Genomic DNA, 72,089 nt, shown 5'->3' with positions numbered 1-72,089 from the left:
CATCCTGCCCTTTGTTATGAAGGGGTATTGGGCAATCTCGGCCGTTCTTGTGTTTACAGGGGGTCTACCGAAGCGGAAGTGAAAAACATTTCGTACTATAACCTTTCTGTGAATTTATACAATCACCTTTTGCTTCCTTGAGTAGCTTCTAGATGGAGGCCGTTAATCTGGTAGAGTTATAGGTTTGCAACATGCTGGAAAACAAGAGTCAGTGGTGATGACGCATGAAGACCCAGCAATTCTTGATCGAATCAAAGGTTTCCAAGCAACATGAATGTAGAGAGTCAGACGTACATTCCCAATGACAAAAAATCTAGAAAGGTTGCTGCTTGGTAATGGCCGATAAACATTATAGTTACACTACCATGCTTACATCACGCATTTGTTACAAGTGGTTTGCACATAACGGAGTGGTTATGCCCAAACCATAGTCACGGTGCACCACTTCCAAGACATAGGAGTTGGGGTTCGGAGAATCAAACCAAGTAATATCGTAAAATCAGATTTGATGTACTGAATGAACCTTTAAAATATGGAAAACGAGAAGAAAAGTATGTTACCCGAGACTACAGCCAAATTGTTTCATAGTGACGGTTACTGATGACACATGCCACTCTAGAATATCATTGCTTCATGGCTAAAGAGGACTGTAGAAGAGCAAAGAACCCAAAATAGAGTACATAAATTTAAGCAATATACCTACATAGAAGTAGAACTCAATGGCATCACTGTAATATTAAGTTGTTATCTATAAATGAGTTTTTCTTTTTGAAATATCATATTTAAATTTAAAGTTTGCAATTATCACGACATAATGTAAGGTCATATATAATTGTCGAACTAACTTTTAGGGCATGCAACTATTCAACATTTTATGAAACACTATGTTGGTTTTACCACGCTGAAAAACCAATACTTAAAGTGCCAACAAATGGCTGTCCAAAATACAAAAATAGTGGATAAAACAAATAGACGTTGACTTGCAATGGCATGGTTTAATGGCAGTTGTGTGTGCTTTGGCTGAGAGCATCATTTTGGGATTGAACATGTTCGGAGGGATGCAGTCAGATGGACACATCGACCATGGTGATGAAGGCAATAAGGACGATTAGCAACAACATGGATGAGGCGCTATGTTCAAATAAATAACATGGACATGTGGAAGGATCTTGAAATGTGTTTATTGTATTAGGAGCATGCAAGCTTTTTCTCCCGTTGCAATACATAGGCATGTTTGCTATAGTTAAAAATGTGTCCTCATAAGGTTTCTCTCCCGTGTATGTATATAGATTCCACTAAAGGCTATCTTAGCACAGGTCACACACTGGCTATGATATAGACTGCATACATGGATACATTACACAAGGCACGAGTGATTCTATTTCAGGGCCAAATATAGATTGCATACATGTATAAATGAATTATGAAACCGATATAACATGTGAAACACGTGACCTAGAAAACAAGATAAAGCAGCACATGTAGGATCTGGTGACAAGCTCATCATAAATATTCTAGATCTTTTATTATGAATAACTAATTATAAACTAGAAAGTTTACCAAGATATTTATAAGACCATATTCTTTAAAGATTCCGACCGAGGTATATCTAAGAATAAACACAGACATATAGACTATGTTCCCAAAAAATACAATATATACGCAGTTTTGTGCTTCTTATTTTCTTACATTTTAAGACACAATGTACTGAAATAAAAAGTATATAAATTTAAATTTCATTACAAATATAGTTCACATGCAAAAAATACAAAAATAGACGTTCCAGCTTGAACATAAAAACACTCTTAATGATCTAATTACTTATTATAACAAAATCTCACGACTAAAAAATAAGTAAGAAAAATTGGTATAAATATTTAATTCATTTCGATGGGGGAGAGGGGCATACAGGAAAATTAACATAGCAGAGGAGAAGTGACGAGGGAGACATCTATGATGACCACCACAACATCCTCACTGCCCAGAGCGAATGGGCCACCGCTAGCGATGACACTGTCACCTGGTACTATCTACATACCCTACAGTGTACTCGGATAGGAATTGCCAATATCTCCTTCAAATACCCACCTCCACCGCCCAAAGCCACAACAACCAATTCCCAAACCAACCCGAGCCGATCAAGACATGGAGGAAAGCGACGAAGAGAGGCAGGTGCCCACAGGTCTAGCCCCCCTGCCGCTCCCGCCTCGATAGACGCCGGATACCTGGAGCTCCTCGGGGTGCTCTGCCTCTGGGTGAGGGGTCTCGCCCCGTGGATGCTCCCCCGCTACTTCCTCTTCAATGTCAACGTCTACAACTACCATCCGCAAAAAACTTCTGGCGACAGACCCCTTTGTGACCGCGGCGGACGGGAGCTTGGCCCTGTACTTCATCAATGTGGTCCGCCCCAAGACAGTAACCGACTCGAGGAAGAAAAGAGTTGTTCCCGGAGGCACCTGGAAATCTGAGTGATGCCCGCTGCCGCTCGCCCTCGAGGGAACTCGGTATGCGTTCTCCTTCACTGTGTTGGGAACGCGGGGAAAGGAAATTCGGCAAGGGTACATAATCCACGAACTCAGCCTTAACGGCGAAGAGGGCAAACTCGACGGCGGCAACGACATGGCGATATCCAAAATATATCCGAGCCCCCGTGGCGACAAGGCCAAGCCCAAATCAAAACCCGTCTGCGCGTCATCAAGAAAGAAGAGGAGGATCCTTGACCCTGCCTATTCGGCCCCTATCCCCCGCACTAGCTCTCCGGCTCGTGATCTCCAGTCCGGCTCACCAGGTTCCCTCCCCTGCAGCTCCTCTCCGCCTAGGGGGCCTCCACCTCCTTCACGCCTCCTCTCGGCCAGGGTGCCGCCTCGACCTCCTCCGTGCCTCTTCTCGGCCAGGGTGACGCATCGACCTCCTCCATACCTCCACTCGGCCATGCCAGACAGTTTCTTATTCTGGAGTGAGCCCACTTTCCGCTTGTAGGGGAGGATTTCTTGCCTCAGAAAATATTCAGGGCTTCGGAGGTTGTTTTTACAAGAAGAGTGCATGTTGACTACGACGACATCGTTCTACTGCAGAAGAAGAAGAGGCTACCAGCAGGTCGGGACTGTTCGTGTTTCAGTCTTCCCTGCTTTGTTTGTTACAGAGTGATGATTAGATAGTTATTGTTTGTTGCATACTTGGAATTTTTTTGTTCCTTTTCATTAATTGATAATTTCCCATAAAAAGTGTCATTCTAGGATAATGCATGCGTTTAGGATTTTCACTGGTGCTTTTATTTCTGCAGATATGTGAAGCTTAGAGAGCATCTCAAGCCCTGGTGTGCATACCAATCACCTAGCATTCACCTACGAGCAGATGAACGCGGCGACATCGGGTTTCCCACGAGATAACTTCCTAGGAGAGGGTCGGTTCGCAAAGGTTTATAAAGGTGTGCTAGACAGCGAAGAGGTTGGTTCATGTGTTGATCTATGAGCAGTTCAATGATTGCAGTCATGTTCGATGCTTTAGCAGTCATGTTCAATGATTGGGATTCTAGGATAGACATATTTGTTTAAGAGTATATGACACACAGCTGTATGAGAAATCCAGTTGTTAACCAATGGAAAAAACGGGTTTATGCTCAACGCTTGGCATTGCAATCAAACCTTTTACCGTATAGTATTTCCAAGATGTATGATCGATACGATTCACAGAGTTCAGTGATAGTTCCAGTATCAATATGACTATTGGTTGTAGTAGAGTAGCAGGCCAACCAAAGGATGACAGCCCTTGATTGGTGATAGCAGACATCATGTCATCAGTGAGACAAGGGTGACCTTAGAGGAGTATAGATCCACAAAAATTACCAACAATTATGCCTCAAGCTATATGTCTGAATTTCCATTCAACGAATTGTCTGGCAACCTTTTTTTAGGGCTTAAATCTCTAGCTTATAAATTCATTGTGTAACACATGTTTTGAATGTAGTGACTTCCACTATTCTATAGGGGGTAGTGCTACCGGTATAATCACGTTTGCAGTGATAAAGCGAATGTATTAAACTAGGAAGATATTTTCTTGCTAAAATGTTAGTCATATGAACGACTGTGTGATGAGAAGTTAAACTAATGTGCTGCGTCAAAGAACAGATTGCCATAGCAATTTATTTCGCATGTTTTAATGTGGTCGACCATCCATGCCATGGCTTACTGAGGTTATTTTTCTATGAAAAGTAAGGCTTTTGAGATGACAATGGTGTAATATATGATTCCCTTGTATGTTGTTGTAATAGGTGGCTATTAAGATGCTCAACCCCCATGGATTGCAAGGGAACAGAGAGTTCTGCACAGAAGTTATGGTGTTGAGCCGGATGCATCACCCGAATCTGGTCAAGCTCGTCGGCTTTTGTGCTGATGATGATCAGAAGCTTTTAATTTATGAATACATGCCTCTAGGTTCACTCGGAACTCACATTTTCGGTATGGTGCTGAACTTCCTTGTATATAGATATAGTTCTTTTCTCCGCTTCATTACGTTGTTGCTGAATAAGTAGAAGCTTGTTTTAACCAGAATTTGGTTTCTTTTTTTATCCAGATCTTTCCCCTGATAAGAAGCCTCCTGAGTGGAATGCAAGGATGAAGATACTTGCAGGGGCAGCTGAAGGCCTAAATCATTTGCATGTTAACTACAACACTCCTGTCATAAACTGCGATGTGAAATGCGCTAACATTTTGCTTGCCGAGGGATATCATCCAAAGCTATCACTACTAGGAAAAAGCCTAGTAGTAGCCGGGTCAAATGCCTAGCAGTAGCGCGGGTGGCCGCGCTACTGCTACGACGCTATAGCTAACTTTTAGCAGTAGCGCGTGTTGGCCCGCGCTACTTCTATCTAGAGGTAGCAGTAGCATGTGTTACAAGAACGTGTTGTTGCTAATAGCTGCAGTGTCCCTTTTTAAAGAGCGCTATTGCTAAACTCTCGCTGTTGCTAAAATCATACCCCGTGCTACTGTTATTAGGTTTTGAATTTTTTTCTGCTGCATATTTTCTTTTGTATTTGTACAGGTTTTATACAATAGTCCCTAGCATATCATACACATACACATCTAATCATATCATACACATACAAAATACAAATAGTCTCATCAAATCATGTCATCATCATATATAATCATCATCGAACACAAAATGATGTCTCTCGTCATCCTCTCGAAATAGCGATACAAGTTATGACATGCCGTGAATACTTGCAACTACATCGTCAACAAGACTCGATGAAGATTATACATCGTCAACAAGACTCACATTAGTCCCGATTCATAATGCAACCGTGACTAATGTGTAGATCGAGCTTGGACCAAAGTCATGTTTTCTACTAGTCACACACACACACACACACACACACACACACACACATATTTCCATTCTTACAAAAGCACAACTTTTTAATCACCTCTCTTGACATAGAGATCGAGCATGGTGATGAGGCCGATCGGTGTCACCACATACACCTAGGGAGTTATCAAAAGTGGACAAAGGTTACTTCTTGACATGGCTAGACCTAGTTAGGGTGGTACATATGTCACTTCATTAAATGGGTAGATCTACCTAGCTAGTTTGGGAAGGAGATGTCTCTAACTAGTGGAGGGGGAGGAAAAGTGAGGGAAAAGAGAAACGAGTTGCATTAATTAATGAAGGTGGTGTAGTTAGCTAGGAGCATTAAAGAAAGAGAAAGAGAGTAATGGGGGAGTAGTGAGTGATAACCCACAAGTATAGGGGATCACAATAGTTTTCGAGGGTAGAGTATTCAACCCAAATTTATAGATTTGACACAAGGGGAGCCAAAGAATATTTGAAGGTATTAGCAGCTGAGTTGTCAATTCAACCACACCTGGAGATTAGTTATTTGCAGCAACATGATTAGTAGCAAAGTAATATGATAGTTTGGATAATAGTGACAGCAGCAATGGTAATGGTAACAGTGATAGCAGTAGTTTTGTAACAAGTGCAGCAATAATGATAGCAGTAGTAACTTAGCAAGAACAATATAATATAAATTCGTAGGCATTGGATCGGTAATTTGTTGGATGATATTCATCATGTGACAGTCATAACCTAGGGCGATACAGCACTAGCTCTAGTTCATAAATATAATGTAGGCATGTATTACGTAAATAGTCATACGTGCTTATGGAAAGAACTTGCATGACATATTTTGTCCTACCCTCGTGTGGCAGCGGGGTCCAATTGGAAACTAATGGATATTAAGGCCTCATTTTAATAGAGAACCAGAACAAAGCATTAACACACAGTGAATACATGAACTCAAGCTACAGTCATCACCGGGAGTGGTCCCGACTATTGTCACTCCAGGATTGCCGGATCATAACACGTAGTTGACTATAACTTGCATGATCGGATCTAGAACATGGATATAATGGTGATAACATAAACAGTTCAGATATGAAGTCATGGCACCTGGGCCCAAAGTGACAAGCATTAAGCATGGCTAAGTCATAGCAACATCAATCTCAGAACATAATGGATACTAGGGATCAGGCCCTAACAAAACTAACTAGATAACATGATGAATCTCATCGAACTCCTCACCGACCAGCGACCTACAAAGGAATTACTCACTCCCGGTGGGGAGCATCATGGAATTGGCGATGGAGAAGGGTTGGTGATGACGAAGAATGAAGATCCCCTCTCCGGAGCCCAAAGCGGACTCCAGATCTGGCCTCCCGATGAAGAACAGGAGGTGACAGCGGCACCGTCTCGTGGATCACGATAATTCTTTCTCCCTGATTTTTTTTGGAAAAATAGGATTTTATAGCGTCGGTTTCAGGGTCTGCGGGGCCACCAGGTGGGGACAACCCACCTGGGCGCGCCTAGGGTGACAGGCGGGCCCTGGTGGGTTGTGCCTACCCAAGTGCCCCCCTCATGTGACTCTTGGCTCCAGAAATTCTCTTTTATTGTATAAAAGTCCTCGCAAAGTTTTATTTCATTCCGAGAACTTTTATTTCTGCACAAAAACAACACCATGATAGTTTTGCTGAAAACAACGTCAGTCCGGGGTTAGTTTCATTCAAATCATGCAAATTAGAGTCCAAAACAAGAGGAAAAGCATTAGGAAAAGTAGATACGTTGGAGACGTATCAGTGAGTAAGAAGCAAAGTGAGGGAGACAGGATGTGGGAGCTGCGGGAAAGTGAAGGAAGAGAGGATGGGGGAGGGGGTAGGAAAGGTGGCTACTGCGCCTTAGCAGCAACGAGGGCAGGGAAAACACGATGCTGCTAAAAACGTAGCCATAGCGAGTTCCTGCCAGGCGCGGTACTGCTAAATGGGGCCAGCCATGTGGCACATTACAAACTTAGTTGTAGCGCGGTCCGCTAAAAATGCGCTACTACTATTCTCTTAGCAGCAGCGTGTGATCTAGAGTGGTGCTACTACTATACCTAGCATGTTGGCAACGGTGTGGCCATAATACTCATAGTGCATTTTAGTGTTGTCGCGCTACTGCTATGACGGTAGCAGTAGCGCCCTTTGTAACCACGCGCCACTGTTAAGTATCAGTAGCGCCTCTTTATAACCGGCACTACTGATAAGCCTCTATGTATAAGGTTTTCCCTGGTAGTGTATCTGACTTTGGCTTGCCTCGTGTTCCAAGCAGAGTGATGGGTACACCTGGGTATTGTGCGCTGGAGTATCTTGAGAGCGGTCAGTTGACTATCAAGTCAAATGTTTTACAGCTTTGGTGGTGTCATACTGGAGTTTATCACAGGAAGAAAGGCTTTAAGTCAGAGCCTAGCTGAGTGTACCCCTCCTGAATGGGTAAGCATCACTTCCTGTGTTTCCTTTTTCTTTTGAAGAACTAGTATTTGCTTCTCCCCAATGCTATAAGTCTGTATCAAGGGGATCTTGTGGGGATTTCTGATTTCTATTTGCTTCTGAAAACTGGCAGGAAGAAGCATTATAAGCTTAAATTTTACTTACGTTTTCAGTAGTTTTTAACCATCTGATTAACACAGATTTTTTGAAAACTTTCTTCAATGAAGATTAATTGTGGTGACATTTGTTGTTGTGTAATTTCATGCCATTCCTTTGATTGACAGAAGGAATTTTGCAATGTTGATAGATCCAACACTTGGCAATCAGTACAACGTGACATCATTGATCAATGTCCTTAACGTTGCTCGAATGTGCCTGAATACAACAGCCAGTCTGAGACATGAGATGATAGACGTGGCTGTCGCTCTCACTTGCATCTCAGAGTCGAGAAGAATGCAGTAAGCAGCTCAAGTTGACTAACCCAGGGAAGACACATAGGAGAAACTAGTAGTGTGATCAGCAACATGCTCCACTCCCATTCTCGTGTTGGAGAGGGAAATTTTATTTGTAGAAACTAGATAGATAGATAAATAGATATAGCTAGAGTAGGTGCAAACATTCCTATGACACTGGCTTGTCATAAGTGGTCAGGATACTTCCATGACGCTTTTCAATCTTCCTGCTGACATGTGGGTTCTTCGGCCATCCTCTTTTGATTTGTTCAAATGTTATGCAGGCACTACAATTGACTGATTTGAGTTACGTCGAAGAGAATTTCTGAATGTGTATATGATGATTGCTTCATATCTTGATTTTTTCTACAAAATAAATTCTGTTTCCAATAGTGGGCATCCTCTTTGATGTGTTCACATGTTACACGGGCTAATTGACTGATTTCAGCAATGAGTCGAAGGGAATTGGTGCATGTGCATATACTAACTGTTCCATGCCCGTTTATTTTAGATTGCAATGTGCCATCCAACTAGTTTGCATTTGACCTAAGCCACGGCACTGGCCAGTGGGCCCCAGCTAGCCTCTTTGTCGTCTGCCTGTCCGTTCTTGGCCGTCGGCTGACAGACGGCAAAGAATGGACTGATGGCAAAATACTTCTTTGCCATCAGTCCTTCCTTTGCCGTCTGCTTTTTAGAAGCGAACGACAATGAATGGACTGATGGCAAATTCTCTGATTCCAGTAGTGTTTCATTATATGGGACCTTCTCCTCCCTCTAATGAGTATATTCATATTTTGGTTGCTGCTGATTATGTTACTAAGTGGGTAGAAGTTATTCCAACTATTAATGCTGATCACGTCACATCTATTAAAATTCTTAAAGAAATTATATCACTAGTAGAAAACAGGGCTATGGTCCAGGCCAGCTCAGCCCATTAGTCCCGGTTCAGTGTAGAACCGGGACTAATGTGGGCATTGGTCCCGGTTCGTGAGCCCAGAGGGCCGGCCGGGCCACGTGGGCCATTGGCCCCGGTTCGTCTGGACCTTTTGGTCCCGGTTGGTGGGACGAACCGGGACCAATGGGCCTCGCTCCTGGCCCACCACCATTGGTCCCGGTTGGTGGCCTGAACCGGGACCAAAGGCTCCCCTTTAGTCCCGGTTCTTGCCACAAACCGGGACCAATGAGGTGCCTATATATACCCTCGCCCGCGAGCAGAGCACTCCAGTGCTCTGTTTTTCTCTGGCCGGCGAGGGGAGGGGTTTGTGGTGCTCTGCCTCCTATGCACATGAGGTGTTCGATGGAATGCCCGAGCCACACTACTTAAACTTTCTCCTCTCGAAGCTCGACCTCCAAGCTCCATTTTCCTCGAGATTTGTCTAGATTTAGCGGTCCGTCACGCCCCGTCCCCGTCTTCACCGCCGTCGATCACCCGCGCTGATCTCATCACCGACACCACCGTGGTGAGCCTCTTGTTCTTATCTTCTTTCTGAAAGGAAAAATATTCTTACTTGTTTGTTTAGATAGATACTTGTATCATTTTCTTACATTTATTATTGCATCTTATATAGTGCGATGGTTTTGGTATCCGCCCCCGTCGGCCCTCGTCCTGTCTATGATTCGGATTTGGTATGTATATTATCTTCATAACTATTGGTTCATTTATTGTTTATGAAAATTATGCCGACCAACGTGACATAGATTTTATTTATCTAGGATGTATGTGAATCGGAAATGCCAACCGACCCTATTATCGAGAGGTTAAATTTAGTTGAAGAAGAAAACAATTTATTGAAGGAAAAAATAAAAAAAATTGAGGAGGAGAAGATGATATTGGAGTTGCATGTTGCGGATGTCATCGATGATCACAAGATCAAGATGGATGCAATGCGCTTGAAGATTAGAAAGATTAGAAAATATGCCATTCATACCGAGGCTTGGTATCATTATGCCGTTGGATCAATTGTTACCTTGGTTGCGATTATGATCGCATTTGTTTTCGCATTGAAATGTTTTACATAGTTTCAATGTATGGTTTAATTAATTAGATGCTCTGGAGAGCTATATGTTGTTAGATGAGAACTATGTATGCACTTTGGTTTTAATGTGATGATGAACTTATATTAATTTGGACACTTAATTATATATAATGCACGCAGATGAACCGGCAATGGATGTACGGTGACAGACACACCCGCGAGTACATTAAGGGCGTGCATGAGTTTCTCGATGCGGCTGAGGCAAACAAGCAGAATGGTTTTATGTGTTGTCCATGCACTGAATGTGGGAATACGAGGTCTTACTCTAACCGGAAAATCCTTCACTCCCACCTGCTTTACAAGGGTTTCATGCCACACTATAATGTTTGGACGAGGCACGGAGAAATAGGGGTTATGATGGAAGACGGCGAAGAAGAAGAGTACGATGACAACTATGTGCCCCCTGAATACGGTGATGCTGCAACGGGGGGAGCTGGTGAAGATCAAGAGGATCCAGACGATGTGCCCAATGATGCTGCCACGGGTGAAGCTGCTGAAGATCAAGAGGAACCAGACGATGTGCCCGATGATGATGATCTCCGCCGGGTCATTGTCAATGCAAGGACGCAATGCATTAGTCAAAAGGAGAAGCTGAAGTTCGATCGCATGTTAGAGGATCACAAAAAAGGGTTATACCCCAATTGCGAAGATGGCAACACAAAGCTCGGTACCGTACTGGAATTGCTGCAGTGGAAGGCAGAGAATGTTGTGGCTGACAAAGGATTTGAGAAGCTACTGAAAATATTGAAGAAGAAGCTTCCAAACGATAACGAATTGCCCGACAGTACATACGCAGCAAAGAAGGTCGTATGCCCTCTAGGATTGGAGGTGGAGAAGATACATGCATGCCCTAATGACTGCATCCTCTACCGCGGTGCATACAAGGATCTGAACGCATGCCCGGTATGCGGTGCGTTGCGGTATAAGATCAGACGAGATGACCCTGGTGATGTTGACGGCGAGCCCCTCAGGAAGAGGGTTCCTGCGAAGGTGATGTGGTATGCTCCTATAATACCACGGTTGAAACGTCTGTTCAGAAACGAAGAGCATGCCAAGTTGATGCGATGGCACAGTGAGAACCGAAAGAAAGATGGGAAGTTGAGAGCACCCGCTGACGGGTCGCAGTGGAGAAAAATCGAGAGAAAGTACTGGGATGAGTTTGCAAAGGACCCAAGGAATGTATGGTTTGCTTTAAGCGCGGATGGCATTAATCCTTTCGGGGAGCAGAGCAGCAATCACAGCACCTGGCCCGTGACTCTATGTATGTATAACCTTCCTCCTTGGATGTGCATGAAGCGGAAGTTCATTATGATGCCAGTTCTCATCCAAGGCCCTAAGCAACCCGGCAACGAAATTGTTGTGTACCTAAGGCCATTAGTTGAAAAACTTTTACAGCTGTGGAATGGAAACGGTGTACGTACGTGGGATGAGCACAGACAGGAGGAATTTAACCTTAAGGCGTTGCTGTTCGTGACCATCAACGATTGGCCCGCTCTCAGTAACCTTTCAGGACAGACAAACAAAGGATACCACGCATGCACGCACTGTTTAGATGACACTGAAAGTATATACCTGGACAAATGCAGGAAGAATGTGTACCTGGGCCATCGTCGATTTCTTCCGACCAACCATCAATGTCGAAAGAAAGGCAAGCATTTCAAAGGCGAGGCAGATCACCGGAAGAAGCCCGCCATGCGCACCGGTGTTCACGTGCTTGCTATGGTCAATGATTTACACTACGTAATCTTTGGAAAGGGTCCCGGTGGACTAGCTGTTCCGAATGACGCTGAGGGACACGCACCAATGTGGAAGAAGAAATCTATATTTTGGGACCTACCCTACTGGAAAGACCTAGAGGTCCGCTCCTCAATCGACGTGATGCACGTGACGAAGAACCTTTGCGTGAACCTCCTAGGCTTCTTGAGCGTGTATGGGAAGACAAAAGATACACCCGAGGCACGAGAGGACCTGCAACGTTTGCACGAAAAAGACGGCATGCCTCCGAAGCAGTATAAAGGTCCTGCCAGCTACGCTCTTACGAAAGAAGAGAAAGAAATCTTCTTTGAATGCCTGCTCAGTATGAAGGTCACGACTGGCTTCTCGTCGAATATAAAGGGAATAATAAATATGCCAGAGAAAAAGTTTCAGAACCTAAAGTCTCATGACTGCCACGTGATTATGACACAACTGCTTCCGGTTGCATTGAGGGGGCTTCTACCGGAAAACGTTCGATTAGCCATTGTGAAGCTATGTGCATTCCTCAATGCAATCTCTCAGAAGGTGATCGATCCAGAAATCGTACCAAGGCTAAGGAGTGATGTGGCGCAATGTCTTGTCAGTTTCGAGCTGGTGTTCCCACCATCCTTCTTCAATATCATGACGCACGTCCTAGTTCATCTAGTCGACGAGATTGTCATCCTGGGGCCCGTATTTCTACACAATATGTTCCCTTTTGAGAGGTTCATGGGAGTCCTAAAGAAATATGTCCGTAACCGCGCTAGGCCAGAAGGAAGCATCTCCATGGGCCATCAAACAGAGGATGTTATCGGGTTTTGTGTTGACTTCATTCCTGGCCTTAACAAGATAGGTCTCCCTAAATCGCGGTATGAGGGGAGACTGACTGGAAAAGGAACTCTGGGAAGAGACTCAATAATATGCAGGGACGGATATTCTTGGTCTCAAGCACACTACACAGTTCTACAGAACTCTACCTTGGTGACCCTGTATGTCGATGAACACAAGAACAGTCTGCGCTCCAAACACCCGGAGCAGTGCGACGACTGGATTACATGTGACCACATCAGGACTTTCAGCAGTTGGTTGGAAACACGTCTCAGAGGTGACAACACTGTTTGTGATGAGTTGTACTTGTTGTCCAGGGGACCATCTTTGACTGTATTGACTTACAAAGGATACGAGATAAATGGGAATACATTTTACACGATCGCCCAAGATCAAAAGAGCACCAACCAAAACAGCGGTGTCCGCTTTGATGCAGCAACCGAGAGCGGAAAGGACACATATTATGGTTACATAGTGGACATATGGGAACTTGACTACGGACCTGATTTTAAGGTCCCTTTGTTTAAGTGCAAATGGGTCAATCTGTTAGGCGGCGGGGTACAGGTAGACCCACAGTACGGAATGACAACAGTGAATCTGAAAAATCTTGGGTACACTGACGAACCGTTCTTCCTAGCCAATGATGTGGCACAGGTTATCTATGTGAAGGACATGTCTACCAAACCGAGAAAAAAAAAGATAAGGAAGCGAATACATCATACGATGAGCCAAAGCGCCACATAGTTCTTTCAGGAAAAAGGGACATCCTGGGAGTGGACGGCAAGACAGACATGTCTGAAGATTATGAAAAGTTTCATGAAATTCCTCCCTTCAATGTCAAGGCTGACCCAAGCATCCTGACAAACAATGAAGATTATCCATGGTTACGGTGCAATAAGCAAATGACACAAGCGAAGAAAAAGTGAAGACTTTCTCCCGCAATAAGCAAATGCTATGTGGGTGAAATTATGATACCATCCCAACTTTCAACTTTTTCAGAGTTCATTTGAAATGCTTTCATGTCTTATGGTTCGAAACTTTGATACTTCGAAAGTGATTGTCCATTTTGTACACGAAGTGCATCAAGTTTTTGTCGTAACCCTCTCTACTTTTTGGAACATGCTATGTGGGTGAAATGATGATACCATGCCAACTTTCAACCTTTTCAAAGTTCATTTTGAAATGCTTGCCAATTTCAAAGTCATTTAGCTCAAAGAATGAATTAATAGCAAACAGAATGAACTACAAAACTTTTATGAAAATAAAAACAATCAATTAAAATATTATGTTATGATCAACTAAAATAAAACTATAATATTCTTCAATAGAAAAAATAATATAATTTGTGTGACCTAAAATCAAACTATAAGTATTTAATTGTAAGTATAAATAAAAAATAAATAGCAAAGAAGAAAAAAATTCTAATTTTATAGTAAAGTTATTCATAAACTAGTGATTCACACAAATTTTTAAAAATTCAAATTTAAACTATTTAAAATTTAAAACTAATGGCACTAAAAGAAAGTTTATAATTTTTGTGACCTAAAAGCAAAAAGAAATCACTAAAAAACTGTAAGTATTTAGTTTTAAGTAGAAATAAAAAATAAATAGAAAAAAAATTCTAATTTTATAGTAAAGTTATTCATAAACTAGTGATTCACACAAATTTCTAAAAATTCAAATTTAAACTATTTAAAATTTAAAACTAATGGCACTAACAGAAAATTTATAATTTTTGTGACCTAAAAGCAAAAAGAAATCACTAAAAAACTGTAAGTATTTAGTTTTAAGTAGAAATAAAAAAAAACCAAAAAAATATAAAATAAAAAAGAAAAAACCAAAAAAAATGCCACCTGCTGGGCCTCCACGGCCTGAATACGACTAGAAACCCTACATGGGCCAGGATTCAGGCCCGCAGAAGGCCCAATAGGCCCACAGGCAAAGCAGTGTCAAATTAGGCCCATAGGCCTGCTGTTCAGAGGAGTTCGAGAGGGAGGAGGCAGCAGAGCTTATAAACTGGTGTTGGGCGCTGTCAACTAGCGATGTGGGACTAAACTTATGGGCGCGGGGCAGCACAAGGGTATTGGTCCCGGTTGGTGGCCCTAACCGGGACTAAAGGTGGCATTGGTCCCGGTTGGTGGCACCAGCCGTGACCATTGCCCCCCTTTAGTCCCGGTTGGTGCCACCAACCGGGACCAATGGGCTTCGCTTCCCGCCCTTTGGGCTACCGAAAAGAGGCCATTGGTCTCGGTTTGTGGCACCTACCGGGACTAATGCCCACCTTTAGTCCCGGTTGCTGCCACGAACCGAGACTAAAGCCTCTTCTATATAAGGCCACACTTTGGAATTTTTCATTCTCATCTTGCAGTTGTCGCCCCTGACGCCGCCAGGCTGCCCCGACGCCGCCCCGCCCCCATCGCCGCCGTCGCCCGCGACGCGCGCCGCCACGACCCGCCCCCGTCGCCGTCGCCCTCGTCCCTGCCCCGACGCGCACCGCCCCTTCCCGCCCTCGCCTTCGCCCGCGCCGGCCCTTTTGCCCGACGCCCGCCGCCCCGGCTACCGTCCCCGTCACCGCGTCCCCGAGCCGGCCGTCCTCGTCCCCGGACTCCAGCCATCGCCGCCCCCCTCAAAGTGAGCCCCCCTCTCGAGTGCCACTCTTGCGCCGCCCGAGCGCCCTTGCTCCGCCCCTGCTCCATGGTCGCCGCCGCCCGAGCGCCCCGGCTCCGCCCCTGCGCCCTTGCTCCGCCCCTGCTCCGCCGGCCCCGAGCGCCCGAGGAGAAGTAGAGGAGAGGAGAAGTGGAGCAGCAGCAACGCGCTGTCCACTTTTCTGAATTTTTTGGAACAGGAGGAATTTTTTTGTCCATATAGAAGGTGTTTGATGAAATACTAGATGGCTTTGGGAATTTTTGGAATTTTTTAAAAAAAATTGTGGTGAGGTACTGATGCAAGACAAAGGCGATGGCAAAATTTCAGAATTTTTGGAGAGGTTTAGAATAGGTTTTCAACAAGTTATTTGAATCCGATTCAAATTTCATTTGAATGAAATTTGAAAATTTTGAACTATGGATCAGAATATGCTAAATATGTCAAAAACGTTGTTTTATATGATGTTTTTTTTCATATATGTATTCATTTTTTTATTTAGGTTGTTAATTAGTAGATATCGATTTTAGGTTAGTGTAGAGGAAAAAGTAAAATAAGGAAAAGGAAGAAAAGAGGAAGAAGGAAGAAGAAGAAGAAGAAAAGGAAGGAGTTTGGAAAGGAAAATAAGAAGAGGAAGGCTTCTTTTTTTTTCTTCGATCTTCTCCTCTATTTTGTTCATGGATATATGCTAAAGAAAACGAGGGGGGTGGTAGATGATGATGAGGGGTCGAGAGTGGGACGAGAAGTCGAGAGGTGTCGAGGGGAGAAAAAATATGTTATCAGGGACGAGGGTCATCGAGGGGTTGAGAGAGGGATGAGGGGTCGAGAGAACTAAATAAGAAGAAGAAGAGGAGAGGAAGAAGAGGAGAAATAAATAAGAAGAAGAAAAAAGAAGGGGAAGAAGAGGGAGAAGAAGAGGAGAGGAAGAAGAGGAAGTCTTCTCCTCTATTCTTTCTTTTCTTCTTTTTTCTTCTTCTTCTTCCTCTTTATTTTATCGGGAACGAGGGTCGTCGAGAGGTCGAGGAGTGGTAGAGGAGAAACCCTAAATAGAAAGTATCGTCGGTGTGAGATACATGTACCGTCGGTGTCGGACACTACACCCACATCCCACAAGTGGCGCGGGCTTCGACGCCCACGTCACTTGTGGGACGTGGATGTAGTGTCCGACACTGAAGGCCACATGTATCTCACACCCACGAAACTTGCTAGCTATTTAGGGTTTCCTCTACCGAAAAGAAGAGGAGAAATAAATAAGAAGAAGAAAAAAGAAGAAAAAGAAGAGGAGAAGAAGAAAGGAATAGTGGAGAAGAAGAGAAAATAGAATATATTCTATTTTCTCTTCTTCTCCACTATTCCTTTCTTCTTCTCCTCTTTTTTTTCTTCTTTTCTTCTTATTCTTCTTCTTCTTCTTCTTATTCTTATTAGCCGGAAGTAGAGAGAGGTTTCCTAGTGTCAAAGTATTGAAGAAATCCATGCCTTCATCATTAGCCGGAAGTAACCAGGGCATGTTGGTACGAGGTTCTGCAAAGTTGTTTTGGAATGGAGTCCCGGATAGAATAATCCGCCTTTTGGTACCAATTCAGCAAAGGCCTTCCAAATAGCGATATTCGGAAGGCTCTTGCTGAACTTTGTACCAAAAGGCGGATTATCCTATCTGCGAGTCCGTTCCAGAACAACTTTGAAGAGCTTCGTACCATCATGCACATGTTACTTTCGCCTAATGATGAAGACATGGTTTTGTTGAATCCTGAGACACTACGCAACCTCCCGACCCCTCGGCGATCCTATCGAACATGAGAGGAAGAAGAGGATAAAGAAAGAAGAGGAAGAAGAAAAAAAGAGGAGAAGAAAGAATAGAGGAGATCTTCTCCTCTATTCTTTCTTCTCCTCTTATTTTTCTTCTTCTTCCTCTTTTTTTATCGGGAACGAGGGTCGTCGAGGGACATAGATGTAGTGTCGTCGTTGTCGATATATACCCCCTCCCGATAGCTTACTATGATTAGGTAGCTAGTTCTACGTTTGGCACTAATATATCCATCTATCATGTTTGAATAATAATTGCCATGTTGTAAATATTTGTAGAAACTATGGACACCGCCCTAGACGAAGCAACAAAAGAAGCGTTGTTGAGGGACATAATCGCAGAAGGAAGTGATGCCATCTCGTTGTTTCTCAACGAAACCGATGGTCTGGAAGGAGAGGGTGAACAAGCTGGCTACGGTGACCTAATGCCGGTGCAAGAAGAAGAACATGAGGACGACTCCGGTGACCGAACCGAGTCCGGCCAGGTATATATATTAGTTAAGCCTATGCTGACTGGCTGATTGATGCATTCATTGTTTTGGTATGTACACATATTAATTAAGTATTTGTTATTTTTTCTAGCCCTCCGGATCGAGCACAACTTCGGTAAAGAGACGAGGCCCGAAGAAAAAGTTGAGCTCGGATGAAAAGTTTGAGATCATAGCAATCACGCCCGATGGCCAACCTATTGAACCCCTCCGGACAAAGAGCGCATTTGTTGCTCAGTGCGGGGTTCTGGTTAGGGACAAGATCCCGATAAGCATCCAGCAATGGTTTAAGCCGGCTACAGAAGACCCTGAGGTCTCTTATGTCAATGATATGCAGAAAAATGATCTTTGGACTGAGCTGAAGTCAAATTTCACCCTACCGCCTGAGGATAATCCAGAGAACCCAGTTAAAGAGAAATTAATCAAGTCTTTTGCTCTGAAGAGGATGGCAGAACTATTCAGGAGGTGGAAGAAAGAGCTGAATAAGTTTGTCGAAAATAATGAGACACCATAATTTAAGGGCAGATATGAGAATATCAGAGATCACTGGCCCGCATTTGTGGCCCACAAGACATCGGAAAAGAGTAAGAAGATGTCGGCGACAAACAAGCAAAATGCTGCGAAGAAGAAGCTTCACCATCGCACGGGGTCAGGTGGCTACCTTGTAGCCCGGCCTAAGTGGTCCAAGACTGAGAATGATCTGGTTCATAAAGGGATCGAACCAGAGACAATTAACTGGCCAGACCGTTGCCGGACTTGGTTCTTCGGGGCTGGCGGAACACTGGACCCTGTAACAGGGAAGTGCATTTGGACGAACGATCAAATGGACATACCAGTCAGTAATCTTAAGCAGTATATCGAAGCAGCGCAGGAAGGGACGTTCTTTCCAGACAGAGAGAACGACGAGCTCACAATGGCCCTCGGGAATCCTGAGCACCCTGGACGGACACGAGGCACGCCAGGCTCCATTCCGTGGAAGGTTGGGTTTCCGGACGCAGGCGGTTACAAATCCCATGAGAGGAGGAAAAAAGTGCAGCAGACCCAAATGCAGGCGCTGCAAGCAAGGGTAGACGCGATAGAGGAACGAGAAGCAAATCGCAGCAAACGTACTGCCGAAGCCTCCCCCGAAGCTACCCCGCCATCTCAGCGCAGAAGCAGCGTGGCTTCCACCGAGCTGCTTCAGCCGGAGCATGCCTTGACGGCTCCTGCCAGCTATCCCGTGGATGCTATAACAGAGTCTCAAAATTGCCACCTTATGACGCAATGGATGAATTTGAAGGTTAAGGCGGCTGTTGGCTCTGTTTTTCCTACTGAACCCGGCGCAACTTTTCACTGCCGGCCGATTCCAGAAGGATATGCTAGGGTGATGGTGGATGAGATAACGGAGGGATTTGAGGACCTCCAGCTTGACCACCCTACCGGTGAAGGGGAGACTCGGCTGGGGTCTGCTCTGAAGACTCCATGCCTATGGCGGAAGGAGCTCATCAACCTTCCGAACTGGACGCCACCGCCTCCTCCTCCTCCTCCGGCGAGTCAGGGCACTCCGCCTCCACCGCCTCCTCCTCCGGCGAGTGACGATCAGGGCCCTCGGCCGGCTCCTTCTCCGGCGCGCGGCGGCACTCCGCCTCCTTCTCCGCCTGCGCTGACGCGCCTGAGCAGCCAGCCTCCTCCTTCTCCGCCTCGTCAGCAAGGGCGGAAGAGACCTGCTGCCGCTCCAGCTGCTCCGGCGCGTCGTAGTCCTTCTCCTCCGCCTCTTAAGCAAGTAAAGAAGACAACCGCTACGTCTGCTCGGTCGGCGTCTAGCAGTACAACCAGAGGCGGGAGGACATACAGATTCGGTCCTTCTCTGAACACTCCAGAGAAGTTACCATACGAGAGGACCCAGGAGGAGAACGCCGAGATCGCGCGAGAAGAATTGAAGAAATTCTTTGAAGGGGTGAAAGCAAAGAAACATCCACCTCCGGAGGAGAAGGTAGATCGGGTGAAAGTGAAGCGCACGCTGGCTGCCCTGACAAAACCACCGAAGTCTGATTCGCCGAAAGGAAACTATGACCGCATTATTGGAAAGGAATTTGCCGAAGCGGAGCGGTCGGGAAGTACTGTCAGTGATCAAAGGCTGAAAGAACGACGAGCTGGGAAACAAATTGCCCAGCTCGGCGAACAAGCGAAGCAATCGTGCCCCCCGCTCAAGGTGCCTAGCCACAACGTCGATAATGATCCGAGGATGGTGCCCGGTTATAGCAATCTTGCAGATTACCTGCCCGACGAAGTACATTATGAACCCATGGACGTGCAGATACAAAGATACGAGTACGGGAAGCCTCTCGTCAAAGATGAAAGATCTCTATCAACGATGATGCGAAGATTGCATGATTGGTACTTGAAAATCTACAGAGACTCTGGGGGGAGGAGTACTTTGTATGCGAGAGTTAAACCGGAGCATGACCTCGTTGGAATTGATCTGTTGCCTGTTCCATTTGAGGAGTTCTATCAGTTCTTCAATCAATTGGCCCTCGATAAAACAACGGTCGCTTGCTACTGTCTGTAAGTAGTACTACTTCTGTCATTAAGTTTCTCTATATAGCTTAGCTCTTTCATTGCATGTATTTATAATCATCCTCACTATATTATGCAGATTGAAGATCGTCGAATTGAAGAAAAGACAAGTCGGTAATATTGGGTTCATTAACACATATCTCATAGATGCAACTCAGGTTAAACTTCATGCCGCAGCTACCGAGGCCAGCTTGCTACGATCGTTCGTAATAAATCAAAACAAAGATATAATACTCTTTCCTTACAACTTCAGGTGAGTGTTACTGTCTTGTGCGTATTCGGTTTCCCTTATATATTAGTCAAGGTTATAGTAATGTAATTGATGAGTTATGCATGTGTGTGCAGTTACCACTATATTCTCCTAGAGATTAAGCTTGAGCAGGGAGTAGTAACCGTCTTGGACTCTAAACGAAAAGATCCCAAGGAGTATGCGGACATGACTGAAATCCTCAAGAAGTAAGTTAAATCGATCATTATCCACCATATCAGCAACTTTGTTCATTTCCTGATATCAAGTAATTGTTTTCTTTGTCCGGCAGGGTTTGGAGAAAATTCACCAAAACAGTTCCGGGACTGCCGAAGGAGCTGGAATTTAGACACCCGAAAGTAAGTACTATAGTAGCATGTTCCGCGCATCTCCTAGTGATTCAAGCGCTAGTTTCATCAATACCATTTAGCATTCTTGCTTATCAGTTTGATTGACCTCTATTTCTTGTAAAGTGGTTGTGGCAGGAACAAGGGAATGATTTCTGTGGATACTACATCTGCGAGTCCATCCGCCACACGACGTGTGAGCGGGGCGGGTACTCTAACGAACAATATGAAGTACGTAAATAACAACATTCACAATTTTATTTTATTACCGTCATTTGTGTTGAGTTTCATTCATTTATATATATATATATATATATATATATATATATATATATATATATATGTATGTATGTATTGACCCCCTTCTTCAAATTAGATGTTTCGGAAGCGGGATGAACTCCTAGCACCAGCTCGCATGCGAGCAATTCAAGAGGAATTGGCGGCATTCTTTCTTGACCACGTGATCCCTGAAGACGGAGAATTCTATGTGGACCCTGAGTCCATATGATTACATTTGTAAGAGATAATTATTGTGTATATGTAGCCGGTAGTGTCAGATAGATATATGAGAACTTGTTGTTCGACCAATCTCTCGGAGAAGGAGAGGTGGTCGATATCACTTCTCTCTGTATATATGCATATATGTTCATGACGATCTTCTGTTTCCTTCGTTTGCTTACTAACTAGCTAGCGTGTCTAGTCCTCTCTATATACGTATGTATAGTATGTAGCGTCGACCAAGCACGGACATAAGAGAGGACACTTCTCTCTATTAATTATAACTAGCTAACACAATATATGAAACACCTAAATTAACCCCGCAAAACCCCCAACCCCCCCCCCCCCCTTCAAAAAAAAAACAAAAACCCCAGCCACAGAAGTGCTGACGCGTGGATGCCTATTGGTCCCGGTTGGTGCCACCAACCGGGACCAAAGGGTCTCCTGACTGGGCTCTGCGCAATGCCCACGTGGAGGGCCTTTAGACCCGGTTCTGGATTGAACCGGGACTAAAGGGGGGAGGTATTAGTACCGACACTTTAGTCTCGGTTCCGGAACCGGGACTAAAGGCCCTTACGAACCGGGACTATAGGCCCTTTTTCTACCAGTGTACTCCTAAGTTTTGGAGTCCCTAGATATTTGATGATTGATGGTGGTTCACATTTTATTCAGGGTGCATTCCATAAACTTCTTGCTATATATGATGTTAACCATAGAATTGCATCACCTTATCACCCTCAGTCTAGTGGTCAAGTTGAATTGAGCAATAGATAAATAAAGTTAATTTTGCAAAAGAATGTTAATAGATCCAGGAAAAATTGGTCTTATAAACTTGATGATGCATTATGGGCTTATAGAACTACTTATGAAAATTCTATGGGTATATCTCCGTATAAAATGATCTATGCAAAGGCATGTCATTTACCTCTTGAATTAGAACATAAAGCTTATTAGACAATCAAAGAACTCAATTATAATTTTAAGCTTACTGATGAAAAGAGGTTATTTGATATTAGCTCTCTAGATGAGTTAAGACTTGAGAACACAATCCTGATCGAGGTCGGGCCATACCTGCCATGGGCATGGTGCCTCCGGCCAGGAGCTGCTTATACCTCGTGTAGAAGGCCTGTGTCGGTGGTGCGGTGGGCGGGCACTGCCACAGTTCCTAGGGACGTCGGCCTCAGCTTCGGTGTCGCAGCGGGGTTCAACACCGCTGTCCTCGGTCATGCCAGAGAAGACCGCCGATGAAGCCGCTGCTATCGGTGTTTGGGATAAGGCAGAGTAGAAAGCGAGGACACGCCATGCGTTGGAAGGCAGCACAGTGCTGCTTCAACGATTCACTCATGCCGCATTCCATTGCGAGTGAGCTTCACCTACAGGCTGATGTCAAGGTAGGGGCCCCGCTCGCGTTTGTCCATCCTACTGGTGCACTGTGCTGCTCGTGCGCCCAACCTGATAGAAGAAATGCTACATTGAGAAAGGGTCATAAGGGTGGAAGGTTAACTCTGACGGGTGCACTATTAAGGAAAAGCCCATACGCAGAACTTTAGCAGTAGCGCATGTTAAAAAAAGGCGCTACTACTCGAAATAACCGCGCTGCAGATATACATATAGCAGTAGTGCGTCCCTTTGTAAAAGCGCTACTACAAAAATTCTCACCACTAAGCCGATCAGCTACACATAGTAGTAGCGCTCTTTTAGAAATAGCGCTGCCGCTAATTTTGTTGTAGCAGCGTGTTTATGTGTAAGGCGCTACTACTAACGAAAAAAATAAAATGAAAAACAAGTAGAAAAGTAAATGAAAATGAAAGAAATAGAAAAAGGAGAAAGGAAAAAATAAATGTAAAGAAAAATAAATGAAAAGGGGGAAAAAGGAGAAAGAAATAGTAGTTGCGCGTTTCAGGAAATGCGCTGTAGCTAACTTAGCTATAGCGCGTTTTCAGGAACACGCTACCGTTACATTTCACTTCAACAGCGGTCCCCCCCCCCCCCCCCCCCCGCCACCACTTTTCCCCTAAATCCCTCGCCCTCGCCGCCGTCTCCCCAATTCGCCGTCGCCCCACTTCACTGCCGTCTCCTGCCGGCGTGGACGCCCGCAACCTCACCGTCTCCCCCCGAGGCCGCCGTCATACTCACCACCGCCGCCCGAGGCCGCCCTCAGCCTCACCGCCGCCGCCCGAGGCCGCCCTCGACCTCATCGTCTCCGCCCTCGACCTCACCGCCGCCCGAGCCCGCCCAGGACCGCCGTTGCCCGTGCCCGAGCCCGCCCTCTCCGCCCCTGCCTCCGTCGCCGAGCACCTCCCCGCCACTGTCTCTCCCCTCTATGTAAGTCCCCCACCCCTCCCCCCACTCCTCTCTCTCTATCTGCATTTTAGAGAACAAATTAGTAGAGCAAAAGTTAGTTTAGAGCAAAAGATGTTAAGTAGTAGATGTTAGAGCAAAAAATTTGGTTTACAGCAAAAGTTAGTTAGGGAAGTAGGGTTTAATTAGGGTAGATGCTGCTTGTAGTATATAGTGATACTAGTAGATGTTAATTAGGTTAGGGCAGTAGTGGTACTAGTAGATGTTAATTAGATGTTTTTTAGTTAGGGCAGTAGAGTTTTGCTAGGTTAATTAGGTTAGTAGTGCTGCTAGTAGTAGTGGTGCAGTAGGTTAATTAGGTGAAGTTAAATGAATAACCTAAATGAATGAAATTAGTAGTTAACTAAATTTTTTTTCCTTTCATCATTATAGAGCACTAAAGTTAACTAAATTTTGTTCTATTAGTAGTTAAATGAATTTTCTTCTGCACTTTGTTTTTGAATTAGCTTGTGAAATTTGGACATGTATATTTGTACATGTGGTTGCTCGTGTATATTTGGACATGTGTTGCGGTGTCGAAGATGGATATTTGAACACTGTTTCCAGGGAATGAAGCTGAGTGGCCTATGTTTTGCCGGAATGTTGATTCATTTCCGTTCCGGCAAATTTGAGGTTCTCGATTTGTCCACTTTTTAGCAAAGGTCATGCCGAAATTTTCCGTGAATTTCGGCATGAATTGTGCTACAAACTAGGACATATCGAGTGCCCGGGATTTGCCGCACCGGGAAGGAATCAACGTTCCTGCAAAACATAGGCCTTTTTTATGTCACTATTCGTTTTATTAGGTCTAGAATTAATTGACTGGATTTAATCATCGGAAACATGGCTAGCAACGATGAAGGACAGGGTTCTGGTTATTGCGACGACGTCTACTTGGTGGCAGACGAATTTTTGAGCCTTGCCGACGATCAACCGATGTTGTTGCTGGGCCCACCGATCGCATCGGGGACTGAGACCGACACGCAGACCGATGCTGAGACTGAGACCGGCGCTGAGACTCAGACCGGCATCGAGACCGGCGCTGAGATTGAGACCGGTGCTGCCTCGGGGAGCGGAGCCGGTGTAGAACCGAAAGCAAAGAGGCAACAGCTTCCTAACAAACTCAGGACTACTAGACTGGTGGTCACGGAGGTGGACGGCGGTAATTTTGAGCCAAACGCGCCCGAGGAAGCGCGCGTGTGCTACGGCAATCAAATAGGATGCATCGTACGGACCACCGCCACCATCAATGATGAGAAACTACAAAAGATAGATAATATGAGGCCCTCCCTCCTAAAGAAGCTGCACCAGATATTCTTGTTCCCGGGCCAGAATGAGAAGGATTATAAAGATCCAGATAAGGACCCGGCAATGAAGAAGATAAACAAACACGCCATGACCAAGTTTAGCGACGCGTTGGCCGCCTGGAAAACAAGGGTGAAAGCAAGGATCATCGACAAAAAGGAACCCTACTCCGAGATTGTAAAGGATAATCCGACAATCACAGCAGAGCACTTTGAAATATTCAAGGCGGCTTGCGAGGCTGAAGCTGCCAAAAAAAGTCGAAGTACATGAAGGGGTTTCAACAAAGGAACAATGGGTGCCACCACCTCGGAAGCCGTGATTACGGCGGGAAGTGGTCCATATGGGCCAAGGAGGACGCGGAAGCCGCGAGTCTGGGCATCCCAGACCCCTTGGCGGAGTTCACCGTCCCACAGGAGCGTGACGTCCTCAGGGCCCGGCACCGTTGGGACCCAGTGAAGAAGGTTTTTGAGACGAACGCGGTCACGACGGAGTTCATGAGACTGCTGGTAATTTTAGTTTTTGATCAATTCGACTGCAGGTTAGTCATATTTGTAAATGATCCTTGTGCCTTTTGCAGAGAGAGCAACACAGGATTGCGGCCAAAAGCGACTCGCCGTCTGAGGCGTTGGCGAGGCCCAAGTGGGACACTCCATTCAACCGGGCGTTGAACATATTGGAACGACTCCCGGTGGAGACTCGACCGTCGTATGGACGCGTGCACGGTGTCGGAGACGGCGCCACGTGGAAGAAGTACTACCATGAGACCACGGAGGAGAGAAAGGAAAGAATGAGGTTAACTGAAGAAAACATCGACAAGAAGGTTGAGCTTGCGGTTGAGAAGAAATCATCCCAGACAGTCGCAACAGCAGTAGCTGCCGCAAAAAAGGTGGTTGTGGATATGTCTACTTCCTTGGTTCCGGCCGTTTTCAATTGGACCAGGCAAAATCCAGAAAAAAATGCAGTGGACTTTCCCCTTGCTGACTTCTTGGGGAGCAGCTCGACTAGCGTTGCACCAGCACCTGCAGCTGCACCTGCTCCCGTACCAACTCCCGCACCTGCTCCGGCACTGGCTCCGACACCGGACATGCTCGGCGGTGCTTCGTCTTTGGCTGAGCTCGACGCCCTCATGGTATCTGTCACACCGGCCCCCATTAGTAAATGTATAATCTCCCATTTTCATTGCCTTTTGGATGTCTCACGTCGCATACTTTTCTTTGCAGGCCGACGAAACCCTGTGCACCATATTGTACACCATCGGCGACCAGAAGGTGGACGTGGGGAAGGCGACGATAATGAAGCCGAAGGAACCATTGTTCCACAGCCGGCCGATCCCCCCGAACGTCTTCAAGGTTTCCGTGGCCAGTGTCAAACCGGGCCACGAGAATTTGCCTCCTCTGGTACTAGTGGGGGATGACGACGAGACCCCGCGGCGGCTTGGTGATTGTTGCAATGGGTGGGTCCTGTTGTGGCCAAAGAGTCTGCTTCGTCTGGAGGCAGCCGGGAGCACACCCACGAGCACACAGTTAGGTATGAACATCAACACCTCACCTACCCAATTAGCGTCGGTTGTCATGCTGGGTGATAGCGGAGGGGGTGAGGAAAAGGCTCCATAATCGCTGGTGATGTCTCTATAGATGAGGATGAGGATGACGATGGCACTCAACAGTATGTCTATACTAGCGCCTACTTAGGGTTTGAGCATCATGAGTCAGCGCCTGAATTGCCGTCTCCGGAGGTTGAACGTATTATGGACGACCTTCCGGCAGTAAAGAAGTCTAGGAAGAGACCGAGGAAAGGCAAAAAAGCTGATTCTATGATCCAGCCGCCTCAGCAGCCTCGGGTTCAAGACCGGATAGATATCCCCGGTGCGGATAAATGACATATCCCCGGTCAACCAATCCTACCTGCAGCAGCGCTAGGGGCCAGATTCGGCGATCTAAGGAGACTTCATGTCGATGTGCTACGGATAGAGAAAGGCCTCATCGCCTCGAAAGATCTAGGATACCCACTCTATGTGGTTAACGTTCCGCGGCAATTGTCGTACGTCGACACATTCCCCGCGGAGAAGTTCTTCCTTCGATTCGATTACATATACGACATGTTTCACGTGAAGAAGCTGGATTTTACGTTTGTCCACCTTTATGCCTTGCACATGAACTAAATCATCGGGGTTGAGCAGATACCTCATATCTGTGTCGCTGACCCGTACTTCATGCACGAGGGCTTCTTGGGAGTCTGCGCAAAGCACCATGAATACGCGAGGGAATACATCATCAATTTCATGCTCGCCAATAAGGACAAGGAGGCGATTCTCGTGCCTTATCATCCCCTGTAAGTCATCCGCGTGGATATCCTTCCTTCGATTTCAATCATTCATTTGCATGGTGGAGGCTAATTAATTTGAGGTGTACTTGTTTTGCGCAGCGGCGGGCGCGCTGTCCTCATCATCCTCTACCCCCGATACTCCCACGATCTTTACTTGGACTCGTCGAAGAACATTAACAAAAAGGATTACACCCACATCAAGGATGTTCTCGACAGTGCTATGTTTTACTATGACACACGGGGTGGAGAGGTCAAGAACAAGAAGAGAAGAGAAGGGATGGCAGGCCCGCCTTCGGCCATAAGACTGACTTCTGCTGCATCCAGCAACTGAGTGATTCTCTTAATGATGGATTCTATGTCCTACACCACATGCTGGAGTACAGACGGGATCACCAGAACCTTCGCATGTCACCTACATCCGGCGATGCCCATATTCTGCAATGGGCAAAGAACGTAGGAGATATCGAGGATCATCGACTTCGAGCTGAGTTCTATCACATCCAGCGCTAACTTTCCCAAATCATCATGAAGGAGGTCGTCGGGAAAATAGGGATGTTCTATGAAGAAGGACAAATGTCGCAGATAGACGTGCGAACACGGGTAGCCGCTCAGTGTCTCGACATGAAGCCTTTCACTAGGCTCGGGGACTATCTCCCTGACTTGGATGGATGGCACGACATGTTGGAGTGATTGTCGATATATGACAATGTGTCTGTTTAGTCCATACTTTCTGTATGGCGAAACTTTGAGTTATGCACGATGAAACTTTATTTGTGATGTAAATAAACCGTCCTCCTCAACTAGCGACGATCACTCTAGTTAGGGCATTTTGGGTACGATCAACTTTGTTATTTATGCTTATGATATGTTGCTTCTATTTTTGCCAAGTCTATCTTTTTCTGTTGCTGAACTATATATGTTGCATATCATCGACTCATGTGACGATGCAGGTGCATAGATCATCGATGGCAAAGAAGTGCTACGCCAGGAGTATATATACGACGAGTGGCCGGAGTGTCAGGCCCAGGTGTACCGGTTTTTGGTTTCCGAGCGACAGACAGTAGTTAGTTTAGGTTCACGCTAATGCGAGAGAGGGATACGAACTCATGTACTGCGTAGTTCCGCTCTCACTCAAAGTCATAGCTCTTCTCACGAATATCATTGTTTAGATGGATAGCGATGTACAGTTGCAAGTAATCGAGACTTGTATCGCTATTTTCGAGATGATGAGGAGAGACCACTTTGTGTTGGATGATGATGACATGATTTGATGAGACTATTTGTATGTATATGCTATGATTACATTTGTATGTGTATGATATGCTAAAGATTATTGTATAAAGCCTATTCAAATACAAAACAAATATGCAGAAAAAAAACTAACAAAACTAGCAGTAGCGAGGGGAACAAAGTTAGCAGTAGCGCTGTCTTACCAGTAGTGCTTCCTGCTAAAAAGCGCTCGAGATATTAGCAGCAGCGCTCTTCACTAAAGCGTGCTATTGCTAGCCATGTATAGCAGTAGCGTGGGACGACAGGCGCTACTGCTACACGTTAGCTGTAGCGCCTTATCAGTAGCGCGTCGTCCCGCGCTACTGATAGGCAAAATACCCGCACTACTGCTAGGGTTTTTCCTAGTAGTGGTGGTCCCCACACGTTCAACTTAAAGGTCAACAAATAATATTCACATTGTTTGCCACATATCGACACTTACAGACGGGCCCAATGGGTCATAAACATGTTTAAAATGAGTTAAGTGCCTCACTTCTAAGAAACAATTATGCATAAAGTAGGTCATTTTTGTAGCCGTAAAGCAATGTCGTGGTTTTCTGGAACCCTAGAATAGAATGTGGTGGAATTATTTTATTTACTCCTCCTACCATGCAAAATCTATCATTATAATAGGTAGGCAAAATATACAGCATTGCAGATGCAACAATAATTTGAGGTACGTCCAGAACCCAGGGGTCTCATTTCTTCACTTTCTATCTCTCTCCTCTATGTTTCCCTTGAGAGTGCACGCAATTCCCATCTACCATCCATCTTAATCTCCAGCAGTGCCTCCTCTTGGAGTGGGGATGCAAGAGGATCTTGAGCTTGTGGTGTGCATAATAGTGATAATGGTAAGGTTGTTTAGAGGTGTCTAACTATAAGCCATGGAGCAGCATGCGGGGGTAGCCCTCTGCTTCCTCCAGCTCCCGCCCGTAGTCCATGGCTAGTAATGTAGGTGGACATGGTGACTTAGACTTTAGACTTGTAAAGGTGGTCTAGTATATGTTGTATCATAAACATCACAGCCGGTTGTCTAATATCGTTAATGAGATGAATAACAACGCGTGCATCAAACACCATTGAAGATGATGCGACTCCAAAAAACGCTAAATAATTGGCATCAAAACCTCCCAAAGACGTTTTGGTACCCTCTCAAATATGGCAATGTAATTGATGCCACTTATCCAGCGTCAGAGATGCAAATTAGTGTTTTATGGAGAAATCATAGTAATTAAGTTCTAATATGGGCCATTTAAGATAAACTATACATCTCATGGCACCCATTGATCGTATCTTCGTGTGTTTTGCAGTGCGCGGAAACCCGGCCACCTTCTGGTAAACTCTTCCGTTGAAGGTTTTTTATTTTTAGGCTAGTTCAATAGTTTTGATTAAGGTTTTATTAGTTTATTACTCGATACTAAATCAAGGAGCACGAGATGGGTTGGGGACTTAGAAATGAGCTATGCTCCAAGAATTGACCCCTGAACTACCTTTGCCCAAGACAGCGACGAGTTCTCCACCCATACGGGGATGGAGCGACAGAATTATGGAAATAGGGTAAGGTAGCGGCGAGACGAGCCCCCCGTTTGGAGAATAGCCAAGTGGTAAGGCATCGTTTTTTGGTACCGGCATGCAAAGGTTCGAATCCTTTTACTCCAGAGCATACTTATTCTAGAAAATAGAAAAAGAAAAAGAAAGTCTCATCCCTAATAAATAAATGAACCAAGAGGAGGTGGGCCTCTCTTCAATCATTCCAAAGAGCCGAGATCTCGTAAAGGAAAAATTAGCTAGCTCAGTAGGTTTGGACCTGGGTGAATCAGTTTAGTGAAGGATCCATTCATTTCTTCAAGCAGGCGGGATCCAGAGCTAAGTGGATGCACACTCTTTTGGCCCTAGCAGATATTTACCTAATTTTTTGGAGATATGCAAGAGAAAGATGAGTTTTTCTCTAACGAAATTAATCTTTTTGCTCACCCTCAACCCCCCTGGATGTTCGCAAGTATTCGCAACCTTATAAATTTAAGTAAATTGCAGAAAACTTCCACAAGTGGGGTGGTATTTTCTCGTAACTACTACTTCGTTTAATCAAGCACAAACCACACTAACATTCTGGCATGTCGTTGCATATAACTTGGGTAGCTCAATCATTGTCCCTTCTGCCTCCCTATATCATTCCTAGTCGTCAAGCCCACACGCTCCCTCTTAAGCATCTAACTCCGCACCATGGCCACCACTTTCTCATTACCAAAATCATTTGCTTCCTCTTCCCAACCTCTACACAATGCGAAAGATCTACACTTCACCCTTCACTTCAACATCGCATCACTCCAATCGAATCACCATGACTGTGGCCATGCTGCCCTCTTCATTCTGTGTCCTCGCTATCCAAAGCACTATTTGTTTACCTCCAACATGAGCATTGTGGCAGCTTGCACGTGTGTCATCAACATAGGTTCTCATGGAAGATGTACTATGGAGATGGAGTTGTATTTCTCTGAAAGGGGAAATGATGATGTGACTAGGGTTGTTTGGGTGCAAATAATTGTGGCAGAACTAATCTAAGGAAACTAAGAACAAGGCCACCATCAATGCTCGTTCCATTCGCAATGGTGGCCACAAGTTCGCCATCAAAGAGCATAGTGTGTGTGGCCGAGTTTGGAAGAGGGACTAACTACAAGTGACCAAGAGGTGCCACCATGGGCCCGTGCAACGTGTGTTCACATATGGTTCCAGGTGCATGCCACCTGCCTGTCCTTCTATGTAGCATCACTACACAGGGTCCGTAAAATAGAAAATAATACACTATAGAAATCTAGATATTTATTTGATATTTTTTAGAGTCTTAGTCAACACATTTAACGATGCAAAAACGGTTATAAAAGCATAAGAATAAACTACCACATTGAGATACATGCTAATTCAAAAGGTATTATGATTTTGTTATTTTATTATTATTATTAAATCTGGGGGGATTTAATATTCACTTGATTACATCCAATGTTTTTTTCTAAACAATGCCTCAAACAAAATTTGAAGAAAAAATGGACAAGTTTTTGCCACAAATGCATTTTTAATTTAGCAAAGTTTATTCGCAAGGATTGATGGCAGAGTTGTAATATCAAACATTGTATCCTAACATTTAGTGTCATCACTACTTGAGTAATGTGATATGATCTTATGTTGATAGAAAATTCATAAACAAGAAAAATGTTTTGTATAAACAAGTAAAAATGTTTTATATAAATGACAAGCGGCGGCCTAGTGAACAAGTGTCGGATTGAAGGCGGCCCTAATCTTCATCTTCTCTTTTGTCGTGACGATCTTTTGAACATGCCATTACCCCTTAAGTGTACATCTTGACATCATTATACCAGGTCCTTACTGTTGCTCGAATGTGCCTGAATACAATAGCCAGCCAGAGACCTCAGATGACAGATGTAGCTGTCGCTCTCGCTCATATCTCAATGCCCACTACTACCTACTTATAATGTTTCTGGCCTTTGTTATGATGATTATGATATTGTGATCAAGAATTGGATCCATTCCCCATTCTGATATGGTCGAAATTGTTGGAGGGGGTAGTTTTGTCTATAGAAACTAGATTGATAGAGTAGGTGCAAATATCCCTGTGTCCCTGGCTGAGGGCCTGAGAATTGTCATATGTGGTCTTGCAGACATAGTTGTTGAGGATAATACTTCCCTAACGCTTTTTAATCTTTGCTTCATAGTTGTTAAGGATAATACTTTCCTGGCGCTTTAAAGTGTGGAAAATTTGTTGTGGTTGTGCTTAATAGATTTTGGTTCAGTATCTTACTTTTTCTTTCTTTCTAAAACAAAACATCGAGGTCCAACTTCTTACTTCTTATTTCTTTCTTTCTAAAACAACACATATAGGTCGTTGTGTGTGTTACCATGTTTCCATGCCGTGTTCATGATCAGAGGAGATAAATAAGTGATTAGCATTCTGAACATATAATCTTCCAGCAAGTAAACCAACTAGTATCAACTAAAATATGTAATCAACACTAGCACCCCCAGGTACCAATCTGATGTTGGATACAAACATTGAACACAAGAGATTAACTAGGGTTTGTAGATGATAAGTTCTTAGGGAAGATTTGATGGAGATGAGTCCTCCCACGAAGAGATGAATGTTGGAGATGGTGACGACTTCGATTTCCCCCTCCCGGAGGGAAGTTTTCCCGGCGGGATCTCTCTGCAGGACAGCAAAAGTGATCCTCCTCGAGACGGCCGTAGCTGGTCCCGAAATTCTTCTCTTGATTTTTTATGGTAAATGGTTCATATAGGAGATGATGGGCAAAAGTGTGCCGCCGGGGAGCCCGCAGGCCACTAGGGTGCGGTGAGGGGGTAGGCTGCGCCACCCTGACTTGTGGCCCCACGGAGTTTCTTCCAATATTTTTATATATACCAAAATAATTCTCCGTAAATATTCAGGTCATTTGGAGATCCAAAGAATAGCTATCTCTGTTGTAGCTTTTTCAGGTCCAGAATTCCAGCTGCCAGCAATCTCCTTCTTTTGGTGTATCTTGCATTTTAACAGAGAAAAAGCATTAGAATTTTATCATAAAGTTGAACAAAACTTCAAAACAATATAAATAACAGTAGGTAAATATGATGCAAAATGACGTATCAACCCTCCATGCAAGCATCCGCAAATACAGGAGAATAAATCTAACCATAACATTAAACATGTGGATCCAAAACAGCCCCTCACGGAATATTTCATAAACTAGGGTTTAAGTTTCAGTCACTCCCACAACCCATCATCTACAATCTAATTCTACGATGCCTTCCCCTAGGCCCAAAATGGTGAAGTGTCATGGAATCGAAGTTCACATAACACCACTAGAGGAAGAACAACCCAACATATCATCAAAACATTGAACGGTGATCAACTTCACATGATTACTAGCAAATAGAGTTCTCCCATGTCCTCAATAACTAATAGAATTACTCAGAGATCATCTTATTGTTCATGATCAGAGGAGGTAAATATATGATCAACAATCTAAACATAATGATCTTACTCCAAATAAACCAACTAGCATCAACTACAAGATGTAATTAACACTACTACTAGCACCCCAAGGTACCAATCTCAGGTTTGATACAAAGATTGAGCACAAGAGATGAACTAGGGTTTGGAGATGATACACTATTGGTAAAGCTGTTGATGAAGATGAAGCCTCTCATGATGAGAGGAGCATTGGTGATGCAGAAGTCTTTGATTTCGCCCTCCTAGAGGGAAGTTTGCCCGGCATAATCTCTCCGTCGGAGAGCAAAAGTGCTCCGCCTCTGGTTCCACCTTGAGACGGCAGCGGAAAGTCCCGAAAGTGTTCTATTTTATTTTCTAGGGTAAAGGGTTTCATATAGGAGAAGGGTGTCAGGGATGGACCTGTATAGGCCCCACAAGCCTAGGCGGTGCGCCTTGCGGGGGGGGGGGGGGGTAGGGCTCACCCCTGGCTTATGGGACCACCTCTTAGGTACTTCTTTCTTCTAGTGTTTTTAATATTCCAAAATAAATGTACGTAAAATTTGATGTCATTTTGACCTCTAGGGAATTGTTATCTCTGTTGTAGCTTTTTCAGGTCAGAATTCCAGCTGTCATAATCTCCTCTTTTGATATATCTTGCATTTTAAGAGAGAAAAAGCATTAGAATTACATAATAATATGAAATATAACTACAAGATAAGATAAATAATAGTAGAAAATCATGATGCAAAATGGACATATCATCATGCAAGATCATTGGTTTGCAGCAACGAGCTCAGTCACTTCATGGGTGCCTTATTGGTCTTATTTGAAGGTATTACTAAAGCGCGAAATAAGATTTGCTGAAATCACACGTGAATGGGACAAGCTCATATGTACGATTTAGCTGGACTCAGGAGAAGCCCAAGGAAGGAGAGATGGGAACATACGTATGCTATTGAACTAAGGTCTGAAGAAAGGCCCATGCTTGGGTAGCTCTTTGATGATCCAAAAATATAGGGGATCACGAGAGACTTTGAGGGAAGTATTTCAATCCAAATTTATTGATTCCACACAAATGGAGCCAAAGAATATTTATAAGTCTTAGTAGTTGAGTTGTCAACAACCACACATGGATAGATAACTTGCTTGCAATAATTAATTAGTAGCACAATGATATGATAGAAGTAGTGATAAAGTAACAAATTTGCAGAGTAGTAGTAGAATGCAACAATAGTAATTGTAAAGGAAGCAACAATAGTAGGAATTGTAGGCATGGAGTAAATGATGGGTATATAAAGATGAGATTCGATATGCAACGGTCATAACCTAGAGTGACATCAAAACTAGCTGCACTTCATCAATCATATGTAGACATGTATTCCATATATAGTTGTACGTCCTTGCGATAAGAGTTTGCACAACATCTTTTGTCCTATCCTCCCGTGACAACGGGGTCCTAATGAAAACTAAGGGTAATTAAGGCGCTCCTTTTAAGAACTGGAACAAACCATTACCACATGATGAACACATGTAATCCTCAAGGTAACATCATCCCGAGCGATACCCCAATTATTGTCACTTTGGGGTCTAGGGTTCAGAACGATTATAGGTGCATACAACTTGCAGGTATGATCAAAACACAGATATATTCATGAAAAGGTAAAATACCCTGGCGGTCCTTAAAGTATTCCAAGCATGTCAAGTAGGTCCTAAAAGTTTGAAAACGCACATCTAGGTGTTATATGTTTGTAATTCATTCACTGCGGGCCCTATCTACATCAGACTAGGCCACATTGACAGTTGACTCAGGCGTGTTGCCTCCTGGTCCTCGACGAACAACCGCTAAAGTAGTGAGTAGAGAGAGGGCGATCAGAAGCAGGTCCATCACCTATGTCGCCCCTCTCGCGGCATTCGACTTGGCCGCCGCTCCAGGCAGGTCTTGGCAAAATATTGCCTATTGGCGTAGGTTAATAGGCCACGTGCATTGGTCATGCGGATAAGACCCGTAGTGAACAACTTACACACATATAGGACCTATATGTGTGTTTTCAAACTTTTAGGACCTACTTGGGACACCTCAAATACTTTTAGGGCTATCAATGTATTTTACTCTTCACGAAAACATAAAGAGTTCAGATCTAAAATCATGGCACTCGGACCCTAGTCACAAGCATTAAGCATAGCAAAGTCATACCAATATCAATCTCAGAACATAGTGGATACTAGGCATCATGCCCTAACAAATCTGACATCGATTACCTAAGAAATATCATACAACTATCATCTACCTCCATGTGCCTACACGGGAATTACTCACACATGGATGGGAGCATCATAGAATTGTGATGACAACGACAACGAATTCCTCTCCCCAGAGCCAGAAGCAGACTCCAAATCATATATCTAGAGGAAGAACAGGAGGTGGCGCCGTCTCCGTATTGCAGAAAGATTTCGTGTTTTTTGCTAGATTTTTCTAGTAGATATGGGATTTTATGACGATGGAATCATCGTAAGGCGGTACCAGAAGGGCCCACATGGCACGCCCTAGGGGGTGCCACCTAGCCATGTCACTCCCTGGTCACTCCCCTCCGGTCCATCATCGCTCCATAAATCCCTAAATATTCTGCAATAATTTTTCAAAAATCCCCATCCTATTTCGAGCACTTTAATTTCTGCACAAAAATAACATCAAGGTAGTTATGGTAAAAACATCGTTAGTGCGGGTTACTTTCATTCAAATCATATAAATTAGAGGGCAAAAACTATAACAAAAGTGTTTGGAAAAGTAGATGCGTTGGAGACATATCACTTTTTTTAGATTTTCAAAAAGAAAAAATACCATGTGTTTTGTATTGGCGACACAGTGGTCGATCTATCGGTTTGCATCTACACGATCTATGTGGTACCTAGATCAATGCATGGAGCTAACAAAGTGACGGAAACAAACACGGTGAATTACAAACATTCTTGGGTAAAACCATTAGTTGCATCACATGATTGGGGTATTCCAAACTATTGTACTATGTCGATCACTTTTTTGTGTCTGCATCATCATCCACTTCTCTAGTGAATAAACAACATATCACAAAGGATCCTGCTGGGTATTTGTTCTCTGTCTTTTCCCCCGCTACAATCGGAAAACATGCTTGGTAGATATGGAACGTGCCACAAATGATCCTATTGGTAAGATGATCCTATTGCTAACATGCTTGGTGGATATGTAACATGCCAAAAAGAAATGTTCCTGATGTATACGAAAAATGTACAATGTGTATGAAAAATGTGTATAAAGAAATGTTCCTGATGTACATGAATAACCCTGGGATCACTATGGAGGTACATGTAACAATGATCTCACCAACTATCAATATAGCAAAAGCGAAATAAGATGTTGGCGAAGATCATCGATTCCCGCAGCTAGGTTATACCTCCCAGACATGAGAATATTCTCCGAGACGATCTGTCATTCTAGTGTCAAAGAATGTGACACCCCCTAGGTATCCACGCATGCCGATCTAGCAGTACGGCAACACTCTGTGGAGCCAACACGAAAAACTACAGGAAGAACTAGAGGGAGAAGTAGCCTAGACACACGATGTGATCTAGATTACATCTAAACCGGTGAGAGAGGGGCGTGGCTACAAGAGGGGATCGGTCACTTGGTGCTTGGTGTGCCTCTGGGGTGCCCTTTGTCTTCCTATATATAGGAGGACCAGGTTTGGGTAGAAAGAACTCCTTGGAGGAGCCCACCTCCTCATGTGACTACAGAAGTCCTAATCTTGATATAGGACACCCAGTCCAGTTGCCTTGCCTCCTTTGGACTCTAGGGGGTTGTCGACTATGGCCCTTTGGCACCTTGCTCCCCAAGGCAGTAGGGGCAGTTCCACTAGGAACCTTCCAGAATATTTCAGAAGCTTTTGGAACCTTCCAAAATATTTCAGAAGTTTCTGGAACCTTTTGTACCCTTACGGAAGCTTCCATTAACTTTTGGTTCACCCCCGGGACCTCCTGAAACACTTCCAGGATCGTTTGAAACACATTTGGAACCCGCATTCTCCGTTATCTCACAGTACTTATACATAGCACTAGTCGTTAAGCGTGTGACCCTACATGTTTAATAACATGTGGACATGTCTGGAACACCTTCTGTTCAATAATTATTAGTGAGATGTGGACACCCATAATAATTCCCACATATCAACCAAGATCGCCGAACCTTCTGTTACCGCATACAATTCCTTTGTTTGCCGATATGTTATAAAATCTGATTCGAGACTATTCATCACTATACCTAGTTATCCTCGCTACCGTTTTGTACTATTTTCTCGTTCCCGTATTCTGATATCCCCGTGACTAACACATTATTCACTATACCTGGCCATGCGATGTTGGACACTACAATACCGAGTGGGCCCAGAGTGTATCTCGCCATCTCCAAAGTGGCAAATCCTAGTCTTGACATATCGTGCATGGAGTACTTTTCCGGTGTACGCTAAAGTTGCCTTTCTAATTACCTAGTTATGGAGTAAATTTTGGCAACCCCAAAGTAACCATCTAGTATTTGGGTTTACGATATTCTCATGGTCTAAGGAGCCAATTAAACGTTAAGACTTTATATGAAAATACCGACAACATATCAATGATGTGATCTTGTGGTATTCCATAAGTTGGGTCTATCGAACACCATGGTTACGCTAGCAATGTGTTCTCATTCATTAATAATACATGAGCTAGTCCAACAGAGGCTGGCTAGGGATGTGAATGACGTTTATCCTTCTACATGTGCAACTGGGTTTTCCTATGAATTTCACATTCGAGAACCATTGTAATTATAGCATAGAAATGTAAACTTAATTATGAAAACGGAAATGAATGTCAACTTTATTATTGCCTCTAGGAGCTCTTTCCAACAAATGGTATACTAGAAAGAATGCCAAATTGGAGAGGGATAAAGCTGGTGTTTTGAGGAAACAAAATGTGAGGTTATGAAAAGCACTAACCAATGAATGTTTGGACACTAATATATTTTCTTACTAGTTGGTATATTATTCAAATATGAAGAGAACAATATTGAGTATGCTTTATGAAGCAAGGGAAAAGATTGTTTTTTCTTGGCAGTGAAGCTCTTTCATTCAAATTGAGCTATGTAAATTTCCATGTCCAGTGGTGGGTCTAAGGTGCTTCTGAACACTTACTGTATTGTTACTTCTAGGTAGATTTTTAGAACATTTTAAGTCTTAAACAAAATTGACATGCTACTGATGCAAAGATTATTTTGGACACCGATTTCCTCAATGGTTGCTCTCTTTTTACATGCGGGCAGAACACAGTACTTGTGTTTAGCTTGGATAAGGAGAACAGTAAGATACCTGAAAGCATAAATTTGTAATCAAGTCTAATGCAGAACCAGCCATACCACTCGATTTAGTCACAAAGCCAATTGTCGCAAGTTAGCTCCAGTAACCAATTACATAGTGCTATTTCTGTAAGTACTTCCTCATATAACCTGATGGATTAAACTCAGACAAAGTTTTAATACTTTAATAATGCATGAAGTTAGACTTTGTGTTTGCCACAAGCCAAGCTAACCTATGTTAGACAATCCGAGCAATTTATCCTACCAAAATATTTAACTGTTAGAAGTACTGGCAGACTTAGTTACATGTGCGGTCTACTATTGTGCATAGGATAGGACAATTTAGGCCTTCTTTATTTCAAACAAATTTTGAACCACAAGCGCTCAAATTATTTGGAGGTGCGTTGAATCGAGATTGCATTGAAGTGGAGCCTTGTACCTTGTGGTCCTTGTTTAACCCATACCTTCATAGCCATATTAACCGACAATTTTACAATCAAGACTGCATTCAAGGGGACCCTGTTATCTGGTTTGACCCAGCCACCCAGAGCTATATTAATCTACTAAATATTAAATTGTTAAAGGAAGTGGTGTATCACAACTTTCCTACAATTTGGTCTACATTTGGGGTCAACCGTTATGTCTAACTTCCTTGAAACTCTCTATACTTCTTTGAACTTGTGTTTTCCTATATAGAATTGCGATGTAACATGAACAATGTGGGATTCATTTGACAGCCAAACTCCTCACGGCGCTTGTGGATTGGCTTTGTTGAACTTCTTCAGTTTTGGAAGAGCTGACCATGCACCTATTCCTGCTGATGATGAGGGTGAGCTTTTATACAATCCCCTCGGATACCTAAAGCATGGTTGGTACACAAAAATGGTTTCTATTACAGTTTATTAAACAGAACTTGAAACAACAACAAGCTGCCCTTTTGAAAGCCGTTTTCCTGATACAATTCCTAAGAGAACTCGAAAGAGAAGCAGCTCATAAAGCCTTGCGACAGGTAAACCTAGGGCAGAATTTGGCAGGAAAAATCTCTAAACATACTCTGAAGTCCAAATACCACTGATCCCGTGGATGGAGAAAACTATAGAATCAGCCTGTTCTTAAAAGATTTGAAATGCTTGGAACTGTCACGGGTGAACAGAATCCCAACTTGGTCTTGAAGACCTGATGTGCACCCTTTTGGAGGGTAATTTCAGTGGCATTTCCGTTGTGAGTGTAATCCTGGAAACTATACAAAATAGGTTGTCTGATAGATCGAAAACCCCGTTTTTTTAGCGTTCGTCTCTAATCAGTCATCACTACTTGCATCTCTTACCTGAACATTGTTTGAAAGGTGTATGGGATATCCGGAGCTCACCTCGGCTTTGATGGATATAGGAGGTAAAAGATTTTTTGTAGGAGACCATTAGCTTTAATTAGCTCATAAGAAGCGGCTTGCGTTGTAACTTAGGTCAATTGCGGTGGTGATGACAAAAAGCGCACCAAAGACTGAATGAGTTTAGAGCATTAGGCGGTGCCCAAGCGCAAACAAAACAATGTACTCTGCTTCCCCGCAACTATCTCTGTGATGACTGCATGCTGCATGTCAAATGAGATGAATTTATAAAGCTGAGGACATGAACGTCCGAATGGTCTCTAAAAAAGGCAGGCGCCTGGTATTTGAGACCTAGCCAGTAGGTCACAAGATAGGAAAATCACAAGGATTGTCCATGTGATGGATGCTGATAACTACCCAGAGCAAAGGACCTATCAGTTGACCAAAGAAGTTGTAGTGGGGAGTAATAGCAAGAGCCTATGGTTGTCCGCATATCAACTCTTTCAAGCGGGTGGGTGCGCGCCGACTATGGCGGCGGCTAATTCCTTCAAGCGGATAAGCACACATGCAAACCACCAAGGGAGATCATTGGCAGAACCAGGGAGCTGTCGTTCCACTCATAGATGTCATCCATTTCCACCAACAATACCAGTATAAAATCTCTAGGAAGTTGAAATCCGAGAGGGTGAAAAGTGGGAAGAAGGGAGAGGAGGGGTGTTACAAGCTCAGGATGAGCGAGGGGCGCAAGCGGCAAGCATCGAGTCCTTCTGCTGGTTGCTGTCACCGCTAGCCCACACAAACCCTCTCCTAGACGGCCTTTGCTGATGGGGCTGGACCCGTCAGCAGAGTTTGGCCAAGGGCCTGCACATGTACATCAACAATGACGGGCGACAACTCTTACAATCCTGAAGTTGTCAGCTGGAGGCCAGATGCAGCACAATTTCCAGTGTCCGTTGTACTTGATTCAAGAACACCAGCATGATAGATATTGGCAATTCCAACCGTACCGCAATCAATGAAAAACTCAGCTTCTATGTATCACTCACCATGATCCGTTGACCATCCTTCAATTACTGTCTACCATGTGTTCTGCATCGATAACATCTCCATAAATTGGAGACTGTTTCCTAAAATTAAACCAGCCATGTCCAGATCAGCAAACTTTCATGGTGTTCTCTTTATTTTATTTTTGGTGATGTTGCATGTGCAGAAGAGCAGATCATGATGCAGGTGGTGGACGAACAGGACCCGGCTTGCCTGCTCCCTCTCCATGCTCCTATCCGTGCTCTCACTTCATTCTACGGTTGTCTTTTTTCCTTTTTTCTTTTAATCTAATCATCTCCCTCCTAATTTTAAATGAGTGGGGTCGTACCTTATTTTGTTCCAATCAAATCAAGCCACGTACGCGGAAGCACGGATGGGCACACGCCGGGGGAGCAGACAAGTCTCGTCCGGACGAACAAAGCAAATGACGAAATTTCCCTTTTATGATTTCCACTGGACTCAACAAGGTATAAATGGGCATCTTATAACATGAAACAATTATTAACAAACTTCGGCTAGGCAACATACTGTACCAAGTTAGCCAAGCTAATTAAATTGCTCCACCTAGTACATTACTGCAAAAAATTAACTGATATGCCCAGTACTAAAGAATAGAAATTCTGGTAAGGTTCCTCTTATGCTATTATTTATTTATCGAGAAAGCTAAAATCTAGTCGGCAGTCCATTTCGAATCGAACGGTGCTTATTAATCGTACGACAGTTGTTAATTTCCTTCCGTTTTTCTTCACGATCCCGCAGTTAATGGTGATTGGATTATGCTTTAACTGCGATCATAATTCTAGGCAACTTTATTATCTCGTAATTAATGAGTTACCGCAATTATCTTGGCATGATTATCCCGTAATAAATGGGTTGCCTTAATTTGAAAGGTAATTAGTGGGTCACCTCCTAATTTGCATGATTTTGTCAGTCCTTCTCATCCTAATTTCCCTGGCAAAAACTAGTGTACAAGGTGGGATCCGAACTCTCAACCTTGGAGAGCTAAGACCTCTTAACTAACCACGCTAACCAACTAGCCAAGCAATTAGTTGTGTAAGTTCCATTTCATTTTTTCTGATATAATATGTATAGTTTGCTTTGAATTTTTTTTTGTATGTTATAATTTGAGACACCCTCTGTAGTTATCATGTCAGTTTGAGATACCCTCTGTAGTTATCATGTCGTTCATGATATAGTTATCATGTTTTCTCTTTGTTAAAATTATCATGTGAAAAAGGCATTCAAATACATCCCAGTAAATTCTGTGTAAATAGCATGGTAAGATACGTACTATGGACCTGATAACTTAGCTATAAACATGTGGTAACTTTGACCCATAAGGATAAAAGTTGTTGAAAACTTATCCCCGATAACTTCTATGTCAATAGCATGGTAATATTTCACCCCACATACCTGATAACTCACGCACAAACACCTGTGATTATGTGTTTTACCCAAGGTTTTTTTTTAAACATCCCTTGTAACTTATATGTCAATGGCATGATACCGAAGGGTCGGAAGGTCGAACTGTCTATAACTTTTTGTGTGAATAGTATGATAATGTAGGCCTGGACCTGATAACTTAGATATAAACACCTCAATAACTTTGATCCGTGGAAAAAAGTTGTTGAAAACATACCACCAATAACTTTTTGTGTAAAAGCATGATAAGATACGCTCTTGGACCTGATAACTTATGTACAAACACCACGATAACTTTCGACCCATAGAAAAGTGTTATTCAAAATATACTCTGTAAATAATATGGTAATACAGGCTCTCGGGCCTGATAACTTATGTACAAACACTATGATAACTTTACCCATGAAAAAAGTTACTGGAAATATACTTCAATAAGATATGTGTAAATTACATGGTAATATACGCACAACAGAGCTGATGCCTTACTTAGCTCAGGCATGATAACTTTTGACCCAGAAGAAAAAGTCGTCGGAACATGCCGACATGGGATCTTGTTGCAGTTGCTGATTCACTTATTTAATTTGCAGTAGGAGCCTCTCCTAATGTTTCAGTGGTTCAAAAAAAACATGGGATCTTGTTTTGAAGGTCTCGCCATGGAAGTTTTTTTTGTGAAAATGGATTTTGAATCGAACCGACCGTTTGAGTTACAAAACATTTTGAAATTTCAGAATAAAGTGAATCTATGATGACATTAGCGTTTCTGCACTTTAAGTGCATTTGCATGTGGGGAGAAAGTTGGAAGAAATCATTTTTATGCGCGGAATTTTTATATGTAAACATCGTGGTAACTTATGTACCATAGACGTGATAACTTGCATATCCCAGACGTGATAACTTTTTACTCAGAAAAAAAGTCGTCGGAACATATCAACATGGGATCTTGTTTCGAAGGTCTCGTCGAGACGATTCTTTTATGTGAAAACATTTTTTTAATCAGACTGACGGTTTGGGCTACAAAACATTTTGCATTTTGAATTTCTTTAGAATCTTTGCTAATGTCATCATTTCTGTTTTATATACATGCATGCATGCATGCAGACTTGAAAATGAATTAGGAATTGGCTGGCACACCACACTCATTCCTGTTACTTTTTGGAATCGTGCGGATGTGTTGCAATCCTCCGGACGTGTGGAAGTTAGTCAGGTCCTTTATTTATTTTCGAAACGGAGGCAAAGATTGCCTCATCTATTAATTAAGTAGAAGAGAATTGCCCAGTTAATTACGAGAAACCGGGCAAAAATCAGAACAACAAGGGCCAAGCCCACTCCTATAGACTAAACAACACAGGGCAAAGCCCACCCTTATCGACGACAAGTCGATTTGCGGCCAAACAACGCAGCTCCGACTCTGACGAAGAACTCAGAAGAACAAAACCAGGCACGGCTGGCGCCACGGAAGATAGCTGAACGAGCCACCTGCAGCCAGTCATCGTACACCATAGGGCCCCAGCCGCCGCAGCTTCGACTCCACAGCAACAAGCAAACCGAGGCAAAACCGTGGACACGCCGGAGAAGAGCCGACTACCGCAACCATTACCGCGTTGCCGACATTGCTCCCACCATCATCGTTACCGCAGGAGTCTGGTCGCCACAATGATTCTCTCGGGGCCGCCGCCCCGACATCCACCGCTCCGTCGCGCCCAGCGCAATCAACCGGCACCGCCTTCCGGGGCCGCCACCCCGACATACCACCGCTCGCCTCGAGCAGCAACGCCGCACAACCCAGCTGCCCGCAACCCACGCTGCTCAGGGCAACCGCTCGCAAACCACGAACGTCGCACCACATCCGGGGCCGCCGCCCCGACATAAAGTCAGACCGCCCCCTCTGGGACGCATCGACCGAGCCGACACCCCTACCGCCCAAGCGGGACAAGGATGCCACCCAACCAATGTTGAGATAGAGCCCCACCTCATAGAGCTGCCACTCTCATTGTTTCCGAGATCGCCATCTCGACGCACAATTAGAAACCACCCGGAGCCGCCGCCCCGACGTCCACTGTCCCCGACGACGAAGAGATCAATGCAAACTGCAACATGCTGACTCTCCAAGGCGATGCCTCAAAGAAGGAAACGACGTAGCCGCCGTCATCGCCCGCTTCGACCATCCGAAGCTAGGGATTTCTCCCGGAGAGTCGTGTAATGGAGCTCCACAGCAACACCTTCAAGAAGGGGACGACACCATGGCCATGGCGCCGCTGTTGCCGGCACCAACCCAAGGTCAGCGCTGGACTTTCGTCCAGAGCTCCTCCACACCTCCGAATCCGAGCAGATCCGAAGCGTTGCGCAGCACACAATCCCCATGGCCGACGTCCACCGGCTTCACCTTCCCGCTGCGCCAAGCTACCTCCGCCGTTGACCACCAAGCTCACGTGCAACACCACCATGGCCACACCCCACCTTCACACCAGAACCAGAAGCACCAGACCACCGCCGCCCGTCGTCGCAGCAGCACCACGCAGAGCCGACGAGCAGTCGCGCGAGAGGTCCCCGCAGGTGCCAGATCCAGCCGCGCCCAGCCAAGCCTAGCGACCATGCACACGCCACCAGCACCCAACCTCCGGAGCACAGGGACGCCGACCAGCACCGCTGCAGATCCGGAGGGGACGCCGCCCGCAGCCGAAAGACCGCACCTCGCGGGATCCCGTCTCGAGCGCCGCCTGGATGCAAGACGCGACACCTCCAGCCCCGGCCGCCGCGCTGCCCGTGCAGCCACAGCAGTCGCCGGGCCGCAGCAAGGTCCCGGGGCCGCCGCCCCGGCGCCCGCACACCGCCGGCAGAGCACGCCGTCGAGGGCCAAGGCGCAGAACCGGCCGGTGCCATCGCATCGCGAGAGAAGAAGGCCCGCCGCCACCGGCCACCGCCCGGGCTTTGCCCAGCGGCGTCGCCCAGCGGCGGCGAGGGGAGGGGAGGGAGGTGGGGGCTGCCTGCCGCGGCGGCGCTAGGGTTCGCCCGAGCCGCCCCCTGGGAGCGACGCGGACGCGGACGCCCTCTTTCACCCGGTACTGAAAGAGCTTTGTGGTGTCGAGTGACTGCAAATTATCAGTGCATATCAAACACAAAACATGCTACAGCTTTGCTGTAAGATACACAAGCTACTGCATCTTAACAAGAACATGAGAAACAACAATGGTGGCCTATGCTACAATTCATTGTACTCAGGCAGCCAAGCAACTTCAATACTCCAAATCAATACATCATTACCAATCAAAAATAACCAGTATGTTCATGCACTAATAACAATAAATCTCGTAAGAAAAACAGACATGTTGATGAGACAAGACTGTCCTGACCAGTTAGTTCTTAGCAGTGAGAGCTTGTTTCCCTTGATGCGATCCTAGTTGTCCTGACGGAACACCTCAGGTCTTGCCAAGGCAGTGCCTTGGCATCTTTCCTCCGAAGCTCGCTTAGTACGAGACGCTTGCCAACCAGGTCCCACATAATCTGGATTAGAACCCTCCTTCAGGATATTGGCCCCAAACACAGTTGTACTGCTCATTTCTTTGTTGACTACAGGTGGTCTAGCATCAGCCGCCGAACCCTCCTTCAGGATATCTGCCCTTCTTTTCCTTGGCTGCATCAACCACAATGATTCTGACCCCAAACGAATCGAGCTGCTGCATCTCTTGGAATAACTCCGGGCCTCAGTACTCTTGTCAAAGACAGTACCATTCCTGGGTTGATACTTCTTAACCACATATAATATCACAACTAGCTGTCAACAGAAAAAAAAAACACCAACTCTGACAAAAAGAACGTTCTGCAAAAAATCAAGGCATTTGGAAGGTCGTGTGAGTACATATATGTAGAAGGAGTAGGCTTGAGTATATGAAACTGATACTAGGAAATTAGTTTTGGGTCCTTGTTATCGCAGGTTGTTTATGCCATGAAACTTTTATATACTGAAATCGCAATGCCAATACAGGGCATTGCAGCTCTGGAAACTAACATGTGTTAATTACTGAAAATTATTTTGAAGTTACTAATTACTATGATTTTCATCAGACATTAGATACTTTTTATGCTGTTCTACTGAATACATGACCTGCAAATGGTTAATAGATGTGATAATCAGATATAATCCAATCATTTTAAGTAAGGTTCTTGACAAAGTTAATAGCAGTTAAAACCACATTCATTTCAATTGGAGAAGGCCGATGCCAAAGTCCTTGAACACCAACACCAGTTTTGGGAAGAAGCACCAAAGAAGGCAAAATCAGAACTACAGCAGAAAAAAAAAACTGTTTTGGGCGGCACCACGGATAAGCGCAGAGGAATAAGAGGTAGACCGCAAATCCTAAATATCTAACAATTTATTCTTTCATAATTCACAATCTGGCATCGTTCAGTATTTCAGCTATAAGCACCATATATGATTAACAGCTTTGTCTACAGATGCAGGAAAAATCATGAGAAAGGTGTAAGTAAACAAAATATGGCCTACATTGGTTAACATGAGTGCGGTCATGGCTTGGGAGGCTCTCTGCTGAGCTCCCTCTTGGGCCTCTGCGGCGCATTCTTGGGGTTGGTGAACCATGTCGTGTAGAGGAATTGTTTGTGAGGTCCGTCATGGTCGCAGATGAGCCGGAGCTTCTGCTTCTCCCTCATCCACCGCAGCATGATCTTCATCTGCCTCTTGCTTGTCAAACCCCTCAGGCCTACATCCTGAACAAAATGAACACACGAGGCACGTTCTAAATGACAAGGAATCCAAAATCACGTTGCAAGAACAGAGAAGACACTGTCCGTCCAGCCAAGTTGCGAGAAAGACATTCCGTCGAACAGGTTGCGTGCGGAGATGAATCTCGCACAAGTTTAAGCAGCAACAGTACCTTGACGTGCTCCCAAACGTCGGAGATGGTGAGGGGGCCGTGCTCCTTGACCACGTCGAAGATGGTGCGGGTGATGGACTGCGCCTGCTCCGGCGCCGTCGTGAGCTCGATCGGCGCCATCTTGGGCTTCCCCTTCTTCGCCGCCCACCGCGCCGCCGTCGCAAACATCTCCCCGCGCGTTTGCTTCGAGGGGCCTCCGCGAGTTCACCCACGCCGCGCCACAAGGCGTGAGAAGACAAGAACAGCTCACCTCGGCAAATCCAAGTATTCTGGAGGTACTGTGAGTGTCAGCAGTGATATTTCGCTGGATACATGGACCGACACCAGGGAGGTGGCAGGAGGGGAGGGAGGACGCACCCTTTCAGATGCGGGGAGTTGCCGTCGCCGTCGCCGTCGCCGCCGCCGCCGGGAGGGAGGGTGAGGAAGGAAGTCGCGTGCCGATCGCAGTTTTTTTTAGGGAAGCGTACCCATCCAAGTGAGGGCGCTGCTGTGTGTCGCACACAGCCAGCACTACGCTCGCGTCCCTCGCGCGAGCTGGGCCTGGCACAGCGAGGCAGTGCACGCCTGTTTTACTTTTTACTTTTTTCCTCATTTCATCATTTGTTCGTCAGTTTATTTTAATTTATAATTAAAGAAAATCGCAAATACAAAAAAGTTGTAAATTTAAAAAACAATCATGTGTATTTAAGAAAGTTCATAAATTCGAAAAATATTCCCGAATTTAAAACATGTTACTGAATTCAAATAATATTCAAAATTTCCTCGTCGATTTTAAAAAATGTTTGTGAATATAAAAAATATTCAGGAATTCCGAAATTCATAAATCCTCATGAATTCAATAAAAATAATGAAGTAGAAAAATTGTTCATGGACTTGAAATAATATTTTTGAATTCAAAAAACATTCATAATTGAAAAAATAGCTCGTGAATTTTAAAAGATGTCCATGAATTCAAAGAATGTTCGTGAATTCAAACAATCCTTAATATAAAAAAAATACCTGTGAATAAAGATATTGTTCACAGATTTGAAAAAAAAGTTCATGGATGTAAAAAATTTCGTGATTTCAGAAGATGTTAGCAAATTCAAAAAATGGTTGCAAATACAAAACATGTTCATGAATTGGAAAAAGTGTTCATGAATTCAAATATTTTTTGTTTCAAAAAAATGTTTATGAATCTGGAAAATGTCCGGCGATCCAAAAACTGTTTGCGAATTAAAAAACTCACGAATTCAAATATGTTCGTGAATTAGAAAAACTGCAATTATAAAAATGTTTGTGAATTTGGAAAAATGTTCACAAATTCAATGTATGTTCATGAATTTAAAAATTATTCGCTAATTTGAAAAAGTACTTGTCCCTGCGAAAGTTATTGTACTTGTCCCTGCGAGAGTAAAAGAAGAAACAAAAAACCTACGCTGCATCATTCACGCATGCCAGAGCCAATGGAGTCAGTACTTGTCCCTGCGAGAGTTATGGTACAATTCGAGCTACCATTCTGCTCTCAAGGCCTCTCCTTTTGTAGCACTATATAGCCATGAACCACGACACTGGGCATCGAAGCAGCTTCTACTTGCAACATTCCTGCACTGAAGGACTAGCTCGAGGAGCGTGAACTCATACAACAAGTTTTCAAGCAATATCTCAGCCATGCTCGCAACATTATGAAAGCTCAAGCAGTAAAACGGCGAACAAACATAACCTTCCAACATGAGGATTCAGTCTTTGTCAAATTCCAACCCTACGTGACATCGGTTGAGTGACGAGCCAGTCACAAACTGTCGAATCAACAATCATATGTTTTTTTCTTAGATTTCCTAACCAAAATTTATATTGTGAGTTTAAAGACCCATTAGATGTGATGTAGGAGTATTAATCGGTCGAACCAGCCATGATATGTTTTCTGTTAGATTTCTAAGAATATTCTCCTTTGTCTAGTTAGCTAGTCAAATATCTTTAGTATATAAAAGATCTGTCCATGTGCAATCAAATTTATAGAAATGACAAAATGCTCTATTGCTTCGTCGACATGCGCGCTCGTAGAACCACAGATGATTCAACCATGAAAGAGTTTAGCTTCTGGACCTGCAAGCGGAGATGCACACAGCTATGCATGTGCAACATAGACGCAAATGTCATGAGTAGTTGAACTCTTCTATATGATCGTGTGACATAGATAATTAATTAAAGGTTTCAAAAAAAATAAAACCTTTCCACAAATGAAGTTCTTGTTATCTCCTCTTCTTGTGAATTTCAATGTTCTGCTATTTTTCAGGTGTTTGAAAAATGGTTTCCCGTTCGTCGATTGTGCATTAACATCGAGGCCGAAGAAGGCGGCGCCGCAGCGAATATAGCGAGGCGTGGGGAAGATGGTGAATGGGAGTCAAAGGCTTGACTGGTTTGGGTGTTAGGTGGTGGGGCTCATGTTGCCGGAGAAGAACATGAGGTGGTGGTAGGGTGTGTGTGTGTGTGGGTGGGTGGGGGGGGGGGGGGGGGGTGGGGGGGTGGGGGGTAGAGGGATGCCCTAGGTGGTGGCAGCATAACTGTGAGCGGCGGGTTCAGGGGATGGTGAGGCTAAGGCGGTATCGCCGCTGGCCGCGGGAAGGGGGAGCACATATGTGACGAAGATGACATTGTGTTTTTGTAAAATAGGACGGATGCTGGATGGGGATCGGATGGGTGGGAGAAAAGTGGCTGACGCAAAATATTTATCAGCATTTGTGAACAGGTGCTACCAAATTCCATAGATAATAAATACATTAAAAAAGAGATGGTAAATATATCCGACTTGGATTGCATTTTGATCACGTACCATGTTTTTTTTAAGTTTTTCTTTGGAGAGAACCAACGTTCCTCAAATTAGGTTGCATCTCATCATCTTTTCGGTTTAAATGGTACATATCAATCGATTGATCATACGTGGGCATGAGCAAAATGCAGATGCATACCTTCGTATGCATGTACTGAGCACGATAGGATGTCGTGGCAAAACCGAACACACACGCGGTAGTCTCACATGGCTGACCTTGAACCATGCGTTCTCATGATGGATGTCGTGCATGTGATCCTGATTGGACGAGGGGTTCGTGATTGGGATGTTCACGCCCTGGCAGAAGAAATGGATCGAACTATTCCAACGCTAAATTTGGCTCCCGCTTTTAGTGGATCTCCAACCCATAGCCAGCCACAACCATTTTGCAAGAGATGTGTCCCCCAACAGGATCTTTATCTCCCCCTCCCTCTCTGCTCGCCCCGGTCTCCTGACCGATGATGTGAGGCGCCGTGCGTATCCCCACACATCTTATGCTCATCAGAACGATCCTGTTGTAGACGCTATGCCATGCAAAGCTCATGCTAGTGAGTTGTACTACGTGCTATGCATGTGAGTTCTGAGATAACATTACAATACAACATTGACAGACAACTGACAGTTACATATTATGTGCTTAAAGTTCAAGATACAAATCCATATCTATACTTTAATATTAAAGGGAGGAAGATCTCTTGGTTTTCCTTCCGTCATCTCTTTATACCCGTTAATTTTATGTTAACTACAGAGACTGATGACTGAGATTAAAAGGATGTATCTTTCTTGTGCAAAAAATATATATTAAAAGGATGTATCTTTGTATGTTACTCTTTTTCTTGTGGTTGTTTCGTATGAAGTCCTTTTTATTCATCATTGCACGCAAACCTGGAATAGTTGGTTTATTCTCGAGAAAAATAAGTCGGTCTCAAACCGTCTCAATCTGTGGACAAAATCCAGTCTCTTACCAATGCGTACGAGACAGCCAACTTTCCATGGAGTTCATTGGGCTCCACAAGTATGAATGCACATGCATACTAGCTTAACTTGCAAAATGCCCGTGCGTTGCCATGGGCCTTTTAATTTGTTTTCATCCGATTGCACCTATGAATATAATGCATATCTTATCTCGTTCCCCACTCTGTCTACCACCCTCCATCTCTATCCCTACCCTTCTATTTCCCACCCCCGCTCCCTCTTTCTTTCTAGACCCCTCTATTTCTCCATGACACAATCCCCTAATGACGAAAACGCCCCCTGCTTTATATTATAAAGCAACAATCACTGTATACATCCGATAAGACCGATACAAACACACACCACCACCGCACTCAACACACACCCAAAGCAAGATACAAAGGTGCCGACAAACCACCCCAGCGACTACCAAGCATACTACGAATGAGCAAAGAAGAACCGCTTCTAGCCGACGGACCACCACACGAGTGATCCACCAAGGAGAGGTGAGGCAGCCAACGCCGGAGCGGGGACTCCAAAATGGTGCCTCCAAGAAGGGCAGGACCACTGATAGCCGCCATCATCTGATCCCGTGGATCAAGTTTTCACTCGGAGTAACACAAAGGGACTGAGAGCACCACGGCGGACCCTGCAAGGGGCAAACAACGTCTGCGGACGCCACCGCCAATGGCTAGTACAAAGATTGGGCAAGTGATGTACCCCGGTGCTCCGACCCCCTCCGTCGCACCCCCGCTCCGCCAACCACCCGCATCCATGCCGCCCGAGCAGCCTTGTCTGCTCTCCCGCTCCTGAGCCGCGCAAATCCGCCCAAGATCAACGCGCCTCCCACTGCCAGGGCCGCCACCTTGTACCCAGACCACCCTGAGAACATCAAAGGGGGTGGCTTTCAATAGCTTCTCCAAATCCAACCACCGCCGGAACCGACAACAACCATCCAACCTCAAGCATCGCCAGAAAGCACCAGGCTGAGGAAAAGGGGAAGGGGAAGGACCGGCACACGACCATGACCGGCACCCCCTACGTCGGCGACAGGCGACTCAACAACAGCAGAGCCCCCATCCCTCCTACCGACTTCCCCCTCCCCCCGAAGCACCCCTGCTTCGCCCCACCACGGCTACTGGCGCGGACTGGCGAGAGGCCACCAACAGCCACATGTCCGCCGAAGAGGGGGTAGATCCACCGCCATCACCACCAAAGATGGGCACAAGAGAAGCCCGCCCGCGCCGCACGCTGTCGTCCAGAAGCCGGGGAGGAAGGCCCGACCGGACTCCAGGACGTGCACGCACCTCCACCACCTCAGCCGCGCCACCAGCACTGCCCACCGATCCACGCCAGCGCCAGCCGCACACGACCCCTGTTGGCCTCAGCCCTCGCCGTCGGACGGGCTGCGAGCGCCAGATCTGTCTGGATCAGACCAGATCCATGTTGCACGATTTGCCTGAAGGACGAAGCCCCACCTCCACCGCACAACCACCACTACACTAATATAGCATCGACTGAGAGTATCAGTCGTGAGACTGGGGACAGTATCACAATCCCCTAATTACTTCCATGAAAGAAAAACAAAAAATCAGCATGCAAAATCCCCTAATGCCGTCGATTTGATTTGATTGAAGCATGGAATCAAAAGAGAAGCGCACTGCAGATAGGAAAGAAATAGAGCAAACAGTTACCGACGACATTACAGTAGAAGAAAACAAAGATATATGTGAAAAGCAGTACAGAGATGCTTGTGCAACTTATCATACGTACCTAGAAGAATATTGTGATCCGCTACAGCATGCCACACTGAGACATACATGCTGAAATGCATTGTTCTCTCTCTCTTTTATAGGAGCCGAGACATACATGCTGAAATGCATTGTTCTCTCTCTTTTTTATAGGAACACATACGTAATTTGGTTACAATTACGAATTTTAATGCTGGTTAGTCAATTCTAGCAGAATAAAAGAATAGGTTTCATGCTATCCTGAGAATTGCTGAATCAATATCGATATATGAGCAGGCTCACACAACTTGTAAATTAAGCTAAGGGGTAGATCCTAAATATACTATTTTTTTGCTTTAGCACATGTGTCTTCCCGTGCTCTTCACCTTTTGAGGAATATGGTACGCTGGGTTTGCTTAAGAACATGACAAAATCAACGTCGACCGAGAGAATTTGGCTGCTGCATATTACCTTCTGATAATTATTGTAGGCAAACCAGCATAGGTTGTACAACAAATATATACATGCAGAAATGTGGGCTCTTGGAAAGACGATAGTATAGAATGCCTGGCCACCCAGTGGCTTTATATTTTCAAGATACTCTTAACAACAAACTGACATAATACATCTAGGTTTAGACCAGCAAGCATAATATCATCAGGAACTCATCATTTTCTTACCACCCCATGCCTATCTCCAGCGTATCCTCGTCTTTCCAACAAAGGAAAACATCCTTTGTAAGTGTCAGCGGAGCCTTCTCCAAATTGTCATCAATGAAGCAATTCAGGACAGATCTGGGTGACCCAGTGGAGACTTCGCTGACAATGAAGCTCGAGTAGCTGATCAAGTTCTCAAAGGCACCTCCTGCAGACCTGCACAACCATGTTGACATTTAGTTTCTCACCCTGGCTCCCAGCAAGGCTGTGACTGTAGAAGCTAGTTTTTTTAAACGGAGGCATAAGCATAAGTTGTGAATCTAGAAGATAGTTTTGATGCTTACAACGACAACATTTAATTAGAAAACTAATGCATGTAAAACTAAGGTTGTATTCAAAGTGGTGACATGTTACTTCTTGATAGATATCCGCCGATAAAAGTATTTTAGTAACACAATTGAGTTGAACACATCGTAAATGGAAATAACACAAACTTTAGGCAAAGTAATTACTACAGTTCCTTTGGAATCAAGGACAGAAGAAACACAATAGACGATAACACGAGAAAAGTAATCGCTATTTTTGTTTTAACACTACCGATACACTATAAGATGTTAAGAGTTTTGAGAATCAACATCTTATCGACATAAGTACTTCACTTTTCTCAGGAACCTGTGCAATAAGGAGAGCAAAAATATCCAATAGGAAGGAGTTATAGAGCACACACTTCATGCCCAAACAGTCCTAGTCAAGTAACTCAGACAACCATTAATGGTTTCAACCAAATAAAACCAACACATCATAATTCCTGAAACTCCTCGGGGTGCATGCTATGTAACCAGATCATCTATTCAAGTGTATATACCCAGCCAATGTTTATTGTTGCAAAATTGTGCACATTGTAAGAAAACAACTGTGAGGAAACCCATAAGATAAGAGAAATAAAGATGGCACCTTCCAACATGTGCCATCAAGAAAATACTAAACCCCCTTCTCTTGTAGGCTAACTACCTTCTGAACCCAAACTCTCCACACCTTGTATTGGTGCAACTGAATAAATTAGTACAGTAAAACAAGTTGTAACACATACAATTAAGAAAAGTCACAGTTTATGCCTTAGAGAACCTAAATACAACAACCCAGGATTAATGTAGAAGCACACAACGACAAAAAAACACATGTCAGAGGAAAGTGCTACTGCCAGCAGATGTAGCTGCCCCAGTGGTGGTGATCGAGACTATGCACGGGATTCATGTAGAAGCACCTAAACACAGGATTCATTATTGGCACCTGGAACATGGGTGCAGGCATTCCGGCGAAGTCAGCGATAATGGAAGCTTCGGGTATGGCAAGAACTTGCAAAATTTTAATGAGTGATAAAAGGATCTTATGGAGAAAAAACAGTAAAGGAATGCATATTTCTATTATGCATCATCGATCAAAACGATGGTTAATTGAATGAAGAAAACAAAAAATCACTTTTACTGGGAAAAATTGGTACTGCTACCTATTTTAATGTTATTAACTCGTTGGTGAGAGAGCTGCTCACTTGCAGATCACATAACTCCACGTATTTTCTGTACAAAGGTAATTTAATTTGGTAGTGACATTCAGCTATTTCCTTGGAGCTTAAAGGATTACCTACAAATAAAATTAGAGGAAATGCTTGTATTGCTAAATCTCATCAAGTGGTAGCTATCATTTTCATCAAGAAAAAACAACTTGCTCTCGTTGGTCATTATGTCAGGCGAACCTTCTCTGCATATTACTGAAAAACACACAATTAGCATTATGTTATGTACTGTTTAAGAACCGTGAATGATTGATTTGGCTCACCTGCCAGCTTGGTTTCAGACAGAACCAACCCTAAAATCACTTGTCTTGTTGGTGTGTCCGCGGGTGGAGATGGCGGCCAGCGCGCGGCTCCCCACAAGACGGCCTTCTTCGGCCACCATGCCATCACTGTGCGCATGGGTGATAGCATCCTCACGGCGGCGCCCAGCCCCTGCCAGCAGAAGTAGCTGCCCCGGTGGTGGTGATCGAGACTATGAACGAGATTGATGTAAGCACCTAAACACGAGATTGAAAATTGGCACTCTCTTTGGATTGTCAGTCAACTTCCCAATTGTGGCCATTGATTTTCTTGAGTTGAAGCAACGCCTTACAAACCTACTTCACTAAGGAGCTCAAATTGCCGTTGATGGTCTAGACATGCTGCACCGAAATCATTGAAGGCCGAACACTGATAACAATACCATTGTATATCTAGTCATAGTATTCCATTCCAACTATCCCAAGGAAAGAAAGATATCTGAAAGCTGCACTCCAACCTGCAAGGCTGCAACAGTAAGGGGAGAAAATTAGAATACACATAGGCTAGCAAAAATGATTACCATGATCTTAAATAAGCAAGCGATAGAGCAGTGTCGTTCTCACTAAGGCAAACGACAGAGTACAATAGATTGACCATGGATACAAGAAAGGAATTATATTCAATATTTAATAATCTCCTCACTCATCTCTGGTGCTCTGTAAGAAATGAATTAAACTCAATATTGAACAGTTCTCCATTTTTCATCTTGTCTTGATTCTGTTGTTAACTGCATTCCCAAAAAATAATGCTCGTGTTCTGAAATTTGAGTCATCTAGCAAAACGTAGTTCAACCTATAAAGTTGGTGCAGGCATCCACTCTGCCTCTAAACCTCCATTTATCTTTCTGTCATGGTCATATTTGCAGAATTTAGTTTGGACCATCAAGTTAGCATTAATTAACTCACAAGCTTATATGCATCTAGACATTTAAGTTTTACTCAAATCTCTACAGAAAGGTGGAAAAAGATGCAAGAACTAAAACCAGATCGTGAACTTCTAAGATATCTCAAAACTGGCACATGAGGGGACATATCCTAATATTAAACGTAAGTCGACATGAAGATATCCCCTAGATACAAACTTTCTGTAATTTATCATGAAAATTGTCACTGATATAGTCTAAAGTCCAAAATTTCATCATTCTTGATTATTATCAAAAACTTTTGTTTTGATTGATTAAATATACATACCAGACCTGAAGACAATGGTGCATCCCTTGCCGTTTTGAAGTTATAAGAAATTTTTCTGGCCTGAAGTGGAACTTGGTACCCAAATGATAGTTCTTCGTTACATGGACAAGCAACAATGAAATGATTCAGTTGCCTAGTTTACAAAGGTTATTCTGATCTGATCTTATTCCATTAAGTTCAACGAAGCGGGGTGACACTCTGGGAGGCATGGTGAACTTATCTTCAGAGGTGGCTTTACGTTTCTTGCTTTTCAGCTCTGCATTTTGAGCACCACCCAAATATATTTGATAAGAAAATAGCTACAGTACTAAACCTGACCATTCCTTGAGAATACACAACAGGAATCATCAATATGTTCAATAACGATCCGGTTGCCTCTAATCAGAATCACGCATGTTGAGTTTACTTATTGTAGGGGCCCAAGATAAGGTGCCTACAAAATAAATTCCAAACTAAGGTACAGTACAGAAACAAAATATCCAAAATCATATGAAAAAAATACGCTATAAAGCAGCAAGTAAACAACTTGATCAATGTACCCTTTTTTCAAGGATGCATCTGACCAATGTGCCCTTGATAAGAGGAGCAAACAATGTAAGAAATGAATTGCGGTTGTAAGGGAGATACCGCCACCGCTCGCCTTAAAGGCGATGTTCACCTTGCTCAGGAGCCACGTCATCACCCCTGTTCGCCTTTCCTCTGCTTGTCCTCCGGTCAAACAGAGCTCGGCTCGGGGTGCGGACATCCTGACAATGATGAGAAGACCATAAAAAACGTTAATGCAGAGGAGTCTAGACTGCAAACTACATAATCTGAAGCACATATAGAGGCCTAGTAAAAATTCACAAAAGGTGTGCACAGTTCAGACGTGCCCAGGCTTGCCCATTGATCTGGAGTAGAAGATGGGGGGCAAATGAGGTTTACCTTGTGCACAGCCATGAGAGAGACGAGGAAGGTGATGAATTGTGGCTTGCCTCCTCCTCGTCACAGATGTGCCCAGTGCACCACAGCAGCAAGGGGTTGAGGGTCGCCGTCTCCAAGGCACGGGGTCACCCTGCCCGCTCGTCGAGCTCCTCTCCTCAAGGCCGCCGGCTAGATCCATCATGATGTTAATACATGGGGTTGAAACCGCTCTGCTATACCTATGATTGAAACAGCCATGCGTTTAAGTTTTCTCCTATCCATACCTCTGGTTGAAACCGTCCTACGACGGCGATCCAGAACAGTGGCCCCGACGCAAGATCCGGCGGGGTCTTCCGGAGGGGATCGACGGGGTTTTCTGGAGGGGATCGGCGGCGGAGGCTTTATGGAGTTACGGCGGCGGAGAGATCCGGCGGGATCTTCGCGAGGAGATCGACGGCGGTGAGATCCGGCAGGGTCTTCTCGAGGAGATCGGCGACGGTGAGGTCCGACAGGGTCTTCTCGAGGAGATCGGTGGCGGGGTCTTGGCGGTGGCGAAGGGATGGAGGGCGGCCGCGAACGAGGGCAGTGAGTCGGTGCGAGTGGAGGGCAGGAGAGTCGGGCGTGCGAGTGGAGGGCAGGAGAGTCGTGCATGTGATAGGTTTAGGTTTGTTTTTGCTGGTTAATTTTCGTAGGTTTTTTCGTTGGTTAATTTTCATAGGTTTTTTTCCTTTGCTTTGTAGATGGGTGCGTGGGGGCGGATGGGATCCTCAGTACAAGGTTTTTTGGTTCATGGCGGCTCAGTGTGAGGTGGGAGAAAGTACCAAAAAAGACTGGATAAGGCGGGACGAAAATTAAATTCGAAACGCGACCTACCAACTGAGACATTAGGAATAGAGATCCATCCATTCATCACAGATGTAGGCCTGTTAGAGATCCCGGTGCAATACATGCGAGGACCGCTAGCTGCGCCAAGGCCTGGGCGACGCCTACGAACAGGCGGCTGCAAGATTCCAGGACCGCTAGCTGCGCCAAGGCCTGGGCGACGCCTACGAACAGCCGGCTGCAAGATTCCCGGCGTCGACATGGTCGGTTTCGACACCTCCAATGTCCGATCCAAACTTCCCCGCCAACGCCGCCTACGCGGTCGTCGTCCCCGCGGGCCGCGGCTGACTGGAGTGTCATGCACTTGGCCGGCCGTCCCATCCCGGGGACCTCGTCGACATGCTGCATGACGCCGGCCTTGGCCCATGGCATCGAGGGGAACCTCGTCGTTGCACCTCGTCAGATCCGCCTGTTGATCGGTGCGGATCTGCATGAAAGACGTAAAATTGTATGGTTAGGGCTGGCTTTAATCTGGGTTTGAAACTATTGGCACTAAGCCTTTATAAAAATTGAAATAGCAGTAGACTGCTGATTCAAACCTCATTCGCACAGATCTGCAGTAGACCGTTTTAGGTGGACGCAGAGTTCTCCCGAGCTCAAATGAGTTCGGTGAACAGTAAAAAAAATCCAAACTGTTTTTAGAGAAACATTGACAAAAGTTCTAAATGCTTACTCCCTCCTTCCATCTATATAGGGCCTAATGCGTTTTCAAGATCGCCTTTGACTATTGATAAGGTTAATAATACATGAAAGGTATAATGTGAAAATTATATATTGGAAGCTCCTTTCACATACGAATTTGACGGTATGCTTTGTGTAAGTTGCATGTCATATATTATTGCTCTAACACTCGGTCAAAGTTATCCTCGAAAAACGCATTAGGCCCTATATAGATGGAAGGATGGAGTACAAAAATTCACCATCAAATCACGTTCCTAGAAGATGTGGCAAAAAAAAATTGATACTCTGAAAATGCTACTTTCAAAAGCATTTTGGAGCACTGAATTTTTTTTTACCACGCCTTACAGGAATGTGATTCCATGAAGATTTTTTGCAAGCACTTAGAACTTTTGTTAATGTTTCTCCCCCAAAAAATTGATTTTTTCTAAACTTTTTCAAAAAAAAATTTGTTTTTACTGTTCACCGAGCTCAAATATCATTTGAGCTCGGGAGCAGAAAGACACTTTCGGTTTTAGGTTAGCTTATTCGGTGTAGCCAAGACCGAGTTGGCTATGTACAGATAGATTAGGTGTTGTATGCCCGCAAAAAAAAAAGATTAGGTGTTATATATACCTAGACGTGACTATCCTTGTCAACCAAATCAGAAGAAATAAACAACCAGAATTGTGTTGCTATTATATTGTCTCACGTGCTTTGTGCATGTGTTGTCGTGCTTTCGGCCAATCGATCTTTCATTGTGAGTGCATGAGCGCATCGGCAGAATGGATCCACGGGTTGTGCCGTAAAGTAATTGGTAGAAGCCCAGCCAGCTTACGTGTTCCCGATGGAAAGACTCAATTGGTTGGATCGGGTTGGCCCTCCTCTGGGTTTTCCTTTGATCGCTCCTCCTTCCGATCTCGTTTGTTAAGAAACACCACCTCTTCATCCTCATATTATGCTCCCTCCGTTTAAGTGTTTTTAGAGATTATAATAAGCGACAAATAAAATAAGTGAATTTACACTTTAAAATATGTCTATATAACATCTATATGTAGTTTTTTTATATTGAAATCTTTAAAAAAGACTTATATTTAGGAATGGGGGAGTAGGTCTTTTGTTGTGATCATCTCTTCATCGATGATGATCATGTTGGCCTGCTCATGTCCATCACTGGCGTACCCATCTCCTGAGGGCCAGAGGATGGAGGGCCACCTTGCTTGACCCGCTAATGACCTATGCACGATGAGTTGGGCTCATATTTATTCCATTGCAAAACACGAGCTTTGTTCATAGAATTACAACTCAGTGCAGAAAGGGGCTCACACAGGCGGTGTGCTCCTCTCGCGACCTCCTCCTCCCCTCGCTAGCCGCCGCCGCCGCCAACAGATCGCGGCTGCCCCTCCCCTCACCTACTCCCCCTCCGACGCTTCCCGCACGGGCGACCGAGGGGTCCTAGCCCTTGCCGCCGGTCCTTCCTGCCTTCCCTTTCCACCCTCGTCGCCGAGCAAAGCCTGTGCGTCCGGCGGCGGCGGCAGAGGTTTTGCCTTCCCTCTCGGGTCTATGGGTAGTGCGGGACGCCTCATCTCGAGGGTGTGATCCCGATCTAGATCATGGCGCCCGGATGGACAACGACGGCGTGGCGGCCGGCCGGCGTCCCAACGGTAGCCTTGGCAGCAGGGCTGGCGTAACCCTTCCTGATCTGGGGCGGATGACCCTGGATTAGCGGCGGCGGCTGATACCTCTCCAACGTATCTGTAATTTTTTATTGTTCCAAGCTATTATATTATCTATTTTGGATGTTTAATGGGCATTAATATGCTCTTTTATATTATTTTTGGGACTAACCTATTAACCGGAGGCCCAGTGCCAGTTTCAGTTTTTTTGCCTATTTCAGTGTTTCGCAGAAAAAGGATATCAAACGGAACGAAACCTTCGCCAGGATCTTTCTTGGAAAAAATGAAATCCAGGAGACTTGGAGTGGAAGTCGGAGACACAACGAGGCGGCCACGAGGCAGGAGGGCACGTCCAGGGGGTAGGCGCGCCCCCACCCTCGTGGGCCCCTCGTAGCTCCACCGACGTACTTCTTTCGCCTATATACACTTTTATACCCTAAAAACATCCAGGGGAGCCACGAAAACCACTTTTCCACCGCCGCAACCTTCTGTACCCGTGAGATCCCATCTGGGGCCTTTTACGGCAATCTGCCGGAGGAGGATTCAATCACGGAGGGCTTCTACATCAACAACATAGCCTCTCTGATGATATGTGAGTAGTTTACCACAGACCTTCGGGTCCATAGTATTAGCTAGATGGCTTCTTCTCTCTCTTTGGTTCTCAATACAAAGTTCTCCTTGATGTTCTTGGAGATCTATTCGATGTAATATTCTTTTGCGGTGTGTTTGCCGAGATCCGATGAATTGTGGATTTAAGATCAAGTTTATCTATGAACAATATTTGGTTCTTCTTTGAATTCTTATATGCATGATTTGATATGTTTGCAAGTCTTTTTGAATTATCGGTTTAGTTTGGCCTACTAGATTGATATTTCTTGCAATGGGACAAGTGCTTAGCTTTGTGTTCAATCTTGCGGTGTCCTTTCCCAGTGACAGTAGGGGCAGCAAGGCACGTATCGTATTGTTGCTATCGAGGATAAAAAGATGGGGTTTATATCATATTGCTTGAGTTTATCCCTCTACATCATGTCATCTTGCCTAAAGCATTACTCTGTTCTTATGAACTTAATACTCTAGATGCATGCTGCATAGCGGTCGATGTGTGGAGTAATAGTAGTAGATGCAGAATCGTTTCGATCTACTTAACACGGACGTGATGCCTATATTTCATAATCATTGCCTAGATATTCTCATAACTATGCGCTTTTCTATCAATTGCTCGGCAGTAATTTGTCACCCACCGTAATGCATGCTATCATGAGAGAAGCCACTAGTGAAACCTATGGCCCCTGGGTCTATTTTATATCATATAAGTTTTCGATCTACAATTCTAGTTTACTGTTTATTTTTCAATCTTTACTTTTCAATCTATACAACAAAAATACCAAAAATATTTATCTTGTTATCTTTATCAGATCTCACTTTTGCAAGTGGCCGTGAAGGGATTGACAACCCCTTTATCACGTTGGTTGTAAGGTTCTTGATTGTTTGTGCAGGTACTAGGCGACTTGCGTGTAATCTCCTACCTGATAGATACCTTGGTTCTCAAAAACTGAGGGAAATACTTACGCTACTTTGGTGCATCACCCTTTCCTCTTCAAGGGAAAACCAACACATGCTCAAGAGGTAGCAAGAAGGATTTCTGGCGCCGTTGCTGGGGAGATCTACGCCAAGTCAAGACATACCAAGTACCTATCATAAACTTTTCTCCCTCGCATTACATTATTTACCATTTGCATCTCGTTTTCCTCTCCCCCACTTCTAAAACAATTTTCGAAAACCTTTGCCTCTTCTTCGCCCTTCTTCTGTTCGATCTTGTGTTACCATGTGCCTTATTTTTGCTTGCATCTCCGCTTGCTAAAAGTTTATGGATCCTCATCCGCTTGCTAATATTTTTAAAAGATCCAATTATGATGAACCAATTGCTAGTGAGTTTTGTGCACTAGATTTTCTTTATGAAGTTTTACTTGAAATTCATGAATTTGAAAATTGTGATGAAGTACTTTATGAAGTGATTCAAGATAGATCTTTGAATAAAAAGCATGATTGCAATGATGTCATTATAAATTCTATGAATGTCAATTGTGTTAACAATATGCAAAACCCTAAGCTTGGGGATGCTAGTTTTGCTATGACTACTATTTGTTGCAATGATCATGATTGGGGTGATTCTTCTTATGATCTTGAAAATTTATTTAATCCCCATGATGAATATGAGATTGATAATAGTGTTTGCAATATGATTGAAAGTGGGTTTGGAAGAGTGTCAACTTTAGATCCCACATAGTTGGAGAATGTTCAATCTTATGAAATTTTTGATAAAAGTGGGTTTGGAGAGGTCATGACTTTAGTTAATGTTAATCCCACTATTTTGGAAGAGTGTGAACTTTGCATGCATGTGGATCGTGTTGAAAATATTTTATGTGATAGCTATTTTATTGAATTTGCTTATGATCTCACATGTAATTATTATGAGAGAGGAAAATATGATTGTAGAAAATTTCATTTTACTAAATTACCTCTCGTTATTTTGAGATTGCTATTGTTTCTTTCCGCTTCCTTGCATATGCTAGTTTTTGCTTGCTATGATAATTTGTTTGCCTATAAGATGCCTATGCATAGGAAGTATTTTAGACTTAGATGTGTTTGTCACGTGTTTCATGCTGCTCTCTTTGTGCTTAAATTCTTGTCTTTCATGTGAGCATCATTGAAATTATCAATGCCTAGCTAGGGGCGTTAAACGATAGCGCTTGTTGGGAGGCAACCCAATTTTATTTTTGGTCTTTACTTTTTGTTCCTGTTTAGTAATAAATAAACCATCTATCCTCTGTTATGATTGTATTTTTTATGTTTTAATTAGTTTTTGTGTCAAGTAATTCCTTTAGTATCTTCTTGGGTGATTGTTGTTTGATCTTGCTGATAAAAACAGAAAGTATGTGCTCACAAAAATAATTTTCATTTTTTACCAGAGAGAGATAAAATACCAATTCCAAATGTAGTAGATAAATATACAAATTATTTAGGTTTTCCTAAGTTTTCACTAGACCCGGGGGCCATAGGTTTCACTAGTGGCTTCTCTCAAGAGCATAAGTATTATGGTGGGTAAACGAATTACTATCGAGCAATTGATAGAATTGAGCATAGTTTTGAGAATATCTAGGTATGATCGTGTATATAGGCATCACGTCCGAGACAAGTAGACCGAAACGACTCTGCATCTACTACTATCACTCCACACATCGACCGCTATCCAGCATGCATCTAGAGTATTAAGTTAATAAGAACAGAGTAATGCTTTAAGGAAGATGACATGATGTAGAGGGATAAACTCATGCAATATGATATAAACCCCATCTTTTTATCCTCGATGGCAACAATACAATATGTGCCTTGCTGCCCCTGCTGTCACTGGGAAAGGACACCGCAAGATTGAACCCAAAGCTAAGCACATCTCCCATTGCAAGAAAGATCAATCTAGTAGGCCAAACCAAACTGATAATTCGAAGAGACTTGCAAAGATAAACCAATCATACATAAAAGAATTCAGAGGAGAATCAAATATTGTTCATAGATAATCTGGATCATAAACCCAAAATTCATCGGATCTCGACAAACACACCACAAAAGAAGATTACATCAAATAGATCTCTAAGAAGATCGAGGAGAACTTTGTATTGAGATCCAAAGAGAGAGAATAAGCCATCTAGCTAATAACTATGGACCCGTAGGTCTGAAATAAACTACTCACACATCACCGAAGAGGCCATGGAGTTGATGTAGAGGCCCTCCGTGATCAATGCCCCCTCCAGCGGAGCTCTGGAAAAGTCCCCAAGATGGGATATCTCAGGTACAGAAGGTTGCGGTGGTGGAATTAGGTTTTCGTGGTGCTCCTGGATGTTTGCGGGGTACGTGGACTTATATAGGAGGAAGAAGTAGGTCGGTGGAGCAACGAGGGGCCCACGAGGGTGGAGGTCGCGCCTAGGGGGGTAGGCGTGCCCCTGCCTCATGGCCTCCTCGATTGTTTCTTGACGCCCACTCCAAGTCTCCTGGATCACGTTTGTTGAGAAAATCACGTTCCCGAAGGTTTCATTCCATTTGGACATCGTTTGATATTCCTTTTCTGTGAAACACTTAAATAGGCAAAAAACAGCAATTTTGGCTGGGCCCCCGGTTAATAGGTTAGTCCCCAAAAAGATATAAAAGTGTAAAATAAATCCCATTAACATCTAAAACAGATAATGTAATAGCATGGAGCAATCAAAAATTATAGATACGTTGGAGACGTATAAGGTAAGAACCATAGAGAAGTTGGAATACAGTAGGTTTAACACCAATATAAATAAAGAATGAGTTCATTACAGTACCTTAAAGTGATGGTTTGTTTTCTTATACTAACCGAGCTCATGAGATTTTCTGTTGAGTTTTGTGTTGTGAAGTTTTCAAGTTTTTGGGTAAAGATTTGATGGATTTTGGAACAAGGAATGGCAAGAGCCTAAGCTTGGGGATGCCCAAGGCACCCCCAAGATAAAATTCCAGGACAAACAAAAGCCTAAGCTTGGGGATGCCTCGGAAGGCATCCCCTCTTTTGTCTTCATCTATCGGTAACTTTACTTGAGGCTATATTTTTATTCACCACATGATATGTGTTTTGCTTGGAGTGTCTTGCATGATTTGAGCCTTTGCTTTTTGGTTTACCACAATCATCCTTGCTGTACACACCTTTTGGGAGAGACACACATGAATCGAAATTTATTAGAATATTCTATGTGCTTCACTTTTATCTTTTGTGCTACATAACTTTGCTCTAGTGCTTCACTTATATCTTTTAGGGCAGGGTGATGGTTTTATTTTATAGAAATCATTGATCTCTCATGCTTCACTTATATTATTTTGAGAGTCTTTTAGTTCGGCATGGTTATTTTCTTTGGCTATAAAATTAGTCCTAATATGATAGGCATCCAAGATGGGTATAATAAAAACTTTCATATAGAGTGCATTGAATACTATGAGAAGTTTGATACTTGATGATTGTTTTGAGATATGAAGATGGTGATATTAGAGTCATGCTAGTTGAGTATTTGTGGATTTGAGAAATACTTGTGTTGAGGTTTGCAAGTCCTGTAGCATGCACGTATGGTAACCGTTGTGTAACAAATTTGAAGCATGAGGTTTTTCTTTGATTGTCCTCCTTATGAGTGGCGGTCGGGGACGAGCGATGGTCTTTTCCTACCAATCTATCCCCCTAGGAGCATGCGCGTAGTGCTTGGTTTTGATGACTTGTAGATTTTTGCAATAAGTATGTGAGTTCTTTATGACTAATGTTGAGTCCATGGATTATACGCACTCTCAACGTGCATTGCCCTTTCTCACCTCGAGAGTTGGTGCAAACTTTGCCGGTGCATCCAAACCCCGTGATATGATACGCTCTATCACACATAAGCCTCCTTATATATATTCCTCAAAACAGCCGCCATACCTACCTATTATGGCATTTCCATAGCCATTCTGAGATATATTGCCATGCAACTTCCCACCGTTCTATTTATTATGACACGCTTCATCATTGTCATATTTGTTGGAAATATGCCCTAGAGGCAATGATAAAATGGTTATTATTATATTTCCTTGTCCATGATAATTGTCTATTGTTCATGCTATAATTGTGTTTTTCGGAAATCATAATACATGTGTGAATATATAGACCACAACATGTCCCTAGTAAGCCTCTAGTTGACTAGCTCGTTGATCAATAGATGGTTACGGTTTCCTGTCCATGGACATTGGATGTCATTGATAACGGGATCACATCATTAGGAGAATGATGTGATGGAAAAGACCCAATCCTAAGCATAGCACAAGATCGTGTAGTTCATTTGCTAGAGCTTTTCCAAATGTCAAGTATCATTTCCTTAGACCATGAGATTGTGCAATGCTACGTCTCGAGCTAGCGTTGGTTTTCCCCGAAGAGGAGGGGGTGATGCAGCACAGTAGCGTAAGTATTTCCCTCAGTTTTTGACAACCAAGGTATCAATCCAGTAGGAGGTCACGCGCAAGTCCCTCGTACCTGCACAAAACGGTAGCAACTGGCAACCAACGCTTAGGGGTTGTCAATCCCTTCACGGTCACTTACGAGAGTGAGATCTGATAGAGATAATATTTTTGGTATTTTTGGTATAAAGATGCAAAGTGAAAAGTAAAAGCAAAACAAGTAAAATAAAGTAATGGAGATTGATATGATGAGAATAGACCCGGGGGCCATAGGTTTCACTAGTGGCTTCTCTCAAGAGCATTGATATTCTACGGTGGGTGAACAAATTACTGTTGAGCAATTAATAGAATTGAGCATAGTTATGAGGTTATCTAGGTATGATCATGTATATAGGCATCACGTCCGTGACAAGTAGACCGACTCCTGCCTGCATCTACTACTATTACTCCACTCATCGACCGCTATCCAGCATGCATCTAGAGTATTAAGTTAAAAACAGAGTAATGCCTTAAGCAAGATGACATGATGTAGAGGAATAAATTCATGCAATATGATAAATACCCCATCTTGTTATCCTCGATGGCAACAATACAATACGTGCCTTGCAACTCTTTCTGTCACTGAGTAAGGACACCGCAAGATTGAACCCAAAGCTAAGCACTTCTCCGATTGCAAGAACTACCAATCTAGTTGGCCAAACCAAACGGATAATTCGAAGAGACTTGCAAAGATAACTCAATCATACATAAAAGAATTCAGAGAAGATTCAAATATTATTCATAGATAAGTTGGATCATAAACCCACAATTCATCGGTCTCAACAAACACACTGCAAAAAAGAAGATTACATCGAATAGATCTCCACGAGAGAGGGGGAGAACATTGTATTGAGATCCAAAAAGAGAGAAGAAGCCATCTAGCTACTAGCTATGGACCCGAAGGTCTGAAGTAAACTACTCACACTTCATCGGAAGGGCTATGGTGTTGATGTAGAAGCCCTCCCTGATGGATGCCCTCTCCAGCGGAGCTTCGGAACAGGCCCCAAGATGGGATCTCGTGGATACAGGAAGTTGCGGCGGTGGAATTAGGTTTTTGGCTCCGTCTCTAGTCTAATGGGGGTACGTAGGTATATATAGGAGGAAGGAGCACGTCGGTGGAGCTCCGAGGGGCCCACGAGGCAGGGGGGTGCGCCCAGGGGGGGCGCGCCCTCCACCCTCGTGACCTCCCCGGAAACTTCTTGGAGTAGGGTCCAAGTCTCCTGGATCACGTTTGGTGAGAAGATCACGTTCCCGAAGGTTTCATTCCGTTTGGACTCCATTTGATATTCTGTTTCCTTGAAATACTGAAATAGGCAAAAAACAGCAATTCTGGGCTGGGCCTCCGGTTAATAGGTTAGTCCCAAAAATAATATAAAAGTGGAAAATAAAGCCCAATATAGTCCAAAACAGTAGATAAAGTAGCATGGAGCAATCAAAAATTATAGATACGTTGGAGACGTATCAGGCATCCCCAAGCTTAATTCCTGCTCGTCCTCGAGTAGGTAAATGATAAAAAGAGAATTTTTGATGCGGAGTGATACTTTGGCATAATTTCGATGTAAATCTTCTTAATCATGGTATGAATATTCAGATCCGAAAGGTTCAAGACAAAAGTTCATATTGACATAAAAATGATAATACTTCAAGCATACTAATCAAACAATTATGTCATCTGAAAATAACATGGCCAAAGGAAGTTCATCCCTACAAAATCATATAGTTAGGCTATGCTTCATTTTCGTCACACAAAGATGTTCCCAACTTCTATACCCCCGATGACAAGCCAAGCAATTGTTTCATACTCAAATAATCTCAAACTTTTTCAACCTTCACGCAATACATGAGCTCGAGCCATGGACATAGCACTATGGGTGGTATAGAATATGATGATGGGGATTTGTGTGGAGAAGACAAAAAAGGAGAAAGTCTCACATCAACGAGGCTAATCAATGAGCTATGGAGATGCCCATCAATTGATGTCAATCCAAGGAGTAGGGATTGCCATGCAACGGATGCACTAGAGCTAAGAATGCTCAACAAAAGAAAACTAGTGGGTGTGCATCCAACTTGCTTGCTCATGAAGACCTAGGGCATTTTGAGGAAGCTCATCGTTGGAATATACAAGCCAAGTTCTATAATGAAAAATTCCCACTAGTATGAACAAGAAAACTTATGAGACTCACTATATGAAATCATGGTGCTACTTTGAAGCACAATATATGAGACTCACTACATGAAGAACAAGGTGCTACTTTGAAGCACAAGTGTGGAAAAAGAGATAGTAGCATTGCCCTTTTTATTTTCTCTTCTTTTTTTTGGGCCTTTCTTTTTTTCTTTTTGGCCTTTCTCTCTTTTTTTTTGATTGGGCAATGCTCTAATAATGATGATCATCACACTTCTAATGATTACAACAAAATGATTACAACTCGATACTAGAACAAGATATGACTCTATATGAATGCCTCCGGCGGTGTACCGGGATGGTGCAATGAATCAAGAGTGACATGTATGAAAAATAATGCATGGTGGCTTTGCCACAAATACGATGTCAACGACAAGATCATGCAATGGCAATATGACAAAAGTAAATCATGTCATGATGATGGTGATGATGGTGGAAGTTGCATGGCAATATATCTCGGAATGGCTATGGAAATGCCATGATAGGTAGGTATGGTGGCTGTTTTGAGGAAGATATAGGGAGGTTTATGTGTGAAAGAGCGTATCATATCACGGGGTTTGGATGCACCGGCGAAGTTTGCACCAACTCTCAATGTGAGAAAGGGCAATGCACGGTACCGAAGAGGCTAGCAAATGGCGGAAAGGTAAAAGTGCGTATAATCCATGGACTCAACATTAGTCAAAAGAACTCATATACTTATTGCAAAAATTTAGAAGTCATCAAAAATCAAGTACTACGCGCATGCTCCTAGGGGGATAGATTGGTAGGAAAAGACCATCGCTCGTCCCCGACCGCCACTCATAAGGATGCACAAGCCAGGTACACTTCATGCTTCAAATTTGTTACACAACTTTAACCGTACGTGCATGCTACGGGACTCGCTAACTTCAACACAAGTATTTCTCAAATTCACAACTACTCAACTAACATGACTATGATATTATCACCTCGATATCTCAAAACAATTATCAAGCATCAAACTTATCTTAGTATTCAACCCACTAAAAAGAAAGTTTCACATATCTTGAATACCAAGTATATTAACATTAAGCAAATTACCATGCTATTAACGAATCTCAAAATAATCTAAGTGAAGAATGAGAGATCAAGTTTCTTTAAAACAAACCACCACCATGCTCTAAAAGATCTAAGTGAAGCACTAGAGCAAAAATTATCACGCTCAAAAGGATATGAGTGAAGCACATAGAGTAAACTATCAAGCTCAAAAGATATAAGTGAAGCACATAGAGTATTCTAACAAATTTCAATTCATACATGGCTCTCTCAAAAGGTGTGTACAGCAAGGATGATTGTGGTAAACTAACAAGCAAAGACACAAATAATACAAGACGCTCCAAGCAAAACACATATCATGTGGTGAATAAAAATATAGCCCCAAGTAAATTACCGATGGAAGTGGACGAAAGAGGGGATGCCTTCCGGGGCATCCCCAAGCTTTGACTTTTTGGTGTCCTTGGATTATCTTGGGGGTGCCATGGGAATCCCCAAGCTTAGGCTCTTGCCACTCCTTGTTCCATAATCCATCAAAAGAATTCACCCAAAACTTGAAAACTTCACAACACAAAACTCAATAGAAATCTCGTGAGCTCCGTTAGAGAAAGAAAACAAAAGACTACTTTAAGGTACTGTAGTGAACTTGTTCTTTATTTGTATTGGTGTTAAACCTACTGTATTCCAACTTCTCTATGGTTTATAAACTATTTTACTAGCCATAGATTCATCAAAATAAGCAAACAACACACGCAAAACAGAATCTGTCAAAAACAGAACAGTCTGTAGTAATCTGTTACTACCGCAAACTTCTGGAACCCAAAAAATTCTACCAAAATTAGACGACCTGGGAAATTTGTTTATTGATCAGCAGCAATTGGAATCACTATTTTATCACGTTCTGGTGATTTTTGAAAATTCGGTCACTGAGCGCAAAGATTCTGGAAATTACAGCAAGATCAAATAACTATCTTCCAAGAAGATCTAATAGGTTTAACTTGGCACAAACACTAATTAAAAGATAAAACCACATCTAAAAAGAATCTAGATGGATTATTTATTCCTAAACAAAACCAAAAACAAAAAACACAAAATAAAATTGGGTTGCCTCCCAACAAGCGCTATCGTTTAACGCCCCTAGCTAGGCATAAAAGCAAGGATAGATCTAGGTATTGCCATCTTTGGTAGGCAATCCATAAGTGGCTCTCATGATAGATTCATATGGTAATTTTATTTTCTTTCTAGGAAAGTGTTCCATGCCCTTCTTTAAGGGAAATTGGAATTTAATAATCCCTTCCTTCATATCAATAATTGCACCAATCGTTCTAAGGAAAGGTCTACCAAGAATAATGGGACATGAAGGATTGCAATCTATATCAAGAACAATAAAATCTACGGGCACATAATTCCTATTTGCAACAATAAGAACATCATTAATTCTTCCCATAGGCTTTTTAATAGTGGAATCCGCAAGATGCAAGTTTAGAGAGCAATCATCAAAGTCACGGAAATCTAGCAAATCACACAAAGCTTTGGGGATAGTAGAGACACTAGCACCCAAATCACACAAAGCATAAAAGTTGTAATTTTTAATTTTAATCTTAATTGTAGGTTCCCACTCATCATGGAGTTTTCTAGGGATAGAAACTTTCAACTCAAGCTTTTCTTCATAAGATTGCATTAAGGCGTCAACAATGTGTTCGGTAAAGGCCTTATTTCGACTATAAGCATGAGGAGAATTTAACACGGATTGCAACAAGGAAATACAATCAATTAAAGAGCAATTTTCATAGTTAAATTCCTTGAGATCCAAAATAGTGGGTTTAGCA

At 43.7% G+C, this 72,089-nt stretch overlaps 2 protein-coding genes and 1 pseudogene across 4 annotated transcripts; 1 reads left to right on the top strand and 2 right to left on the bottom strand.

Annotated features, from left to right (window-relative positions):
• The first annotated feature begins 1,976 nt into the window (after positions 1-1,976).
• LOC147962594 (putative serine/threonine-protein kinase PBL7) lies at positions 1,977-8,267 on the top strand (annotated as a pseudogene).
• A 37,798-nt stretch (positions 8,268-46,065) lies between these two features.
• LOC125532281 (thiamine-phosphate synthase) lies at positions 46,066-48,193 on the bottom strand. Of its 2 annotated transcripts, XM_087535045.1 has the most exons (4): positions 48,068-48,193; positions 47,711-47,979; positions 47,323-47,543; positions 46,066-46,638 (listed from the first exon to the last, which is right to left on the bottom strand). In XM_087535045.1, the coding sequence occupies exons 2-3, from the start codon at positions 47,876-47,878 to the stop codon at positions 47,343-47,345; spliced, it is 369 nt and encodes a 122-aa protein (XP_087391171.1). In that variant the 5' UTR covers positions 47,879-47,979; positions 48,068-48,193; the 3' UTR covers positions 46,066-46,638; positions 47,323-47,342. The 2 variants fall into 2 exon arrangements, with proteins under 2 accessions (XP_087391171.1, XP_048552357.2); XM_048696400.2 differs by lacking the exon at positions 46,066-46,638 and having other exon boundaries at positions 46,992-47,543.
• A 5,686-nt stretch (positions 48,194-53,879) lies between these two features.
• On the bottom strand, positions 53,880-57,892 carry LOC147962593 (uncharacterized). 2 transcript variants are annotated; one of them, XM_087535302.1, is made up of 5 exons: positions 57,847-57,892; positions 57,550-57,668; positions 55,696-56,197; positions 55,501-55,627; positions 53,880-54,075 (listed from the first exon to the last, which is right to left on the bottom strand). In XM_087535302.1, the coding sequence occupies exons 3-5, from the start codon at positions 55,841-55,843 to the stop codon at positions 53,880-53,882; spliced, it is 471 nt and encodes a 156-aa protein (XP_087391428.1). In that variant the 5' UTR covers positions 55,844-56,197; positions 57,550-57,668; positions 57,847-57,892. The 2 variants fall into 2 exon arrangements, 1 of the variants encoding a protein (XP_087391428.1); XR_015610672.1 differs by lacking the exons at positions 55,696-56,197; positions 57,550-57,668; positions 57,847-57,892 and having other exon boundaries at positions 54,007-54,075; positions 55,150-55,671.
• Positions 57,893-72,089: the final 14,197 nt, after the last annotated feature.

Source organism: Triticum urartu, chromosome 7A (genome assembly GCF_056163025.1).
Source record: "Triticum urartu cultivar PI428250 chromosome 7A, HENAU_Tu73, whole genome shotgun sequence".
In the NCBI taxonomy this organism is placed as follows: domain Eukaryota; kingdom Viridiplantae; phylum Streptophyta; class Magnoliopsida; order Poales; family Poaceae; genus Triticum; species Triticum urartu.
The sequence above is the reverse complement of the archived record's forward strand: the minus strand, read 5'-3'. Positions and strand labels throughout refer to the sequence as shown.

Excerpts from the sequence above, each read along its gene's own strand:
- LOC125532281 (XM_087535045.1), bottom strand. The coding sequence starts at position 47,878 with ATGTTTGCGACGGCGGCGCGGTGGGCGGCGAAGAAGGGGAAGCCCAAG. Across the intron at positions 47,544-47,710 it reads ACGTTTGGGAGCACGTCAAG|GATGTAGGCCTGAGGGGTTT; the intron begins GTACTGTTGCTG and ends CATTTTGTTCAG.
- LOC147962593 (XM_087535302.1), bottom strand. The coding sequence starts at position 55,843 with ATGCTATCACCCATGCGCACAGTGATGGCATGGTGGCCGAAGAAGGCC. Across the intron at positions 55,628-55,695 it reads GTCTGAAACCAAGCTGGCAG|TAATATGCAGAGAAGGTTCG; the intron begins GTGAGCCAAATC and ends TGTGTTTTTCAG. Across the intron at positions 54,076-55,500 it reads TCCTCTAATTTTATTTGTAG|GTCTGCAGGAGGTGCCTTTG; the intron begins GTAATCCTTTAA and ends ATGGTTGTGCAG.